Consider the following 68809-nt stretch of genomic DNA (forward strand, 5'->3'; position numbering starts at 1 on the left):
GACTAGACCTCAAACACAAGGTTGTCTACAACAACCTACTGAAATCATGACTCCAACTATTATAATTATGGATGTTAAAGCTGAGGTCATTGTTCCATTTTCCAAACCATTGTTCCATTAAGTTGGTAAAGAGGTTGTCTATTCCTAAATTTTTGGCTTCTTCATTAGAGAGAACATCAAGACTTGGAGATCCCTGATAACAGTCCCATGTGGGACTGTTCATTCCAACATTGTTTGGAATGAATGCGCAGCACTGTCCTCTTCACATATACAGACTCCACCTTTTTCGGCTAAAATCATGTTAATTGCCAATCTATTTTCCCAATCCATTTGTATAGGGTCAGTAGTTCAGCTGTGCCTTTGAAAGCACCTCCAGTATAGTTAAGCCATCTTTTTTTAAAATTATACTAGGCTAGTTTTTATAGTCCACAGTTTTTGAGAGGAAGGGGAAGGTTTTATTTGGCTTACTGGTTACAGTCCATCATCAGGGAAACCAAGGCAGGAACTCAGGGCAGGAACCTGGAGGCAGAAACTGAAGCAGAGACCTTGAGGAAAAAAATTTGGAACTCTTCACGAATTGTGTGTCATCTTTGCTCAGGGGCCATACTAATCTTCTCCATATCATTCCAATTTTAATATATATACCAAAGCAAACACTACAATCTACATTTTTTGTTTTTCGAGACAGGGTTTCTTTATGTAGTTTTGGTGCCTGTCCTGGATCTCACTCTGTAGACCAGGCTGGCCTCGAACTCACAGAGATCCACCTGGCTCTGCCTCTCCAGTGCTGGGATTAAAGGCGTGTGCTACCGCCACCTGGTTTACAATCTACATTTTTATTAACTATTGACCACCAGAACAAGGCTGACTTGAAACTGGTTGCTGCTGTGGGATGGTCTGTATGTCAAATGTGTTGCTGATTGGTCAATAAATAAATCACGGATCGGCCAGTGGCCAGGCAGGAAGTATAGGCGGGACTAACAGAGAGGAGAATTGAGAACAGGAAGCTGGGTGAGGGAGACACTGCCAGCTGCCACGATGACAAACAGCATGTAAAGATGCCGGTAAGCCACAAGCCATGTGGCAAGGTATAGATTAATGGAAATTGATTAATTTAAGCTGTAAGAACAGTTAGCAAGAAGCCTGCCATGGCCATACAGTTTGTAACCAATATAAGTCTCTGTGTTTACTTGGTTGGGTCTGACGGCTGTGGGACTGGCAGGTGAGAGAGATTTGCCCTGACTGTGGGCCAGGCAGGAAAACTCAAGCTACAGGTTGCTATTTGGTTTTAATGTTAATTAATTAAAATAATTAATTTGGGGCTCCCTGGGACACTTCTATACCATCTATATAAATATAGGGTCTCCTGGACTTAACAGCCCCCTCTTCTTGCAAGAGGGGCCTTAAGGCAGGTAGGGACACTAAATGCCATCCTGAAAGAGGTGACCAGTTGGACTAAAATACAAGTCACTCTGATCCACTGGTAGGACTTCAAATAAGGGTCCTCCATAATGTTACCAGATATCTGATGGTGTGACTACCAGAGCTGACTGGTCATCTCTTTAAAAGACTGACCTTCACGGTACCCCATTACATCGCCCACTGGAGTTAATTGTTTTTCCCAACTAGAGAGGCATGAGATACAATTACTCCTGGGGGTGGGAGGTTTATGGTAGCCAGGGCCCCATGACTTTGATGGGGAAATAGCAGGGTCAGGTGCGACAGGACACATCGCTTCAGGTCCCTCAGTCTTGGAGGAGGAATATCATACAATGCATGCCGTTTGGATTGAAGGGCCACCCCAAAAAGAGTGGGACTATTTGAGTCTTGGGTCATCCAGCCACACACACATAATAACCATTCTTATCAAGTGTATAGACTATTTTATCCATTCTAACCAAAGATTTGTGTTTCTGCATCCTGTCTCAGTGCTAAAGGTCTGTCTTAAGTCTTTGGCTTCCATTATGGTTAACTTGGGGTATTGGTCCTTAGCAGAATTTTTGGGTGTAAGTGATGGAAATTTTGCTTTTGTTTATAATTTATAGGCCATTTATAATTAAAAATAAGCCTCTGTGAGTGATTTATTTGGGAGCTGGGTGACGGGGCCCTCCAAAAGAGCAAAAACAAACAACAACACATGTCCTTACTATCCCCTTGCTCAAATCCAAACCTATCTCAAACCTACCTTTTGTCTCTGGGCTTTTCCATTTCTATTCCTGTATTTCTTTGTTTCTTATTCCATGGCTTGCTGTGTAGCTGGCCCCTGTAGTCCTCCTCCTCCTCGTCTGACTACTTCTTCTTTCCTAGATTTCTCCTTCTATTCTTTCTTTCTGCCTGCTAGCCCCACCTACCCTTACTCCTGCCTTGCTATTGGCCATTCAACTCTTTTTTTTTCTTATTTATTTATTTTCATTTTTATTTATTTATTTTTCTATTATCAGCTTGATACAGTATAATTTTTTTTTTTCGAGACAGGGTTTCTCTGTGTAGCTTTGCGCCTTTCCTGGGACTCACTTGGTAGCCCAGGCTGGCCTCGAACTCACAGAGATCCGCCTGGCTCTGCCTCCCGAGTGCTGGGATCAAAGGCGTGCGCCACCACTGCCCAGCTAAATTCTTTTTTTTTTTTGGTTTTTCGAGACAGGGTTTCTCTGTGTAGCTTTGCGCCTTTCCTGGAACTCACTTGGTAGCCCAGGCTGGCCTCGAACTCACAGAGATCCGCCTGGCTCTGCCTCCCGAGTGCTGGGATTAAAGGCGTGCGCCACCACCGCCCGGCCTAAATTCTTTTTTTTTTTTTTTTTTTTTTTTTTTTTTTAAAGCACTCTTTTTTTTTTATAGATTTATTTTTTATTATTATGTATACAGAAGAGGGCGCCAGATCTCATTACAGATGGTTGTGAGCCACCATGTGGTTGCTGGGAATTGAACTCAGGACCTCTGGAAGAGCAGTCGGTGCTCTTAACCTCTGAGCCATCTCTCCAGCCCCCGGCCTAAATTCTTATCCTAATAGTGAAATGTTTCATTGAGGCTTGCCCGGTAATTGAGTAAAACTAAAACTCATTATAAGCCACAGTCATCCTAGGGTCCCCCCTGCTATATAGTCTCCCTGGTTCTGTGGGTTGCAGTCTGATTGTTCTTTGCTTTATATCTAGTATCCGCTTATGAGTGAGTACATACCATGTTTGTCCTTCTGGGTTTGGGTTACCATCAGCTCTTTATTAGACCATCAGGTATTCTAGACAGGCAAAGTAACACAGCTTCATAGAGTTAAACAAATGCAACATAAACAAAAGTAACACACTTTAAAATAATATTCCCCAACAGACATGACTTAAAGATTTATTAGAGTGCCTCTTTGTAATAGGGATTCTACAGTCCTAAAGGTTAAACAAGGACAACATGGTCAAGCTGCACGTTTTGGAAGTCTCTTGAAAAACATTAATGTGTATAATCTTTTGTTTTTTGTTTTTGTTTCTGTTTGTTTCATTTTGTTTGCCTTTCGTTTTTTCTCTTAAATTTTGTTGTGTTTAGAGGGGAGGTTACAAGAGCAGAGAGCAGATGTGGGGGGATAGGGAGATAGGTGGGGTCAGGATGCATGATGTGAAATCTACCAAATCAATAAAACATATATATGTATAAAAGAAAGACTTGTTAGAAGTGATCTGGGGCATGTCTCCCAGTCTCAGGGTAGATTTTCCTATGGGATCTACTCCTCTTACATTTGCCTCTAGTCCCTAAGGTCTGAATATTGAGGATTCTTGGTGTGGGACTTACTGTTACTGTGGGTAAATGGGTGACACTGTCAATGCTGACAATTTGGAGGACTAGATTTATTACCTGTAACTTTTCCTTTATTTTATCTTATTTTTTTATATATACAGTGTTCTGCCTGCATGTGTCCCTGCATGCCAGAAGAGGGCACCAGATCTCATCATAGGTGGTTGTGAGCCACCATGTGGTTGCTGGGAATCGAACTCAGGACCTCTGAGAGAGCACTCAGTGCTCTTAACCATTGAGCCATCTCTCCATCCCTCCTTTATGGTTTTCATAGCATTTACAGAGGGTGGGTTGTAAGTCCATCCCTAATACTGAGTGGTCCACCAAATGTCACTTTAATCATTATGAGCTTTTTTTTAAAATTTAATTTAATTTATTTATTTTGTTTGTTTGTTGGTTTTTGGTTTTTCGAGACAGGGTTTCTCTGTGTAGCCTCACCTGTTCTTGGCTGTCCAGGAACTTGTTTTGTAGACCAGGCTGGCCTTGAACCCACAGAGATCCACCTTCCTCTGCCTGGGATTAAAGGCATGTGCCATCACCACCCAACTTCTAACCGATTCTCTATGGGGCAGTATTTAATGCTTCTTAGCAATGCGCATGTTGGTACAAACCCTGACTAGGTCTAGAAGGCAGCCAAAAGGCTGAGTCACCAGGACACCCACGGAACTTCAGAGTGGGACTCCACACTCAGCAACATCTTCCCTTTATTCTCATTTAAACTCCAAGAGGACCCAGCCACCAACGGGCACTTTGCTGTCTCCACAGTGTTTCTAAACTTTGTTCTGTGCACAGAGTCTGAGTCACTGAAGCTGAGAACATTTCAGTCCTGGTTTTCCCTTTTTTTTTTTTAAGATTTATTTATTTATTATGTATACAGTATTCTGCCTGCATGTATCCCTGCAGGCCAGAAGAGGGCGCCAGATCTCATTACAGATGGTTGTGAGCCTCCATGTGGTTGCTGGGAATTGAACTCAGGACCTTTGGAAGAGCAAGCAGTGCTCTTAACCTCTGAGCCATCTCTCCAGCCCTTTTTTTTTTTTTTTTTTTTTTTTTTTTTTTTTTTTTTTTTTTTTTGGTGCTGGGATTAAAGGCTGCACCACCACTGCCCCCTGCTTTTAAAAAAAAGTTTATGGCTGGGAGGTGGTAGTGCATGCCTTTGATCCCAGCACTCAGGAGTCAGAGACAGGCAGATCTCTATGAGTTCGAGGCCAGCCTGGTCTACAGAGTGAGTTCCAGGGCAGTCAGCTAGAAACAGAGAAAACCCATCTCAACCACCACCAGCCCCTCAAAAAAGAAGAAAGAGGAGGAGGAGGAGGAGGAAGAGGAGGAGGAAGAGGAGAAGAAGAAGAAGAAGAAGAAGAAGAAGAAGAAGAAGAAGAAGAAGAAGAAGTAGTTATGGCTAGGCATAATGGTTCATACCTTTGATCCCAGCACTCAGGAAACAGAGGCAGGTGGATATCTGTAAATTCTAGGCCAGCCTTGTCTACATAGCACGTTCCAGCAAATTCCAGGGCTATGTAGAGAGACCCTGTCTCAAAAAATAGAAAAGGAAAGAAAAAAGCAAGTTTATGTATCTGTTTTGTTTTTTTTTCCCCTGTGTGTGTAGCTGTCTGTAGAGGCCAGAGGTGTTGGATTCCCTACACCTGGAGTTCCGGACTGTGCATGTGTTGGAAACTAAACCTGGGTCCTCTAGAAGAGCAGCAAGTGTTCTTAAACTCTGGGCCATCTTTCCAGATTCCAGTCCTGGTTTGTTTCTTCATTAGCCCAGGGAGCACTGCAAACAGGCCTGGGGTGTATTTCCTGGGAGGGGAGCTGTGAACCTCCTCAGGAGAGCTAGAATCCTAGATGAGCCCCCATGTTGTTACAGGTAAGAATGGGGTCACAAATCAAGACATTGCCACTCAAATGAAGGGTCACAGCAAGGAAAACTTCACTTCTGCACAAAAGAGTAAGTATCCACTAGAAACTGGAGAGCAAGCATACCTATTCTAAACTGGCTTCCACCCAACACCCTAACGCAAGGGGGCTTTGGCCTTTTGTCCCTGGCTGAAGTTCAGCCTCACAATCTACACCCATTGGTTAATTTGAAAATGGCAATAAAGGACAGAGCAAGGGTAGAAGGAGAAAGGGTGTGTTTTAAGTTAACCATTCCAAGAAACTGTGTCAATGAATCAGTGTGTCAGACATATGGACATTCCAGAAGTAGATTATATCTGAGTGAACAAATACACACAGTCCTTGACACAAGAGCCAAAGGGGAGGACATGAGAGGAAACAGGCATACAACTACTGAACTTGTTCCATAGAAAAGATTAAATCACTGACTTCACTGGGGATATGCTCTTGAGGAGCCCTAGGTGGGGCAGGCCCCAGCTCTTCCCAGTGCCTAGATCTGCTTGCTGGCTCTTACGTGCTGCACATGTCTCCAAGGGAAGAGCTGGGGTGTGGCAATAGTCCAGAGACAAGCCAGCCCTAGGCCTTCACATTCATTACAATGCTGCTCTACCTGGGAATGGAGACACCTAGTGTCAGGGCTATCTGTGTTAGGGTCAGAGGTCAGCCTGGAAGCTGGGTCTGGGCACTGTCCATGACTGGAGTCAGAGGTCAGTTTGTTGCTGGGCAAGCCTCAGGACCTCACTGCTTTCTCTCCTTGAACCTGACAGGGCATCTTGGTTAGAGGGAGTGTTGGCCAATGTCAGAGCTCTATTGGGACTGCCAGGATACAAACGCTCTTTTCCTGTGACCCAGAACTGGGTCCCCAGCCCCACGGAAGGGGTAGAAGCAAGATGGGGTATTTGAGGAGAAGAGATTCTGTCTTCACAGTCTGTCTTTTAGACCAACCACACTGAAGGTAACATTTGTGGTAAGACCTGCCCAGAGAGCCTAGGCCAGACTGCATTGTTGGGTGCAGCTCCTTCATTCTATTCCCTTGTAGCCTGGAAGGGGGTCCTTTGGGGAGTAGAATGGGGCCCACCCAGACTCAGACCAATAACCTGCAATGGTCAGCAGGAAGCATGAAGGGAGGCCCTCCTAAGTGTCCGGGACGCAGACCTGGGGTGGAAGACCTGGGACTTGTGTTCTTGGTTGGGATGAGCTGGGTTTCACTGAAGGAACTACAGAAGAATTAAAATGTAACAACCCAGTGGGACACTGTTTCTTTTCCCGTTGTTGTGATAAAACGCTCCTGACAGAAGCAGCTGAAGGGAGGGAGGGTTGTTTTTGCTGCTAGTTCAAGGTGGGATTCATCACGGGGGGGAAGTCCCGGCACCTGGAGCTTGAATCACTTGGTCTCATTGGCTCCACTGTCAGAAAACAGAAATGAAAAGGGTGCACGCAAGTGCTCAGCTCAGTTTCTCCACTTTACGCAGCCCAGGATCTCCTGCCGCAGGAATGGCCCCACTCACAGTGGACGGGTCTTCCCACCTCAGTGAACAGAGTCAAGATAATCCCCCACAGGCGTGCTCAGCGGCCCTTCTCCCACTGAGTTTTAGATTATGTCAAATCGACACTAACCATAACAGATACAATAACAAAGTGTAACTGAATGGAAGGCAATGGAAAGGATCCCAGGCCAGCATTCCCACTCTTGATTACCTCAGGCCTGTGGCTAATGCCCTGACGGTCCTCTAGACCCCAAATAGTGGGGCTGACCCTCCGCTGGCTCTGCCTAGTAGGCCTCACTTGAGGCCTCTATGCCTAGAGGAGAGGGTTATATGATTGCCTGCTGGAGACCAGAAAATGGTCTCTATCGTGGCCAGGAAGCAGTGGCCCCAGAAGCTCTTGGTCAGACCTGCCCAAGGAGAAGGCCTGTCCTTTACCCTGAGCTGCCACTCACCCTGACCGAAGGCCAGGCCTGTTCGGAAGGTTTCCTTGTCCTGAACTAGATCCTTTTCTCATATACTGTATTTGATGCTGGCCTAGCTCAATCCCTTGGCCCACATGCAGCCGCTTCTCTACGCCACAAAGTCTCAGTTTACATATATGTAAGGTGGGCCTTCAGGATGGGTATAGGGAATCCAGTGGGGTCTGCTGCACATAAAACCCCAGAACCCAGATCAGGACTGCAATATTGAAGCAGGTTCAATATGGCTTCCAGAGCAACCAACCCAGGATTGGGTATCTATCCACTCAGATTTTTAATTACAATATGGATGATGGTAATCATAATGAAATTGTAATGGGGGTGAAGATGGTGATAATAGTGACGGTGATGGCTGTGATGAATGGTTGATGAAATGTTGGTGATAGCGATGGTTTTGATAGTGATGATGACAGTAGTTATGACATTGGCAATAATGATGGTGATGGTGGGAAGGATGACGGTGGTGAATGCAGGTACACCTTCTGGGCACACACCTTACCTGAGCAACTGTGCAAATACTAAGTGAATACAGATAACTCCAGGCTCGTAGGGTGGCTTAATTACAATCACTCTTCTTCGTAGTTAGAAGAAACAACTATATGATTTGTCCTAGGTCCCACAGCTGAAGAAGCAGAAGCAAAGGGTCTGGAGAGATGACTTGGTAGGTGAATGCACTGGCTACTCCTGAAGAGGACCCAGGTTTGATTCCTAGCACCTACATGGCAGTTCTCAACCATCTGTAGCTCCGGTTCCAGGGGATTTGGCACTGGACCTCTTCTGACCCTTGCAGGCACCAGACATGCACATGGTGCACATATACACATACAGGCAAAACACTCATTCACATAAAAAGAAAGTGAATGATTCTTTAAGAAAAAAAAAAGGATGAAGATAAAGCAGGAGTACAAAGCTGGCCCACAATACATTTATTTTTAATTTTTTATGCATCAGTGTTTTGCTTGGATATATGTCTGTGTGAGAGTGTTGGATCTCCTGGAACTGTAGTTACAGACAGTTGTGAGCTGGCTGGTGAGAACTGGGAATTGAACCCAGGCCCTCTGGAAGAGCAGCCAGTGCTCTTAACTGCTGAGCCATCTTTTTAGTCCCCAGGATACTTCCAAAGAGTCAGAAGAAGTCCAGTGAGATGGCTCAGTGGATGATGGCACCTGCTATCAAGACTGATGTCCTGAGTTAGATCTCTGGTCCCACATGGTAGAAGAAGAGAATCGACTTCCTCAAATCATCCTTGAACCTTCACATGCACACCAAGTCACATGTGCACCTGCATGTATACATATGCCCACAAATAAATAAATAAAATGCAATAAATACGAATAAAATGGCGGTGGGTAGTGGTGGTGCACGCCTTTAATCCCAGCAGGTGGGAGGCAGAGGTAGGAGGATCTCTGTAAGTTTGAGGCAGCCTGGTCTGCAGAGCGAGTTCCAGGACAGCCTGGGTTACACAGAGAAACCCTATCTCAAAAACCAAAAACAAACAAACAAACAAACAACAAAAAGAATAAAATAGCATTCTCCTTACAAAAAATAAAAAGTAACAGCCAATACAAAGCCAGCCCACAATCCATACATGGTATTAGCAGTCAAGATCATAGGAAACTTGGGGTATAGCGGGGCAGAGCAGCTGTTCTTGGGGAAGAGACCCAGGGTTATTCACGGGCCCTGACAAGATTGCCTTGCAGAAGCAGCTTCAACTCTGAGGCTTAATATTCTGCAGGGAGGCACTGTATCTTGAGTTTGGGGTCCTCCTGTTCCTCTCTCTTCTCATTTGGCCTTTGACCCTTTCCCACCCTAGAGATTTTACAAGAGATTCTATCAACAAATGACTGCATGAACCGGTGAAGAAGCCCGGCTCGGCAGGCTGTGTAGGCTTGCCCTTGTTCCAGAATGGCTCTTGGCTGCCCCCCAGTGGCTACTAGGGGCAGTAGAGGGGGATGTGAGGTGACCTTTCAGGATGACGCCTTCTATGCAGATTCTTGGAGGCTTGAGGACAGAGAAGCTCACTGTGGCTCCTTCAGTGGAGGCTCTTACCCCTTTATTTTGAGGGGTCTTGAATTTTGTGCTGCAAATTTTCTTATAGGAAGGGTCATCTAGATCTCATGGACCCTGAAGATGGGATTACAATACCAGTGCGGGGTGCTAGGGAGGTGGAGACCGATGGATCCCTGGGACTCACTGGCTGAATCAGCTGAGATCCAGACTGAGAGACTCTGTTTCAAAATACAAGGTGGATAGTACCCAAGGAACAACACATGGAGCTTAGCCCTGGATTACAGGTATGTGTTGCTACACCTGGACTCTAGTTATTGAACCCAGATCTCATGCTTGTGCAGAAAGCATTTTGCTGACCGAGCCTTCTCTCCCCAGCACTGCTCCCACCCTGCCCATCCGTCTATCCATCTGTCTATCCATCTGTCTATCTATCTATCCATCCATCCATCCATCCATCCATCCATCCATCCATCCATCTATCTCAGATAGAGTTTCACTATGTAGGCCTCTCTGGCCTACTGGAACTCACTGTAGAGCAGGCTGGCCTTGAACTCAGAGATCCACCTGCCTCTGCCTCCTAAGTGCTGGGATTAAAGGCCTGTGCCACTATGCCCTCTGATGCTATTTTTGTTTTGTTTTGGAGATCATTCATTGACATCTTACAAAAGACCAAGTCTGAGTCAAAAAGATCAGAGCCCTTGTCCTCACTGGACACTTCAGAGTACTCTGTTGTTTACTTTTTCCTTGGCCAGGCTGGGGCAGGACCTCTGCTGGAGCAAGTCTACTAGTCCTTACAGCACATAACCAGGAACAAAATAGCAAGGCTAGAATGGATCAACATTTACAGTGGTTGCTTTAATGAGAACACTGGTCTTGAGTCAACTCACTGTCACACTGGCTAAGTGCTGAGATCCACAGATGTAGCCCAGTAAGGGTGGATGCTGGGCTGTTGTCTGCTGGGCAAGGTACCAGGGGCAGTGAGAGCTGTGGCCCAAATATGGGCCTCAGCTTCCTCAGAAGGACCAATCACCATAATACTAGCTGAGGAAGCTTATTTATTAGTTTAATTACTCTTTTCTTTCCTACTAAAAGTTTGAGGTTTTCTACTAATTTTTATTTTAGATTTTTTGAGACAAGGTAGATCAAACTCTTAACATTCTTACCCGGCACCTTCTAAGTGCTAATACAGGCATGCATAACGTTCCCTTCTCCCGAAGGTTTTGAGCAGATGGAATACAGTCTATGAAAACTGCTATCACAACCTTGTCTGCTAATTCTAAAATCCAGGTCAGTTCTGGGTCGGTTTCCATGGGCTGCTCTTTGTCTGTTAGTGGCCACATTCCCTTGCTGTTCAATCTGGCAGTCCTTGAGTGGATTCCAGAAAACGTGAATTTTCCCTTTGTTGTGGACTTCATGCAGCCTTCATGTTCCATTTTTTGGGGGGATGCAGTGGAGTTAGTTGGCAATACTTTGATGCTTGAGGGTCCTGTTTTTATGATGTTAAGCGGCCCTAGACATTGTTTAGGGCAGTTATCAGAGGCTAGACCTTTCTGAACACTACCCAGGGCTATGTGCACTAAGCTTTTCCACCTGTTTCCTGTCCCTGTCCTTTTTTAGGACTGCTGAGTAGAGCTACTGCGGATTTCTGGGGTTCCCCCTTGGCCACACTCTCCTGACTAGCTCTCTGGCTGCTCCATCTCTGGCCAATAAGGAGGCCATCAGGGTTCAACTCAATATACACAGATGCAGCCAGACCAGCTGCACATCTCAAAGCTACAACATAAACACATGCCTCACGGCCTTCCAAGGGGCTTTGGTGTTCTCACTTCTGAGGCACACTAAGGATCTAGTGGAAATCCCGGACTCAATGCTCCGACATGACTACTTGCTTTCCAGGTGTGAGGAGGAAAGTGCAGCTTCGGTTTCACCAGACCCCATGAGAGTCCTGGGAAGGTGATCTCCATGTAGGGTGCATATGGCAGGGAGGGCTCTCCCTAAGATCATTTAACTGGGTGTATACGCCTGAGGCTCCCCCAGAGACATCAGGAGCACAGTTCTACAGATAAGTGAGACAAGTGAATCCCCATACAAAGAAATGTAGTCGTAGGAAAGTCGTCAACAGTGTAGACTGGGAGAGTCTTGTGTCCAGGCTGGTTTGTAGCCTCTTCAACGTGGGGGGCTGACTGAGCATTATGGCCAATGCCCGGGAATTTTCTTTCCTTCTCCTTTTTAAAATTTTATTTATTTATTATTATGTGTACAGTGTACTGAGATTAAAAGGCGTGCACCCTCTGGCCAGACACTCACAATCCTAGGACCGATCGTGTGGCGGCCAGAGCAGGAGTAGGGCAGGGCCTGGGGAGAGAGCTGGAGCCTGGGCACCGGAGCACGCGCTTACAGTTCGCAGGTGGGGAGGAGGTCCTTGAAGAGAACGAATGTGCAGCGTAAAGCCTATGGTAACGCTCATCTGACCCGACCTCAAGGACTGGGCTTCCCGTCCCGACGCCACCTTGGCCTCCGTGGTTTCGACTGAGACGCCGCAGCTGGATTCCCAGCACAGCGGACACTGGTCCCTGCCTCCCTCCGCCAGGCTCGGCCATTCCTCTGAAACTCTGGCGGCGGCGGCTACCCGGGAGCGGATTTCCAGGCGCAGGTCTGGGGCGTCGGCGTTCCAGCAGGGCGACCCGGCTTCCTCCGACGTCCTTCCTGTCCTCGAGGGCGGCCGGCGCGAATACAGGTTGCGCCCCGCAACCCAACTCCAAGCAGGTGGAGAACAGCGGGCGGGGGTCGGAGGGGCGGGGCTCAGGAGGGAGGCGGACGCGGTGGGGGCGGAGCCTGAGGAAAGAAGCCCGCCCAGGTTGGGGTGGAGCCAGGCCCCAGTGTCCGAGCTCTGTGCGGAAGAGCCGGGGCTTCCTTGTACCGGAAGCGGAAGAAAGGACAACAAACTGGCCTACAGGACGGTGGATAAAAGCAGCGTGACCCGGAAGCATTCACAGACGCACCGCCCTTCCCGCCCAATAGCGCTGCCTGGGGACGAGCCACTTCCTTTCTGCGCTCCCGCTGGCCTAGTGAGCAGGTAGGCCACGCGGCGGGCTGTGTGCGCGGGTAGGGTCGGGGTGGGCCGGGTTGGGGAGGTCGCGGGCGTATGGCCCGGGCGATCGGGAATGGGTCTGGCTGGGGCCGCAGTCTCGAGTGCGGGCCTGGCCGACCTCATGGCTCGCGCGGTGACTCTGCAGGCACGGCCTCGACATGCAGAACGACGCCGGCGAGTTCGTGGACCTGTACGTGCCGCGGAAATGGTAAGCATCTGAGGTCCTTGCCTATCCGTTCGCGCGGCCCCACCACGCCTACGTTCCTCACCCCCTTTCATGCCCTTTCTCCTTTTCGCGGCCCACCACACGCACTGTTTCCTTCCATCAGCTCCGCGAGCAACCGCATTATTGCTGCCAAGGACCACGCATCCATCCAGATGAATGTGGCCGAGGTGAGCTGGGAACCCGATGGTGAGGCTTGTTCCCGGGGGAAAGGAAGGAGGCAGCTAGGCCTTTGAGTGCCTGGCTTCCCAAGCATTGGTGGTTTCCTAATAAGTAGGCTAAACGTAAAGCGTCGGGTCGGGTCGGGTCCAATCTCCTAACTCCTTTTCTCTATACAGGTTGACAGGGTCACAGGCCGGTTTAATGGCCAGTTTAAAATCTATGCTATCTGTGGGGCCATTCGAAGGATGGTGAGTTTTACCACGTGGACCTTTGTCTTGTAGTACTGTTGACATTTGAGCGATGATGGTGGTGTCCCTTCCTCTGGAATAAATGGTTGGCAGGACAGGTTTGCTCTTGCCTGCTCTAGGAAGATTTAGGTGGTTGGTTCTTCCTTTATGTAAAGCTCATTCTATCCCTTCTGGGTGTGGGTACAGTTTTGGGTCTGATAGTACATGCTCTGTCCTTCCAAGCCGGGAGCTCTATGAGATATTCAGGGATTCATTTTTAATTTTAAGGGTGAATCAGATGACTCTATTCTCCGATTGGCTAAGGCTGATGGAATTGTCTCAAAGTAAGTGGAGGTGGGGTATCACATTGGGGTTGAGTGGCCTGGGATTTCCCAAGAGATACGGCTTTTAATATTCTTTTTTTTTTTTTTTTCCTTTGTTAGGAACTTTTGACCAGAAGAGATCGGGGAATATTTGTTATAAATAAAAGTGAGAAAGTACCTTGGTCAGTTGAGTCTGCTTTTAGCATGTGGGCAGGGCTGGTGTTCTTACAGTGACCTGAACAGGGGCAGCACACTCATCTGAAAGGAAACAAACTAGAGCGTATGTTGCAAAACCAAGTTTTACTTTAACAAAAACATTTTAACACCATTCAAAACCTACCCAACACACGACATTCTGAGGTCAGATACTCTCACAAACACTTGTGCCTACTGTTGGGTGCTAAGGGCGCAGCACCAGGTCTGTGGTATTGGGTCACAGTCCAGCTGGACACCACGGATACAGCTCGGGTTTCTGGACGCAGTCGCCAGGATCATTTGGTTTAAGGGTTGGTTTTGTTGCGCAGTGCTTTATACCACACGGCAGCAGCTCGGCATCACTGAAGAGGACAGGGAGGGAAGGACTTCCAGCAGACCAGGTTGGTAAATAATAAACCTTACTACATAAATATACAAGCTTAAGTTACTGCTGTTTACCAGCTTTAACATTAACTATACATCTAGAGGAAGCTGCCTGGGTATGTCCTCCAAGGGTAGCTTGTAAGTTGAAGCAGTGTCTAGGAAGTTCATTTTAAACAAAATGATGGGACTACCTTGAAGATGACATTTTTGCAGGACCATTGTCTTGCACCCAAGATGGTCTAGGGGTATGGGTTTGCTTATACCAGCATAAGCAGGGTCAGAGCACTGGTTTGTCAATATGAGCAAGGTTCTTTCATGCTCAAGCTGTTACTGATTCTCTGGTCCCAGGTGGTTGGGTGGTGTCAGGCCTGAGAGGCATGAGCATTGCTGGGGATGTGGTGAGGCTGTGAAGCTGAGAAGCTGCTAGCAGTATGTCTGGTATCTGCTATGGGAGCCTAGGCTGGTGACCAGGTTCACCAGGTTACAGGGAAGGCCAACAGTCCTAAGAAAGCAAAGGGACAATGGCACAGTGGGTGTGCAGGCAAGTTGACCTAGGTGGCATGTCCGTTGCTGTTAGGTGGCAGGGCCAGTGTCTTTCTGCCTGAAGGTCAAGTGTGGTTTCAGAGTTACACCAGCAAGCCGTAAACAGGACCAAATCCCAAATTATACCTTTTCTGCACCACAGTATTGCTTAGGAAAGTCAGCCTCAAGTCAGCAGTTGTCTTAAAGGTCCAATGCTGCAGGCAAAAGTTTCTGGCAAGAGGCATGGGTGGTTTTAGCCAAGCCCTGCTGTATATGTGATGGCATAGGGGTTTCACAGTGACAGATGCTTTGACAAATGTCCAAAGAATAAAATCATAATGGGTCAAGGTATCTGCCTTCCCCTCTACCTTGACAGGAAAGGAGGCAGGGTATCAGGAGATGGCATAAGTGTGACTGGCAATATCAGCATGTTCAGGTCTGGACACCTAGGTCTCCACAGGAATGGTCTCACATCTGTGATAGGTTGCAAAGGCTGGACGACCTCAGGATTCACCACAACGTAAGCCAGACTGGTCTCAGGCACATGAAAACCAAGCCAAGCCTCACACTTCATTTACTCTAGGAAAATTCTCAGAAGCACTTTGAGGTGTGTTGTGCTTCTAATAAAGGCGGTGTCTCTTTCCAAGGAAACGAAAAGTCACCTTGGGCTGTGAGGGGCAGATGCAGTATTGGAGGAGGGATGGGACACTAGTTGCCTCTGTTCTAGCCAAGCTACATGCCTTTCTACCAAGCAGCCTCTCTGCAGGGTGCACTGTTTGGGGCTAGAACTGCTGGGTGAGGCGTCTGTAGTGAGGTAACACTTGGTTCTCAGGCAGGTACAGGGCCAGTTCCAGAGCCACAAGCACAGTGAACTCAAATCCAATGAGATCTCTCCTGTTGAACCGGAATCTTTCCTCCAGCTTCTGCAGTGAAGGAAGCAAAGGGTGAGTGGCTCAGCCCCACCTGTGGTCCCCACCTAAGGTTCAGTGCTTGGCACGGGGTGCTCGTGCTGCGTGCACACCTCTGCACTCACGTCAATAAGCTGCTTTACTTCGCTCTTGCGGAGGTCACTGCTGATCTTGGCAGCCAGCAGAACACAGGCGCCAGCACACAGTTTGCGGTTCTGTTTGTTGAGCTTGCCCTGCAGTACAAGCTTCTCAAAGTACACGTAGGCCATGGATACGGTCACAGGTTCCAAGCTGCACTCTTCAGACAGGTTCCGCATCTCCCGTTTTAAACTGTGGGTGGGTGGGATGGGAGCCATGTCCCTGGGGCAAATCTATGGTCATTGAGACTATGACGAAGCAGCAGCCACCCTTCTATGGCTATACCACGTGTTGTGGGCTGTCAGAAAAGACACTACGTTCTCCAAGGAGAAAGCCCAGGGTCAGGTTATGTGGCTGGGTAGGGGTATCTGCCTGGTCGTTTCTTACCTCCTAATTTTGCTCAATGTCAGTTTGATATGAGGGAACTTCTCCCTGAAGGTCTCGTTCATGTCCTTTTTGAGGTCTGCAGGCTTCACATACTCTATAACCGTGGTCTATAACAGAAGTAGAGGTAGGTGGAGCCTAGATGCCTTGAAAGTGGATGCCTTGTGGCCTGGGTTTACAGACATGAGTATGGGACTTCAGAGAGGTACCGGTATTTCTGAGGATAAAATGACTCAGCTTGTCTGCCCTCTGTAGATATGTGCCCAGGCATCCAAAGCTGACCCCAGAAGACTGTCCAGCATGGCTGTCTATCTTGCTTTGGCACACTGTCCTTGTCTATGGCCCTGTCCCCCTACCTGCTGGTGTTGGATGGGGACAAGGCACCCTGGAATGGCTGTTCTGGGTTTCTGAGTGTGGAGGGTGCTCACAGTTTATTCCCCGAACCCTAAACAATGTTAGGGTTACGGAACTCACCATGTATGAAGCAAAGATAAGTACCCGCTTGTGCTTCCCACATGGCCACTGTGGGTCATCCAGGAGATTGGGGTTGTATTCTAGTGCATCTCCCCCATCGTTTCCTGTAAGCAGAGGCAGCTATTGACACCCTAGATCCTGATCAGAACCCATGCCACTCCTCCCCTACCACACCCAAGGAAGAGGCATCACATCACAGCAAGGCTCCCAGGTCAGAGAGGGACTCCAGGTCAAGGCTTGAGTACAAGAAGAGACATCTGGACAGAACCCCCTTCCCACACTGATCCTTTCTTCTGCCCGATTCAGGCAGAGCCTAGGGCCACACTCTCTGGATCCTTGTCCTCTGAGAAGCCTCAGTGCAGATGTGGCTTATACTGCTGTCTGCCCCATCACTGTCCCTGGCCCAGCCAGTGCTGCTGCCTCCCTTGTGCCATGGCTAAGGCACCTAGACTACACTACCTAGTTCTGTGCCAGCTGGTGTTGGCTTGGTAGGCACAGGTTTGTGTCTTGAACCTGGTGGAGCCCGGGGGATGCTGGGCCGAGGCTGGGGCAGCAAGCCATGGCTGTCATTCTTGTGTGTAACCAGGGCATTAGTAGGGTACAGGAACTTTGCATAAGACACGACCTGGAAAAGCAATCACATTGGAGCTCAGTCCTGCTTCCTCAGGCCAGAAAGTGCAACCAAGTTCTGCTTCCCTCCACCCTCCAGCAACGAGCCTGAGGGCCATATTGCTACCCACTTAGAGCAGGTGCTCTTATGTCAGAATGTCAGCTTCCATTCCTGACCTGGGGTCTGCAGTGTGCAAGTCTCCCCATTCTGGAAGACCCCTGGCCTTGGCCCACTGTAACAGAAGCATGGCTAGGTGTGGGATCCCAGGGGGTCACCTACAGCTGGCGGTGGCCATGTATGGGGGACTCTTAGGTTCTTTCTTGGGGTGGTATAGGCCAGCTAGTGATAGGTATAACAGGATGTGTGGCTTGTTCCCAATACTGTGTCTTAGATTAATGTGTGAGGCACCTGTCTGCCTAACTCTGCTGGCCATTGGCTGGCCACAGGGCTCTTGCCTTTCCATCTGCTCCCAGTTCAACGCCTTCCAACTCAAAGACCATCTCAGAAGAAACAGAAACGCCGCCGGATGGGTGCCTCTGCTTCTGGCTGTCCACCCTCAGGTCACTGTAATGATTAGGAAAGGGGAAGGGCTGTAGTCCCTCTTCCTGCAGTCAGTGGGTAGATACTTGACCCACAATGAATCCATGTGGCAGCCTCATCTGCTCATCCACCCACACAGAAGTAGATGGGCATGACCTTGGAGGTGCATGACAGGTTTCAGGGGAAGGCAGTCTATATCTCACTCTTGCTCCAAGTAGATGTCATCAGTCAAAGCATCAGGAAGCCACCACTCTGGAATATCCCTGAACACTCACCTGTTCTTGGGCTCAGATCTGCTTCCCTGGGTGCTTCTAACCCTTCATATGCAGTCACACTCAGCAGCTGGCCTAGGATCCTGAGAACTGGCTACCTCCTACTCTAGACAGGAGGTTTCTCTGTGCTGACTATTGTTCTGTGGGGTCACACACAACACTACCCCGCCCCAACAGCTGTTTGCTTCTTCCCTGAATTACCTTCAGGACACAAGTGCCTGGGTTGGTCCTAAAGTTTTAGGAGCATATCCGAGGGAGGGGCAGGAATATCTCAGTCAACCCATATATAGTTTCACCAGAATCTATGGCCTCTAGGGAATAAAAACCTGAAATGCAAGTTCCTAGGCTGTGGAGTCTAAGGACCCAGCCTACACTCAGTGATGGGCTACACTGATGCCTTGTGGGCTGGGCTCAGCGGGACCAGGGCTTATCAGTGTACACAGCATGGAATCTTACCTGATCCGAAGGCCCTCTCCATAGGGCAGGACTGAAAAGGCTGCACACAGGGACCGCTTGGCACAGATGAGCACAATCCTGTGGGAGGCCCAGGTCAGAGCAGGGCAGTAATTCTGTTCTGCCTACATCTGGGTGATGGGAAACTGCCAGAGCCATTGAGGGGACTTGGATTCAGGAAGTCAGGCATGACATCTTAGCACTTGGGCCTGATTCCCTAGAGTTGCTTAGTAAGTAAGCAACTCCCTGTTCCCTGAGGAGCACAATAGTGCTCCCCTGACCCTGTAACACACAGGGCCATAGACTTCGTGTTTCCTGGAAGCACAGGTCACCCAGGAAAGGGCAGGCCTCATTTGCACAAAGATAGGGCACAGGAAGGTGAGGCCAAAGTTCATCAGCATCAAGCCTCAGTGGTCCAGACAAAGGCAAGGCCTAATGCTACTAGAGAACACCCAGATCTAATACAAAATTCAGTATCCAGGGGCTTAGGAACCAAGGCTTTGGGTCCTCAAAGCTGTAATCATAGCCTACCCTTACAATCTTAGTGCTCAGGCTCTGCAGGGAGCTATCTCTGGCCAGGCCCTGCAGCAACATTCCCTGGAGATGCCAGGGTGACCTACATAGGGAAGGGGGACTCTGGGAATCCAAAGTGGTTCCCAGAGTGGGTCAGAGTGACTGGTAGTGCGGTGCCAAGGGACATACTCAAGGCACTGCCCCTGCACCAGTGCAGGACATATGCAGCTGCCCAGAGCCCAGCCTAGCACTGTTTAGGGAACCAAACACCAGTCTGAGTTCAGCCTCCCACAAGTTCCCCGATATACCATACCTCCTTCTGTGTGCAACCCCAGTGTGACTGCTTCCTCCATGGGCTCCCAAGGTTGCCCACGTCTTATCCTGTGTACGCCCCTCCCCTCCATAAGAGCACACCTTTTTATCCTGGGGTGGGGCACATTTCTGCCTTCCTAGTTCTCTTTCCCAAAGACCAGAGTCTAGCTGGTGGCTCTTCTCTGGGATCGTACAGGGCTGGCTTGCTGGCTTGGCCACGTTAGCCAGGGCCCAACTAATGTAGAGGAACATGAGCACCCAATTCTAAAGGGTCAGGAGACAGGCCATGGGCAATGAAGAAGCCCTTGAGCTGAAGATGCTGCTGCTAACAAAGGGCAGGGCCCAGACCTCACTGGCTGGCCTTCAGAGACACAGCCTGGACCCGCAGTGCAGGGAGCACAGTGGACAGTTCAGGGCCAGGCCCTGCATGCTCTTACCTGCTGTTCTTCGTGTCATACTGCCTCATGTTCTTAATGAAGTGGGTTTTCTTCAGGCCTTTGTGTCTTGGTGATCCAGATGCATGCTTGGTTCTGTAAGGTAAAAAGCAGGTTGTTCTTGCCTTCCTTGTGGCCCCAGGGCAGTTGGAACTCAGGACCTTGGAGTAGGGGCAGGTAGGGTGTATACCTCTGCACTGAGGCACATCCCACTGCATCTTCCAGAAATTCGAGGGAGCAGCGCTGAGATGTGACTCGTCTCCTGTAGGGAAAACATCATGACCTCAGAAGAGCCAGGACCACAGACTCTAGGAAGCCTTTGCAGCCAGGGTCCCTCAACAGAACTGAACTAGTGTGGGAATATGCAGGGCAGGGCTCTCATGAAACTGAAAGGCTTCAAGAACCTGTGAACCAAGACTGTAGTGCAGAGGGAATCCTGTTCCCTGCCACAAGGTTGCCAACCTTCCCTAGGTGGGAGCATCTGGTACACAGCAGTTCCAACAGGCTACATCTCTCAGAGGGCCTGCTTGTACCAGACCTCTACAGCACAGTGAACTCTTTGGGGCTGTGGCCCATGCCAGGAGCACAGTGTAAGCACCTGTTTAGGCTGCTACTGCTATTCAAGTCACACACACACACACACACACACACACACACACACTCATACCCTTCCCTCCCAGGAGCTGCTCTGGCGTCTAGAACATTCTTTTCCAAATCTACAAGTAAGAATTCCCTCCTGGATTTTGGGTTCTAGCTCTGTGCTGTCCCTCAGGAAGGCCTGTCGGTGAAAGTCACTAATGGAAGGTAATACCTCTGCCTTGGGAGCACTGATTCCTATGAGTCAGGCTGGCTCCTGTGTCCCCCATGCTTGTACCCAGGAGGGCAGGACATGGGAGGCAGTTTCTCATTACTGTGTGCCAGAACAGGGCTTCTTCAGGCTGAGAACTGAGACCCCACAGACCCACACCTTCACACTGAGACAACAAACTCAGGCACGTAGTCCAGGGTCTAACAACTGTGGTCATTTACTGACCTTCTGGTCCTTACAGGACATAGTGAGTCAAAGTCACAGCAAAGCTACAGGGTAGGCTTCTGGAGACCAAGGTCACAGTGTAACAAGGCAAGATATGGTCTGTGGTTCTGAGGTTGAAGTGCTCTGAGGCCTCTGCCATTGGGGAGTCTGTGCCAGCATCCCCCTGAGAGGACAGAGGCATAAGGAACCTCAAGCTGAGGCTGAGGCTGCACCAAACACCATGGCTCCCTGCCATGGCCTTTGAGAATGAGGGGCCTCTATCCAGACCCAAGGGGGCTGTAGCTTTTCATCTCTATTTTCCTATTATTAGACAAGTAGTACATGTTCATAAAGGAAAAATAAGGAAAAGCTAGGCATGGTAGTATGGAAGATGCTGAATTTGAGGCCAACCTGGGCTATAAGATACCTTATCTCTTTTTGTTTTATTATTATTTATTTAATTTTAAACAGAGAGCTTCATGTGGCCCTGACTGGCCACAAACTCAATAGGTAGCTAGGAATGACCTTGAACTCCTGATCCGCCAGCCTCCACTGCTGCCTGTTGTGATTCCAGAGAAAAACAACCCCTTCAAACGCCACTCATCTAAACACCATAACCTCTGTCAGAAACCAGTATTACTGTCTGGGCATGAATCACTGTGACACAGGGTCACAAAGATACCATGATTCAGTCACTTCTTGCCACAGCAACTGTGGGCATGTCTGTCTGTCTGTCTGTCTCTCTCTCTCTCTGTGTTTATGTATGTGTACATGTGTGTGGTGTGTGAGTCCATGCATGTGGTATTGAGGATCTTGAGTCTCATACATGGTAGGCAAGTTGCTCTATCACTGAGCTAGACTCTAGTCCCTAGCACCACCCACCACACCTGTCAAATGTCCCTGGCCCATCGTCACTGTGGTGCAGGATGCCTGGGCCATTAAGGATTAGTGATATGTGTCAAATACCCTGGTTCACCCTCACTTGGACGTAGAAATCTGGCCAAGGAATTTACCAGGACACATAGTCTGAAGCTTCCCAAACAGAAGCTGAGGCTACACACATGAGCCACCCTCCTTCTGCTTGGACCTCAGCAACTGTCCAGGCATTTTCAAACAAAAAGAGTCAAGCCAAGTGCCTGTGGGATGATTGTATGATGGGCAGACCCCCTCAGACCCAGCACTGCTGACTTAATAGTAAGCTCCTGGGCAAGCTGTGTGGCTCTTTCTGGCAAGCTCAAAGCAGCCAAATGGCTCTCCAGGACACACGGCTACCAAGGCACAGACAGTAATGCCTTTTTCTCTTCCCTGTAGCAGGATCCACGGGTGTACATGCTCTGAACCCAAAATATTCTAGAAGTGCAGCCGATGATGAGGTCAAGTACTGTCACACAGCACTGTTAGGACACCACCCACTCAACAATGATGACAGAGAAGATATTGCAGGAGATGGTGTGGATGGTGGCGGTAGAGATGTTGATGGTGGTAGTTACCTACTTGGGATGGCAGTGGTACTGTGGACAGTGTCACTGGTGGGGACAGTGTCGATGGTGATGGCAGCTGAAGTGCCTCAGTTGTACTAACTGTTGCTGTGCATACACTATGCTTGGTATTCTTGTGCCTCACTTTGCTCCAAGTTGCCCTCACCTGATGGGCACTAAGTGGCTACTTCATAGTTAAAAAGCTTCCAGTGGTGTTGGAGGCCAGCAGCCAAAGGCATATCAAAGACAGAGATGAGGTGAGCCTGACATCCAAGGCCTTCTGGGAACCTGGAGAGGAAAGCCCCAGGCTGGCATTGAACCAGAGGCCCCAGGCAGGAATGTCAACAAGTGACTCAAGATCAGAACAGCTTCCTTCAGGGCTCTGTGGCTGGCTGGACACAGAGGGGTTCCCAGACGGGGGAAACTTAGTCCCCAGTGCAGTATTCCCCCGAGAGGTCCCAGTCAGAGCTGTGGGGCCTATGGCTGCGAGGCTGCCTGTCCTTCCAGAGCGACAGTTGGGGAGCTCTTTCGCAACACTGGAGGTTTCACTGACTTGTGTGTGTGATACAATTAAGCCCAAGTTCCCTCATTAGTGAGTCCTCTAGCTGGATTTGGAAATCCAGCCATGAGCCTCTAACATGCCAAAGGTCCAAGTACTCTGGTCAGTCAAACGGTTCAAGGTACCTGTAGCTTAGAAATGCCTATCCTTGAGGACAAGAAAAACCTGCATATCAGACATGGGGATGTGGAAAGGAAGGGTCATATGGGTAAGCTGCTACTACCAAAGAGGCTGAGCTTCAGCTTGTTACTAGAAACTTCTAAAAGAGCTCCTGGGCCTTTAGTGTTGGCACCTGCAGATCTGAGCATGCCCCTTAACAGTCCCTCTTACTGGGATGCTAGTGGAATTATGTCTCCTCCAAATCTGTATGTTAACCTGGGACCTCAGAACATGACTGAGCTTGGAGATATGGTCTTTAAAGAGATGAACAGGGGTGGCCCTTAATCCAGTGTGACTGGTGTCCTCGGGATTAAGGCACAGACACACAGAGGGAGGGCAAAGTCTATGAGGCCAAGGGTGAGGCCTTAAAGGGAACCTGCCACACCTTCTTGGGATTCTAGCTTCCAGAATGTGAGAAATAAAGTCTGTTGTTTGAAAGAAACCCTGTCTTGAAAAATAAAAACAAAAAGTCTTGTTTGGGGCTGAAGAGATGGCCCAGTGGTTCAGAACCTTGGTTGCTCTTCCAGAAGACTCAGATTCAATATCATCTGTAACTCCAGTTCTAAGGGATCCAACACTCTATTCTGACCTCTGTGGGTACTAAGCACACACATGGTACACAGAGACATGCAGGTAAACACCCATACACATAATTTATCAGTCTACTGTCTGCAAGGGCTTTGGGATGGCTCTGGACTTCATCTGTGCAAGAAGGTGCTCCCTGGTGCTCTGCAGGACCACTGTGTGCTGACTGCACGCAGGCCCTTGGATTATGCCACATATTTTGGCAGCAGCCATTAACTAAGCATGAACAATGGGGAGCTGCATCTGGTGGACGCCAGGCCCATACTGTCCCTGCAGCATCATTAACTGAGGTCCCCTTCCAGCAGGATAGTTGGTTCACATGAGGTGTGGCATGGTCAGATACCTGCTTGACAGGTAGGGCCATGCAGCTCCCCGAACATGCCCTTGCCTGTGCTTGTCTCAGAAGCAGGAGATACAGCCACTACCTCACACCAACACTTCAGAGGCTGTGACACTCACACTCAAGTGGTGGCATAGAGAGGTCAGTCTGTCCAAAGTCACACAAATAGTGCAATTCAGTCCAGGTCCTGGTAGGCGCTAAGCCTGTCACAGTGGTCCAAGTCCATGGTTCCCCCATCTTACTTGCACAGTTACTTCCATCTATTAAATGACAGAAGCCACAGGAGCTTGCAGAAAACCAACCAGAACGGAAGACAGAAGTGAACCGACTGAAGACACCTCCAGAGGACCCTGCAGCTACCAGCCGGGCCTGTGGCAGAAACAAGACACCAGCCCAGGAAGGCTCTGGAGGAGGGTGAACAGGTGAGTGCAGGCACCTTGTCTAGAAGCACGGACAGAGGGAAAGGCTAGGGGCCTGGGACAGGAGGGATTAGGACCAGTCAGAATGGCAAGCTCAGACAACCTTACTGGCTAGGAAGGTGCCACATGAGTGCTCACAGTGTGTTGGGTGTTTAGGGGACAGAATCTGCCTAGAGAGGATTAACCAAAAGCTGAATGCACAGGTCTGGAGCAGAGAAAGGCAGCTAGCCTGAGGTGGAACAGAATGTGGAACCTGAGGGAAGAGTCTGGGACCTGAAGGAAGAGTCTGTATTCTGAGGCCCTTAGGGCCACCTGTCTGGCGTGGCATTCCCTGAGGTAATTATCCAGGCAAGGCCAGGTGGCTGATCATGGCCCTGGGATCTCATTTGCAAGTCTACAGAGGCAGTGTGGAGTGCTGTGTCAGATCTGTCCTCAGCTGCCCGGCTTGCTCTTCTTGCCACTTTCCAGGCTCTCTAGGAATGGTGTGCTCCCTCAGGAGCTTGTGAAATGTTCCCAGTTGGTCCAACATCTTGTTCCCTGTGGCTTCCACCTCCCTCATAAGCAGGTTATTTGTAAACCCAGTCCTCAGAACTGTACCAGGGAGGCACTACTCTTACTCAGTTTCAGGTAGGGAAACTGAGGCACAGAGCCATTCAACTTGTCTGAAATCAAACAGCTGGCAAGAGAGGAGTAGAGGCCTGTGTCCACAGCTCAGCTACTCTGAGGACAGGCTAGGTTCTCCTAGTGCAGACCCTGTGCTCAATAAACCAGACAGGGTCACACCTCACAGTGTGCCCTGACCTGACCCCACTGGGAGTCAGAGTTGTGCTGGTCAGCAGAAGGGCAGGCATGAGGGATGTCTGTGTATATGATGCTCAGCTATGACACTCTATGTGACAAAAGGTATCTTGGTCAGGAGATGGCTGAGGAGGGTGTGAGGAAACCTAGGAGCTGGTCTGTGGAGTAAATGGTGGCCACGCATGGCGTATGTCAACAAACACACATGGGGAGTCTCACACTCAGTTTCCATGTACTGTTTGCATATACCTTGGCGCCTCAACTTGAAAACAGCTAAAAGCAGATAAACAAACAAAAACACTAAAGAACAATCTGGACTTTCTGTTGCCTCAGCTGACACTCCCCAGACAACTAGAAAAGTCCAAGTTGTGGCAGACCTGGACTCTGCATCTCAAGTTGCCTATTTATACAGGACAGTGTCTACAGTGTCTACCCTCGCTCCATGTGCTCTCTCCATGTGACTGGGAAGAAGAGGCCAAGGGTCACGAGTGAGGGGGTTTAAGAGGCCTTACCCATTTATTGGTTCTGCTGACCTAACTCAGCTCAGAACTAATCCTTAGCAATCTTGCTGCCAAGGGAGTCCACCCCTGCTCTTCAGTCAACACCTGAAACCTGACTACAGACCTTAAAACCTGCTTCTGTATGTGACAGGTTTCCTTATTTGGTGACTTGAGAGATGGGGAGAGGTCTAGGTAGGGCCACCTCCCTGTGGCTGAGATTCTGTCCCTATTAGGGATCCAAGGAGAATGAATGATCTATGCAGGCTTGGGGCAGACTCAGGAGCCACCTGCCACATGACAGGCTGCAGAGGAGCCCCAGCAATGAGCCCAAGCAGTACTTCCACCGTCATGGCCAGCATGCTCAGGGTCTGGGAGCCTCCCCTGCTAAGGAAGCACAGGTGGCAGCAGTCTATCAGATGTTCAGGGCTGGTCCCCTGCTTGAGCATCATTTTGGCTCATCACAGACCCATATCTGCAAAAAACCAAACAAATAAGCAAAAAAACCTCCACAGTCTCCTGATGAGTCTCACTTAGTCTTAGGCAAAGCAAAGGTGCCTGGTCCCAGCACTCCATGTAGGGGCCTGTGGTCTAGCAGCTTCACAGAGAAAGAGTGGGGTCTCAGGGCAGGCGCAGGCACCTGGCTGTTCTAGAAAATGGACTACTCCAGCACTTTTCAGCCCCTCAGTGAGCAGATGCTGGGCACAGACTAATGCGTGGATGCTAAGTGGCTCAGTGGCCAGTTAGGACTGCTTAGCCCCACTTCCAGACCAAAGTGGAGCACAGCCTCCTGCCTCTAGGCTATGCCCAGCTCTCTGATGGTGGGTGCGTTAGGCTGCAATTTGCAAAGTCATTTGCGTGTGGGGACTTTCCCTTCCCCCTCATTTCTGCGGCTGATACTATGCAGGGCTGTTGTGAGTTGAAGTAGTTCCCCAAAAAGATCCATCAAAAGCCCAGCCCTTGTTAGAGGCCTTAGCTAGAGACAGTCTAGGAAGAGATCACAGTAAAAGGGGGACAAGGAAAAGTCTATGAGGACACACATGGAGACAGGGAGATGGAACAACACAGCATGAGCCACAGGGCACCCAGGCCTGTAGAAGCACCCCCCCCACACACACACACACAAAGGCTACAGCCTGACCTCCAGTGATTGGCATCCAGGGCTAAGGGAAGAGCTTGCTGCTGCTGAGAGCTCCCAGGTTGGTATCCTTTGTCACCAAGGCTCTGGAGGTACATACATAGGCTTTCTAGGCAGAAGGCAGCAGTGGTGAGGTAGCTGGAATGCATGCTTCGAACCTGATCATAGATTCTGGAGATGAGCCTACGCCCAGGCATGCGGCAAAAACAGACGATAAACAGTGCCAAAAGCCCCATGCAGAAAACCAGGGTGGTTCTGTCAACAGCTAGAAACACTGTTGGGAGCCCCAAGCTGTAACAAGTCGTCACTTTACTGAGTCCTTAGGATCATGTGACCCCAAGGAGAAAGAGCTTCATGTCAGCCTATTACAGAGGGGGAGACGGAGGTTCTAAGAGACCCATTTGGTGCTCAAGGTCACAGAGCTATTGGATGGAGGAAAGCTGGTCTGCATTCTTTGAGACAAAGCCTTCAGGGACTCTAGGGTTTTGCTTCTTAAAAAACAGACAAGCAGGCGGAGAGATGGCTCAGCGGTTTAAGACCACTCACTGCTCTTCCAGAGGACCCAGAGTCAGTTCCCAGCACCCACATGGCAGCTCACAACTGTCTGTAACTCCACTTCCAGAGGATCCAACGCCCTCACACAGACATACATGCAGGCAGAACAACAATGTACATAAAAACAAAACAAAACAAAACAAAACAAAAGCAAAACCGGAAAAAACCCAACAGATCAAGGAACTAAATAAATCTGGGAGCCAGTAGCTCCCTTTAACAGGCCAGCTACTACTGTCTCTTCTAGTCACAGGTCGGGAGCTGAGAGGGGTAGAGTCCTCTTTCTAAGGGCCTGTGCTCATGAAAGGAAGGATAACAACTCTAGGGCAGTGACAAGAACTTGGAAGCAGAGCCCAAGAAGAAAAGACGTCTGCCACAGGCAGTTGTAGTTGTGGGCGGTCAGGCTATCAGAATGAAGTGGAAATCAGAACTGGGAGGGCAGGAGATGGCTCACTGGAGGAGCTAGGGAGGCAGGAGTACCAAAGGGTGCCTCACCCACACAAACTTCAGCCTGATTTTCAGTTCTGCTCTTCACAAGGGGTCCAGCTAACACTCTGGGACAAACTGACCCCTTGACCCCAATGGACCCTTCTATGTCCTGTAGAGAAGCATGGCCTGGCCCCTACCTGCAGGTTAAGGTGGTGACCACAGAAAGTTCAGGCCCTTCTGGCCACACAGACACGTGATGCAGGGTCAGATGTCAGAGAACTTTTTCCCGTCACAGACCTGGGAGGCACCTCATCACTGTGAGCCTACAATTTAGCCCTGATAGACTTGTCCAGGGCTCCCAACACCTGGGAGCCACCTGGCAGTTCTGCCCTAGTAGTGGGGCCTGCCCAGAAGGGACCCCAGTGACCAGACTTGGCTCCTTCTGCCATTCTTCAGGTGAAGACGGAGAATGCAAGAGGGGGCTGAAGAGGCTGAGACCCACACGGTACCTGGTAGTTGTGGACACTGGGAAGTGGGTACAGTTGGGGGATGAGACAGTGGTTAGGAATAAGAGCTGCCCTGGGTTAGACTGAGGGGCCCCTAAAAATGATCCAGGCAGGGCAAGAAGTACAGAGTGCAATGTGATAGGTCCTGAGTCCAGCAAGTATGGGATGGTGAGGAGGAAGCTCTGGCCAGGTGTACACACAGCACATCCAAAGTGTTTGTGAGTCCCAGTGCTTAGGGTACTGATAGAATGGACAGGGGTGGGATGTGTCTGAAGTCAGTTGGCTGAGGGAACTCTGAAATCCATGTTCAGGGGAATCTCAAGGTGAAGAACTGTTCCCAAGAACTGTTCCAGGAGCCGACAGCTTTAATGGAACTATTCCCTGTATCTGGAGGCTGACAAGCTTCAGGATACTTCAACTCTGTGTCATGGGCTGACAAAGCTCCAGTAACCCCAAATTTGTTCCCTGTATTCTGGACTGATGCTGCCAGATCACCTCAGCCCAAGTCAAGGGCAGATGGGACTACAAGGTGCTCTGACTCTTGCATGATGGGGTGATGTGCCCTTAAGTACTTGAACGATGGACCTGGGGCCACCCCTGGGCTGGTGGGCTCAGGCCAACCTGACCCTTATGTCCTGGGCTGACCAGTCCGGATCATCCAGACCTCTGAGTGCTAGCTGATGGATCTCAGGTGACCTCACCTGTGTGCTGCATGAATGGATCCACCTCACCCCAACCATGACCAGGTCTGCCGCCGAGCCCGTGGCTTACTCGAACCCTTGTGCCCCGGGCTGCCAAGCCCACAGGTCACACACCGGGCGCGCTGGCTAGGCCTCTAGGCCACCCCAACCCCAGCGTGCAGCCCGCCCCGCCCAGCCCACTCACCTCTGGCGCTGCCCGTCCAGGCTGAGGCCGGCGGGCGCCGTCGTGGGGCTGAGTAGGCTCTGGGGCGCGGGCCTGGCTGGCAGCCCCGGGAGGCCTCTGGGTGGTGCGGGCGGAGGCGCAGGCGGCTCGCGGGCCTCGGTGGGCGGTGGTGGCGGCGGCGGGGGCTTCTCGCCGCCAGGACCCAGGCTCGGGGGCCGTCCGTCCAGGGAGATGTTGTTGAGGAAGAAGAGAGCGGCCTGGCGGCGCCGTGAGTCCCCGCGCCTCCGCGGCACGGACGACGGGTTCCGGGCGGCCGGCGCGGGCCTGGCGGGGCCGGGGGCCGGACCCGGGGCTCCTCCCGCCGCGGCCGCGGCCATGCTCGAGTGCGCCGCCGCGCCGCGCCGCCGAGCCGCTGCCCATTGGCCGCGGCGCGCCTGCATGCAAATGTCACTTCGTCACTCCCGCCCATTGGCCCTGGCGCGTCCACATGCAAATATAGTCCCACTGTCCCCGTCCATTGGCCGCAACGCACCTACATGCAAATGAGCTTCACTGAGCCCTTCCATTGGCTAGCGAGGTGTACCGTGCCCTGGCGCTCCCCTGGGTCCTAGAGGTGGTTTAATCTGTCGGGTGTAGGTTTGGCGTGGCCACCGGCTCCAAACACCTCAAGGTCGGTGGCTGCATGGCACCTGTGTTCTGTTCTCCTGCCCAGGACGCAGTGTGTGTGTGTGTGTGGGGGGGGGGGCACTCTGCAGAATGTTCATTATGGGCCGCGGACTCGGGGTGTGACCCGGGCCTGGCTACTTGCCTTCCAGGCTGTTTCTTAAGAGCTGAGAGGTTCCTCTGGGCTGGGCATCGCATCCACCCATAGAACCACCGGAGCCACAGCTTCCGGGCTGTGCCAGCGGGCCCACCTGACATCCCTCACTGTCTGCAGAAGAGACTCATCTATGGTCTGAGGACAGCTGGCACCTTCCCGGGTTGCCTAAGTTTCAGTGTGGCCTTGAGTCTGCACGGTGTTCAGTCTTCAGTTTCCTCTGTGGTCCAGTGGCCAGGCCTTGACTATACAGACCTTTCTGGCTATGTGCTGTGTGTGTGTCCGTCCTCAGTGTAGCCTGTCTTCATCCTGCCACCATATGCTCTTGGTCTTTGGTGGGTCATCGAAGGGGCACAAAGGAAAATCCCCCTTATGTTCCCATCTGTGGTCACTGCCTGCTCTGGTCCTGTGGCGACTGCAGGGGGTGCTAGGGTGGAGCTGGTTGAGGGGCAGGGAGCCCTGGGAAGCGGCTTCTTTGCTTGGGGGAGAATCTGTCAGTGGTATGACCCACAGGAGTCCTCACTGCCAGTTCCCTCAGACATCCCCTCCTCTCCTTGGCAGTCTCCCTCTTTCATCCCTGCACAAGCAGGCTTACCCTACTCTGCCCTCTTCTCTTCTCCCCTGCCTTTTCCAAGCTGACCTCTGCCAGGAGCCAGTGGTAAGGTGGGCAGTTCTAGTGGAACACAGGGCTTGGTCCAAGCGTGTGGTGGGCACTCCTAGAGAGTGTCATTTCTGTCAGAGGGAAGGGATCATGGTGTCTGCTGACCTGAGTGTGGTGCCCTGGACACTCAGGCTGCTGTTAGCTCCCACTGTCTGCAAGCGACCATGGGGGCAACTCACCTTTCTGAGTTTTGGTCTCCAGTAGCAATGATGTACTAGCTGTATGCCTAAGCTGCTTTGGGATGGATGAGTGAGGCACTGTAGTGTTGGGCCTGTGGCATGGTGGCTCCAGGTCCTTGTTGCTAATGTGCACAGTCCTTGAGGGGGAGAGGACAACAAACTGGTGGCTGACTCAAGCCGTGGTCAAATGGAGATGGTGAGGTGTAGCATGAATCTTAGAGGGGTCTTATTAATAAAAACAAACCTGAGGCCAGTTATTAGGGTGAACACTGGAAGATCAGAGAAGCAGAACAAGCCACAGCTACCTCGCCTCGCCTCGCCTGTTCCTCAGCTGATCCTGTTTCCTCAGACTGGAAGCCTCTGAGTCCTCATTCAAATGGATCTCAGTTGAACTGTGCTCAAAAGCCTAAAAGCTTAACCAGCTAAAAGCTTCTAGTTCCTGGTCCTCACGCCTTATATATCTTTCTGCTTTCTGCCATCACTCCCTGGGATTGAAGGCTCACTTCTTGGGATTAAAGGCGTGTGTTACCATGCCTGGCTGTTTCCAATGTGGCCTTGAACTCACAGAGATCCAGAGGGATTTCTGCCTCTGGAATACTAGGATTAAAGGCGTGAGTGCCACCATTTTCTAGCCTCTGTATGTAGTGGCTGTTCTGTCTCTGACCCCAGATAAGTTTATTAGGGTCACAATATTTCAGGGAACACAGTACCCCACATGAGGAGGCGTGCGTCCTCAGCAGGTGCCATGGATGTGGAGCTAGCCCTAGAGCTGAACCCCAATGCTGGCAGGCACTGTGGGATCCTTGGGGTGCTTGAGGGACATTTTTGGCAGGAATTTGGCTTCTTCCTGGGTGTGGTGTTGTGTGTTCCCTCACAGACCAAACTTGACCAGGAGGTTAGAGTAGATAAAGCATACAGCTTGTGTTTAATTTTGAAAAAACTCAAGAAACCTGTAACAGCTATTTGAACACACACATACACTCGCGCATGCAATGCACAGGCACCTCTCCCCCTCCCGCCATATCCCTTGGAATTTAGTCTTCTGGACTTTCAGGTGTCAGGTAGAGAGGCCACTGTCTGCCCAGTGGAGAATGGTACTCCTCATCAAGTCCAGGTCTCACTCAGTCCCAGGGACAGCTTCTCCAGGTCCAGAAAATTCAGACTCTTACAACTGAAATTCTTACTCTACAGCACTCTTTGTGCTGGGGTCCCTTCTACCTGACTAGGCCAGCTCGGGCCTTCCTCACGCAGTCATGGTCAAGTGAGTTCTGTTCGGCCTTCACTCTGACCTCTTAGCAGGCATCTAGATACTTATAAAAGCACGCTAGGAACTTTGCCTGCTTGGCACACTCCTATTCACCCCTCAAAATCCAAATTTAAGTTTTAGATGCTGCCTTCCTTGACCTCCCCAAGGCACCTTCTCTCTTCTTTATCTCTCCCCACACTGGGCCCTGACTCCATGGTGCTTTCACTCGTTTGCCCACAGTGCCTGTCTTTGTTCTTAAACTTCATACACACAGGTCCCTGAGTCTCCTCCTCACCAGCACCAGATTGTCTGCGGGGGCTCAATAGAACATAAGGGCTACTTTTGCTCTGTCTTCCTGAGCTTAGACCAGTTAATCCTGGATCACCTGCCTAAATGAGTCGATGCCTCTGACCTCAGCCCTGCCAGCTGCGTATATTGCCATTCGTATTCTTCTGAGCTCTCCGCAGCTCACATCTAACCCGGCACCCTGCACACTGCCTTCCTTTTTCCCCCTTTGCTGGCTGCATTTGCTCAGACTCCACAAGGGGGCGCCTGAGACCACTGTCCGAGGCTTCCTTCCTGACCTGGAAAAGTCTGCAGAGTCTGGGACCTCCGATTTCACGCCAGGTGGGGGCGTTGCTTAGAAAAAGAAGCACGGGGTGGGGCTGGACTGAGGCTCCCCCTAGTCCCTATCCTGCCTGCAGGTGTTGTTCCATCTTCCTACAGTGCTGAGAGGGGGAGGAGCTGTCCAGAGACCTGGGTGGGGGGTCTGGTGCACCAGCCCCTCGGAAAGTAGGAAGAGCCTGGGTGCTCTGACTGTTCCAAGCCATCTTCAGGTTGGGTGCTTTGACTTGTGCAAGCAATAGTCTGTGACAGAAAGACACGTCTGGGCAAATGCAGTGTCCCTCAGTCTGGTGGGTTAGGACTCCTGGCAGTTGTTAATGGGGGAGAGGCTGAAGTCTTCCATGTCCCTTGGGCTCCTTGGGCAGTCTGCTGGGGTCAGAGATTCCTTCGGTTTCCTCCTCCCTTGAGATGGCTTCTTGAGGGCTGTGGGAAATATGAAGTTCTAAGAGGCATGGCAGCAGCCCTGTGGTCTTGTATGTCCTCCCTAGATGTTTCTCTGGCTTTCAACTTTTAGACTCAGCAAAGCTGAACTCCGTGAAGTCAGTTGGCCACTCTTGTTCCTAACAAGGTGTTGAATGGCTGGAGCAAAAGGGCCAGCCCTCTCACAGAGCCTGACCCATCGTCTTCCTCACTGCTGGGGTGGCTGGGACTGTGTCTACAAGGGAGGGGCATCTGATTCTGGGCAGGTCACACCCAGGACCTTCTGAGATGCTGGGTCTGTGCAGCAGACCTGTGGTTTGGGGCCCAATTAACTCATCAAGCCTCAGTTTCCCCCACCTGTCAAGCAGTGTCAACTCTATCTGCCGGGTGGAGTTGTAGGCCCAAAGTGGAGACACCTACATACCCCTTCCACTCTGCATGGCTCAAGATAATGCTGGGATGTGCTAAGTCAAGTGGAAGCATGACCCTTGCAAGACATGAGCTTGTTCTCACTGACTACCAGGCAGCGTCCCGGAATGGAGGAGTGCCACCCACAGGGCGCCTGGTGCCAGCCATCCCTTGCCCAATTCTATCTGGGAGGATAAGGGGGGCTGGCTTGCTCAGTGTGAAAGGTGGAAGGTGACACCCCGGGAACCCAGTGGACCACACCCCACTCCATGCGCACACAGCAGGAAGTGCTTGGAAATGACACAGGCACCCAGGCCTCCACTCGGAGCAAACACAGGCTGCGGTCAGTGTCTTTCCGGCAACAATAGCTTATTGTAGTGGCCCCAGCCCAGCCTGCTGAGCTGTAGCCTGGGCAAACATAGGCCACATGCATATTAGCTTAGGTGTTCAAAGACTCACCATTGTGCATTGGAGCAGGAAGTGTCCTGATTCTCATACCTAGGACCAGGCTGAGATTCCTGCTATCTTATCGGGCAGAGTTGAGCTCAAAGGCACCGCCCTGGGCAAACACGTGAGCAACCCTAACACTGAAGAAACACAGGGCCAGCGGATGTGGCTGCCCAAAGGTGTACAAGAGGGTCCAAGGATTACAGTCCCAAGGAACTGCTTCCAGGGGGACAGTAATAAATGTCCTCAGTTCCGCTCTATTCCGCGGCCCCCCCCCCCCGCGCCTTTTTGAGACAGGGGCTCATAGAGGCATAGGCTCTTGCTATGTAGTCTAAGATGACAATGTGGCTTACATTTCCCTGTAGCTGAGTGTGGTGGTGCATGCTTTTAATGCCAGCACTCAGGAGGCAGAGGCAGGACAATCTCTGTGATTTTGAGGTCTCTCTGGTCTACAGAGTAAGTTACAGGCCAGTCAGGGCTACATAATGAGACCCTGTCTCAAAACAAAAAACCCAAAATATTGTTTTCTGTGGAAGATGTCAATTTTTTAAGTGTTGGGGGTAGGATCCAGGGCCTTGTGCATGCTAGGCAAGCCTACCAGCTGCGCTACATCCTCGGCCCCTCTCAGTTCCACTCCTATCCCACTGAAGTTTTATGGAGCTTTGGTGTCGGTCCTCTTGAGGGAAGGAAGCTAAGGCCCAGGAGCATGTATCGCCAGGAGGTCATTTGGTCAGGATTCACAGAGGCCTTTGCTAAGGAGGCTCAGGGCTTCTGTCAGGCTCTAGCTGGTCCCCAGATACCATTCTCCGGGTGTCTAGGAGAGGCACCTATCACATACCTTTCCCTATTTGCAGCAGCCCTGTGGTCTTGTATGTCCTCCCTAGGTGTTTCTCTGGCTTTCAGCTTCTAGGAGGTAAGTACCTTTGTCCTGAAGATCTGAGGTCCGCTTCCTCTTTGGTTGTGGACCCTGTCGATGGTCCTCAGCATGTCCCTCTCCTAGCACGCTCGGCTCTTCACTTGCTTCAGGGGTCAGACCCACCTGGGCAGAAGGAGACACACTCAGGGCAAGGAACACCCCCTTTCCTGTCTGGGCATCTGCCAGGGCCACCTTGAATGAGTGGCTGAGGACCCACCTTGGTGTCTGACTCTTCCAGTTGCTCCGACTCTGGCCTCTGTGACCTGACCCTGCTGGGCTCTGAAAGACACAAATGGTGTCAGCCGGGCTGGTGGGCTTGGGCATGCTGTCCCAGGACAAGGAGACTAACTCTTCAGATGAGGACACACAGGGGCTGGTAACCTGCCCCAGGGATCTTGTTGGAGATCTGAACCCAGGCTCACCTGCTAGGTACCCTCCTGCTTGGCTCCCACAGCCCTGTGGGTTGGGGCCCTCCCTTCCTCAAATGTGAATAGAGCAATGTCTTCTGAGCCTCACCGCCTCTATTTACAGTGGGAGAGACCCAGCTGGAGGCCAACAGGCTGCCACTTACCTCCTTTCCCACTGCACCTCCCTTCCCTCTACACACACTTCCCACTGCACCTCCCTTCCCACTGCACACCCCTTCCCACTGCACATCCCATCTCTTCCCACTGCACATCTCTTCCAATTGCATATCCCTTCCCACTGCACATCCCTTCCCACTGCACATCCCTTCCCACTACATATCCCTTCCCCTGCACATCCCTTCCCCTGCACATCCCTTCCCACTGCACCTACTTTCCCACTGCACACCTCTTCCCTCTATACACCCCTTCCCACTGCACATCCCTTCGAACTGAATATCCCTTCCCTCTACACACCCCTTCCCACTGCATATCCCTTCCCACTGCACACCCCTTCCCACTGCACATACCTTCCCACTGCACATCTCTTCCCACTGCACATCTCTTCCCACTGCATATCCCTTCCCTCTACACACCCCTTCCCACGGCACATCTCTTCCCTCTACACACCCCTTCCCACTGCACCTACCTTCCCACTGCACACCCCTTCCCACTGCACATCTCTTCCCACTGCATATCCCTTCCCTCTACACACCCCTTCTCACTGCACACCCCTTCCCACTGCACATCTCTTCCCACTGCATATCCCTTCCCTCTACACACCCCTTCCCACTGCATATCCCTTCCCACTGCACATCCCTTCCCTCTACACACCCCTTCCCACTGCACACCCCTTCCCACTGCACACCCCTTCCCACTGCACCTCCCTTCCCTCTACACACCCCTTCCCACTGCACACCCCTTCCCACTGCACATCCCTTCCCACTGCACACCCCTTCCCTCTACACACCCCTTCCCACTGCACACCCCTTCCCACTGCACATCCCTTCCCACTGCACCTCCCTTCCCTCTACACACCCCTTCCCACTGGACTGGTGCTCTGAGTGCTGACTTTACCTGCGGTCCCATCAGTGTCAGGCCTCTGCAGGTGGGGTACTGGCCTGGGCCTTCCTCCAGCCTCCTCTGCTGTTCTTCCAGGAGAGGTCAGGCTGGCATGGGTCCCTGGGAGAGGGTGTGAGGTATCCTGGGAGAGGCAAATTAATGCTTTGACTCTCTCTCTCTCTCTCTCTCTCTCTCTCTCTCTCTCTCTCTCTCTCTCTGTATGTATGTATGTTCCTGAGCCAACTCCATCTTCAGGCTGTAGTAGGTATTCAATCCTTTCCGAGTGTGAACAGGATATCTACGCTGCTCTTTGGAACCAACTGGTGGGTCAGAGAGAAGGTAGCCCAAGGAGATGTAAATGCCATCCTGCAGTGCAGTGGCATAGAGGATGAGAACAGGACTGGAACCCTTACCTTGGGAGTAGAGTGTTCTTCAGGCTCCCGAGCTCTGGTCTGTGTGCTGCTGCCATTACTCAGAGTATGGGGGCTGTGAATCACGGGTCTGGACAAGGTGGTCAGCTGGGGGCTGGGAGTGTGGACAACTGTGGTGCTGAGAGGCAAAGGTTGGCCAGTGGATTTGGGGATGTCCCGACACCGTCCCCGGTCAGAGAGGTCCAGAGGCTTGTCTGGGGGACAGTCCTGAGTGGTCACATGCATCTCCTTCCTTGGGGGGCTACATTGGCCTGTGGACTGAGGGTGCCACCCATCAGGCTGGGCCTCTGTGCTCTGAGCTGTCCTGGGGGCCTCACTGTCTGAGTTCTCAGAATCTGAGCCAGCTGGTGGGGAAGATGGCACATCTTCTTGTGTGGACGGGACCCTCAGCCTGGCACCGCATGCCCGTGCCTGTGCTCGCAGCTGCTGCTGAATCAGCAGCAGTTGCAGTGCTCCTTCCAGCCGTGGGTCCTGCATGCCCACCAAGGCACCAGGCTCCTCCCATGCCTCTGCCTCTCTAGTCTTCAGGCCCTGGGGCAGGGGGCTATTGCCAGCTATAGCAGGAGCCAGGGGACTGCTGTGGGGGCTTTGCAGATGCAGAGACAGGTGGCGATTCAGAAGGCAGAGGCGATCAGTCTGAAGGGAGCGCTTCAGGGTCTCATAGGCTATGGCTGATGGCCGGGAGACCCGCAGGAAGCTAGGGGGAAGAGAAGAATGATAGTACTGGCCCTTGGCCAGCAGTGACTGGCTAAGTGAGTTCCCCGAGGGAGGACAATAGACACCCCACTTCATGGATGGTCAGGCAAGCCACCTGAGGTCACATGGTCATGAGAGAGGGCGGGTTCTCAAGCTCTAGTTCTGGAGGTCTCTGTGTATAGAAGGTGGCAGATTTGGCCAAAGACCCAGAGCCTGGACACTGGGTCCTGTTTCTCCTCCTGTGTCTTAGTTAATTTTAAGTGTCAACTTGACACAATGTCACCTGATAAGAGAGTCTCGTTTGAGGGACTGCCCAGATCTGATTGGCTGATGCATGGGAGATTGTTTTGGTTATTAATTGATGTAGGAGAGCCCAGCCCATGGTGGATGGCACCATCCCCCGGGCAAATGCTCCTAGGCTGTATAAGAAAGCTAACTGTAAGTGTAAGAGCCAGCTAGCAAGCATCCTCCTGCATGGTTCCTGCTGTACATCCTTGGCGGTGAGTTCCCTGATAGAGGTAATGCTGCATAGAACAGCAAGCAGGCCTTCCTTCAAGGATGAACCTTGACCTGTGAGCTGAAATAACCCCTTCCTCCCTTGAGTTGCTTTTGGACAGTTTGTTTATCATAGCAACAGGAAGTGAACTAGGCTGTCTTGTGGGGGGAGCACTAACTACCTAGGGTGTCTGATCATCCTGTCCATCTCCCACAGCCCCATTGGCTCTGCTAGGCAACGAGACTCGGGATTTACATGGGTCTTCTGAGTGCCCTAGCCAAGGTGTATACCAGTGTCCTTCCTCTACCATGGCCTGGTCACTCAGGAGATGTGGGAACTGTGAGTCAACCTGGATGTCCAGAAAAGTCAACCCAGGGAATGGTAGGTGTCCTGGAGAGATACTGAGCAGCACTCCCCCAGGCTGCTGGTTCTCTACTATGGGGTTCCACCAGAGAGCTGCCCTCAGCGGTGGGTAGGGCCTTACCTGTCCACAGGGAAGCCATGTTCATATGCTGGGCTGGGTGGGCTGCTTCTGGTGGATGGCGGTGGGGGTGTTCCGTTGGCAGTGCCACAGTCTGGTGGGCAGGCCCGGGAGCCAGGCCGCACCACAGCTACTGTTGAGTGCAGTTGGTTGGAGATGCACTGAGGGTTCTGTGCAGGGTGGGCAGGTCAGCCTGGCAGGGCACCTCACCCAGGCTGGCCTCCCCCGCCTCCCATGAAGCTCAGTGTCCGTGTCTGGCCTGGGGACAGACCTGATGGGTGTGAAGCTGGCACATAGTACTTGCACATAGCAGGACTATGGCTGCCAGCCTGCTTGCCTGGATGGCAACTGAGTGTTTAGGGGGTGGGCAGGGGTCAGGACACATGTCCTCACCATGTCCAGGGCTCGTGGCTCAGGCAGGTTGGCAGCTGGGGAGATTCTGGCCACCGGGGATGTCTTGTGGCTTGACACCTTATCTATGGGAGGAAAAATGAGAGGGAGCTGGAGAGATGCTGTAGGATCCCCCAGGTGCCCAATCTCCCAGCCTCCCCACCAACCCTGTGGACCTGTGCCTGGCTGTTCTTCCTCAGCCTCCTCTGGGCCTCCTGGGGGGTTCTCGGTGGCACACTTCCGGTTACCGGGTGAGGGAAGAGGCATGGGTGATGGGGGCCCTGAGGTGCCCTCCCAGGCCTGGGGTCCAGCCTTGTCTCTGGAGAAGACACAAGGCTGATGATGAGGATACAGAAGCTGGAGCACCCAGGGTAGCCAGGCCGCTCTGCGGGGCAGGAATCTAGGAAGACATAGGCCTGCTTTGTGGGTGTCTGGGCCTGTGCTGTCCCACTCACCCCAGGCTCTGAAGCCTCTTCACTTCTTCCTTCAGGAGCTTGTTTTCTTCCCTCAGCCCATTCATCTCATTGGCTGTAAAGAGTGCTGGTGATTAGTGAGGCCATGGGGCAGGATGGAGACAAGGGACTCCCACAGTGCCAGGGAAGCCCTCCTTGTCTTGCTCTAGCCTGGCACATAGCAGGAGGGAGTATAATAATACTGGCTGTAGGAGTGGACTGTGGGATGGTGTTGAGTAAACCTCTGCCTGAGGTTTGCAGAAGGGTGAAGCCGGCACTCCAGCTTGTCCCTAGGGCTCCCCCAGGAAGGTCAGGAGAGTGGGGTTGCCCTGGCCCAGGAACTGATGTGAGAAGAGACACAGGTCACTGGGGGCCTCATCTCATGTGTCTGGGAACCAGAGTGTGTCATGTCTCCTCCTTTCCCTGTGGCTCTGTGTGGGCTGGCCAGGCTCTGGGGTCCCTGGCCTGTGGGGGTGGCTCACTGAGGATGCAGAGATGCTGCAGGCTCTGCAGGTGTGCACTTTCCAGTTCCAGCTGCTTCTTTCTGGCCAGCTCCTGGGTGACCATGCAGCGATCGCACAAGCCAGCCCGCAGCCTGGGGACAGGAGAAGTCATATTGAGGCCGACATTTGGTTTCTTCTGCCCCGTTGCCAGGTTATGTCCTGCTTTCCCAACTGTGTTCCATGGTCCCAGGCCTGTCTCCTGCTGAGGGCTTAGCAACCCATGCGCAATTAAGTTTTGGGAAGGAATTTTGGAAAGAAGGTTCTCTTAAGGTCCTGCGAATCCCTGCCGTGGAGACCTCTGACTGGTTGGTCTGTGGTGGAGCCTCCCAGAGTGGCTCCGGGAGGGGCCACTCACCTGTTCTCCAGCACCCTCAGGTTCTCCTTCAGTGCCTTCTGCTGCTCCCGGAGCTGCTGGTTCTTGGCAAAGAGCTCCTCTACTCTTTGTGCATCCCTGTGTGGCAAACAGCCGAGGTGGGCTGCTGGTCTTGATGCCCAGCATAGCCTGGGTTTGGGTGGGTCGTCCCTGGCAGCTCCCTGTGGGAACCTGTCCTGGAGACTCAGTTCCGTACTCCCAGATAGAACTGTTCTCATGGCCCATCTTGTCTTCATGTTACCTTGGCTATGGCACATTTGGACCCTGGTCTAGTCCATTGTTTCCCATTGTTTCTCTGTGGGTCACAACTCCTTGGGGTGGGGAGAGGGTCAAACAATCCTTTTACGAAGGTCATCTAAGACCATCGGAAAACATAGATATTTACATTATGGTACATAATAGTAGCAAAATTACAGTTATGAAGTAGCAATGAAAATAATTTTGTGCAAAAAAAAAAAAAAAAAGAAAATAATTTTGTGGTTGGGGGTCACCACAACATGAGAAACTGTATTAAAGGACCACAGCGTTAGGAAGGTTAAGAACCACTGGTTTAGTCAGAGATGGGACACAGGAAGGTGACCTGCAGGCCAACCACTAGCAATTGAGGCTGTGCATTGGATCTCCTTGGGTCTGCACGTGGAGGGCCACGCCAGACCCCTTGGGGCTGACATGTCCATGGTCCAGTCCTGGCTCTACCACATAAGTAGTATGTCACCTTGGCCAAGAGACTCCCTGCCCCCTCCCTGCCCCCTCCCTGCCCCCTCCCTGCCATGCTGCTTCCCTTCTGCATTTGGGATTCTGGGTGCGCTGCCATCCTGGGGCCTTGGGAGCAGTGTGGGTGGCCATAGCCTGTGAAAACAGCTGCCCTCCTGTCTGCTCTGATAGCTCAGCTGGGCTGACTCACCGGCACCGCTCTGAGTTCAGTTCTAGCAGCTTGTTCTGCAGGCCTGGCAGAGAGGATGGAAAAGGAGCAGGTTAGGCCCGGCCCAGCTGCTTCCTCACAACACTGGTTGGGCTGAGGCATGACGTGGAAACTCCTGCCCTGGTTGTCACATGGGATCCTCTCCAGACTCCTGCTATCTGCCTTGGAACGGTTTGGGGAGGACACCCCATCTGCACCTGCTGCCCAGATGCTCTGGTTTCCTGAACTGAGGCCTGGCACCCTAGCTCAGTATCTGATTAGAGGTTGACAGAGACCCTGGTCCTGGAAGTGGCTGGCCACCTGATAGGAGCAGAGCGTCCAAGAGTGGCTAATTTTTTTTGGGGGGGTGGGTCGTGCCAGTGTTAGGGAAGGGAAGCTAGATATATCCCCAACTTCTGGACCTTCCAGTGCCTATTGGGTGCAGAGAATGGAATGGGAAGACCCGGCACCTGTCTTTCTCTTCTACTTAGATTCTATTCAGTCTTCAAATCAGCACGATCTTAGGGTGGGGCCAGCATCTACCTTCTTACCAGCTGCAAGTTCTTTGCCTCTGGGGCTCAGCAGCCTCTGCCCCACCCTGAGTTCCTGTGTACCCAACCAAGTCCCTTAGAGGATTGTCTGCCAGGCCAAACCAATTGCCCAAAAAGGGTCCAGTCCTCTTTAGGGAGGAGCCTGGTCTCCTCTTGGTCAGTGTTGACACCTCACCTCTCAAGATGAAATCCTATTGACCCTAGCTTGCATCCCCATGCACATCTGGCCAGGTGTTGTTCTGCTGCTTCTGGGACATTTCTCCTAACACTAGATGTGCCATCAGCAGGCTTTCAGAGCAAGTTCTCACTGACACACCTCCTTGGGATCCAGTGAGGCTGATCCCAGCCTGGGTAGGCCTAGGGATTCCCAGAAGGGCAGACTGGCTTCTTCCCTGAGGCTCAGGGGAGTGTCTGGCTTCCTTGACCTTCAAATGGCCCTTTCTGGAAGGCCTCCAAGGACTGAATTGGAATTACAACGAGGTGGGCTGAGGGTGTCCTGATCAGCAGGGAACTTAGCAGGGCCTGGAGGGGAGGGGGAGGTGTCTGTTCAGTGCTGGAGACACTTCATATGGCCCTAGGATCCTCTGGAGTGGGCAACCTCTCCCTCTGGGGAAGGGGCCATTGTGCTAGAGCTGCCAACCCTCTGAGAGGATGCAGCAGGGACATGCTTGGGGGCTGGATGCAGCTTGTGGTCACGAGGTGTTGATAGTGATCCCTGGATATGTCCCTCTCCTGGTCCACACCATGGGGGGTGGTTTGAAAACATTCTGGATGAGGAAGTGCTCTGAGTCAAGTCTGAGCCCAGGCTGGTCATCTGAACACTGAGCATGTAGCTTGTGTCCTTGGGTCAGGATTCTGTTCTCCAGACAGACTTACTGAGTACCAGAGGGGATCCTTGAAAGTTCCCCAACCTTCACAGACAACACCGCCCCCGCCCCCCCAGACTATCTTCTCACCCAGGACCTCCTTCTCATGGGCCTCCTTCAGTCTGTTCAGCGACTCCATGAAGCTGTCCATGGCTCCTTGTGCGCTGGCCACTCTACCTATGAGGAGGGCTGGGACCTCTGCTGCCCTTCTGGGTCCAGCCTGTAGAGAGGGGAGTGGGGAGAGAATTGATTTAAGTAGGGGCCGTGGGCTGACAAGTAGGTGAACTTTCCATGTGTGGGGCAAATCTGCTCACTGTGGGAGGCTGCCCAGGGGGAGGGGTAGAGAGTGAGTGGCTAAAGGTTGGAGTGTGGAGGATGAAATGGTTACTAGTAGAATCTGCATGGGCCGGAGCACTAAGTAGACTGACTTCTGAGGCTGGGCTAGGAGGGGAGAGGGGTGGTGGCTGCTGTGTCATACAGCGGCTGTGGTGGCCACAGGAACTCAGCAAGCACAGACAGCTATGGTGTGGGGACAGAAACCAGGAAGAAGGTGGGCTCCCAAACCGTTCACAGACCACCTGGGCTCCGACCCCCCACAGCTGGCTACAGTAGTGGAAGTGACAGTTGGTGGCTCTGTTTTTAGGTGGGATATGGGAATGAAGAACTGGGAGGTCCCTCAACTAGGGACTGGTTGCTGAGGCTCATCTCAAAGAGGCATGTCCTTGTGGGTTAACTAACCACCCCAACATTGAGGGTCCCGGTCCTAGGTCACATGACTAGCTGCCTTTTTCCCTCCTTGAATTCAATACAGGTATCACTTTTACCGTAACCACTGAATCCTCAAGACATCTCCAGGAACTTCTCTCCAAGTCGGGGAGCTGAGGTTCAGAGAGGTCTTGCCCCCACTCTTCCATGGGGGGAAGTAGATTTGAACGCAGACCTTGCTTATTCAGCTAGTGTGAGTTGGGATGTTTTCCAGAGGGCCATTATGCTCAGCTGTCTAGGCCTTACCTTGCTAAAGGCCAGGAGGTGGGACCGGCTGCCCGGCTGGGCCAAACAAGGCTGGGAAGGGGCTGAGCCAGCACCCGCAATTCCACTCAGACTCGCCCAGCGGGTGGCTCTCCCCAGGCCCCTAGCGCCTGCTTTATGGGCTGGGCCAACACCTGTAGAGGAGCAGTCCAAGAGATCCTGAGGTGCCTGTAGGCTTGGGTGAGGCCTATATGGGCTCTGGGGCCACATGCTGTTTCCTTTCTTCATTCTAGCTTATCACACTGTTACTCTCAAGGTTCCCTCCTCAAGGACAGTCCTGAATTCTCTGCTGTACACTGGTTTAGTTCCCTCAGATCTAGATGATACATCCTGTCCAGGGACCCAGGGCCATGACAAGACCAAGCAAGGTCATCCTGATCCAGGGTAATATTGTTATAGGGATGTCATGACTTCCCTGGTAGTCAGATGGCAGAAACACATATGACTGAGATAAAGTTAGTTTCCTGGGCCCCTGTCATGCCTAGGGTGTCCCTGTGTCCAGCTTCTACCATTTTGGAGTTTTGGGGTTCTGGGCAGGGAAAGGAAATGGAGGGTAGTAGTCGCCTGGGTGCATTCTTCAAGCCTTGGCATTTTGGTGTAGAAATGGGTGATCATGGGTAGAATGAACCTGGCTTTTAAAAATATACAAGCCCATGCCCAGAAGCCTTGTGCCACAGGTCCGCAGAGTGGTTGTCCCCAGTAGGCCTGCTCTGTGAGTCTAGGCTTGCTGAAGGTGGCTAGCAGCTTGGGAATACAGGGCACTCTGTGGGTGGGAGTGAGTCTTTTCAGAGGCCAAGGCTGTAGGGAGCTGTGAAGTGAGAAGAAGCCTGAAAGAGTAATAGACTTGGTGCAGTCTTCAACCTAGAAGGGTGGTACCCAGGAGCATGTGAGGGTGCGTTGGGGCTGCAAAACACAGAGTGGTGATGGGGGTAGGCAGAGACCTGAAGCCTTCCCCTGAGCCCTAGGGTCTCTAGACAGGGCCCTCAGTCTTGACATCCAGGCTGGAAGGTCTGTCCACACACTGAATCCTTGGGGACCACCTGGTAGAGGGTCAAGGCTGCTCATCAGCTCAGCTCCATCTTTTGTTGCTGCCTGGGCAGTTGGGGAGGCAGGTACAAAGTTGGGAGCAGCTGCCACCTACACAGACATTACACACCTTCAGGCCTGCTCTGCCTCCCTTTGTCTGCGAAGATACTGGGACAGAGGTGGGGATGTGTTCAGAATCAAAGCTGGCAAGAGGCAGGAGGCTGGATGTGAGATACAGCGTCTACATGGACACTTTCAGAGCTACTCAGTGCAGCTCACCGGAACCAAACAGAGCATGCCCCTAAACTGAAACCTTTCCCCTGTCAGAGCCTAGGAAAGCACTCTACAGTGAAGAAGCCTGAGGGACAGCAGAAGCTTTCTATCCATGTTCTCACCAGGAGGCATACTCTAAGCTCTGCCTGCCTCCCAGGAAGCCAACTCGAACCTCAGGTTCCCTCCCCTTCTGCCCTCCCACCCCCAGTCCCTCACTTGCTCCAAAAATCTCCGCCTGCTCCATGGGATCGCTACTTATCTCAAGGGCCCCTATCCACACCTTCAGGTCCCCATTTACCTTCTAGGGCACCTATATTCTCTGTGGAGGGCCTCCACTATCCCGAGGGAGCTCCCAGGAGCCCTACTTGAACCTTAGACTCCCCCACCTGCTCTATGGGGCCCTACCTGTTCGGTAGAGCCCTCACCTGCTTCTTAGGGTCCCCACCTGCTCTTTAGGCTCACCTGCTTCCAAGGAGCCTCACTTGAACCTCAGACCCTTCCTCTGTACCTCACAGCTCCCCAGACTGCCCTCTGAGAGGGGGCAGGGGTTTTCCATTGCCAATCACAGCAGGCCAGCAGGCTGGTGTCCCAGAGTAGAGCCACTACCCCAGCCCAGAGTGCTAGCCTGGGCTTTGAATATGATTCTTGTCCTTCCTATGTATAGCTTTGGGTAAGTTGCTCTAACCTCTGAGCCCCTGTTTCCTCATTTAGGGGTAATGACGCACCCATGTCCTGCATCCGGTTTCTGTAAGGCTCCCACCAGTATCACATGTGCCAGGCAAAAGGCGAGTGACACATATTCTGTGTGTGACAGAGGGAACCCTGAGCCTCTTATCTCCCTCACGTACAGCCCCCAGGGGGCTGACAATGCCCTCTCTCCTTGTGACAGGCCTGAGTCTCACAAACAAAAAGACCTTTTGTAGGAGGACAAATCCCTCCCTGTGTTCAGAGCAGAGGCCTGCCATCAACGGTGGCCACAAAATGCTCACTAGTCCATGGGTTTTGGTGGCCATTCCCAGGGAAGGTGCCATCCAGTCCCTACAGGTGAGGGCTCATGGCCCCAGCTGTAACTCCCAATAAGACCAGGTGCCATCTGGCCCAGTGGCAAAGCCCAAGTGGTGGGTCAGTGGCCATACCTGGGTGTTGTTCTCTGAGGTAGCTGGAGCCCTTGGACCCTGTCACTGGTGGGTGATGGCAGCTGGCTTCCTTCCCTTTCTAGAGTGCGAAATCAGAGGAGACAAGGACGTTCACCCTGTCTGACTGTCCTTAATGCCCGGCCCCCTTTCTTTTAGCAGGCGCTCAAGGGAAGAGGACTCTTCAGCAGACCCTCAGTCTGTTTCAGACGAGCTTTTGGTCAACCCATCTGATGTCCACCTAAGCACAAAAAGCAGCAGCGGCCACAGTGGTGCAGCAGATGCCACTGTACACAGCACCTCTGCACCCTGAACCTCAGGAGGGGTTTTCTGGCTCAGGGATGTTAACATCCTCCCAGCATTTGCCGAGAAAGCCAAGCTATTACCTGGCCTGCTCTCTCCCTTGACAGGCCGCTCCAGGGCCAAGAACACCACCAGAATGTGACTGGAGTCCATTTGGCCTTGGAGGAAGTACTGAGTATCCCATGCTATGCAATCAGCCTCCAAGGCATAGAGCCGACTGGAGACGAGAAGGCAGAGGCTGGATTTGAACCAGAGTCTAGCTGCTTCCATCTCCTTTCATTCTCTGTGTGGGAGACTGCAGTGATGGGCAAAGCATCTCCCATAGTGGCTTTAGCCAAACTGCTTGTCTGGCTGTGTCTTGGTTCTCCCATTCAAAAATCTGGTGGTGGTGACTGGGGAGACAAGAGGAGCCTGATATGTGGTGGGGCTTCCATGCCTGATCCGGGGGGCCAGGCAGGAAACAGAGTGCTTCTAGCCCCATGTGCTCCCACGTGTTCTTCATAGTCACCCATGGCAGCTCTTATTCTATAGAGATTTGAGATTCAGAGATGTTGTCTATCTACAATCATCAGCTCACAAGAGATATAGCCTAGACACAAACAGGCCTCCTGGCAACTCCTTGGGTCAGTCTGGGTGGCGGGCTGTATGTAGAGAGGTTTCCTTGGGAGGGTGGTTTCTGATATCTTTCTGACACATAAACCCCCATAGAAAAGTAGCCACCACAGACAGATAGAGCAACACCTTCAGTTGGAGAAACCTACATCTATATATGCATGCCAAAAGTAAATGCCTTTGCACAACTTCAGCCCATCCCCTGCCGCACACACAACCCTTACACGAGGCTAGAGATGGCTGTGTACACACAGGCAGGTGGACACAGACATTTGCATGTCTCATGCTTGTGTGCACACTGCCCACCTGGGCATAAGTAAAAGAATAAGGCAGCTTTGCAGCTCAGGTAACAGAGGACTCTGCAACCTGACTCCAACCTCGCGGGCCTGGGGGCAGGAGACCGAGTAGGCCAGTGATTGATCCTACTGTCTCCCACTGCCTGCTACAGTACTGCAGCTATTGACCCAACCTCAGGGCCTGGCAATATCCCCCTGCCAAGCTCAGAGCTACGGGTGGCTGGCCCTGGCACTGTGCTCCCCTCATTCCCATGGCTGCACAGTCTTCAGGCCCAGGGGGAGCTAGGCAGTGAGAGGTCCAGGCCACGGTGCCTATTAGGAATAAGACACCCAGCCTGTTCCTAGGCCCTGGAACCCCTCCACAGAGCTTGGGGCCATAGTGCTATGCCAGGCTTTGCTTTTGCTGCACCCAAACCTCTGCCCAGGAAACCCTTGAGCCCTTCTCCTCCTTGCTTGGTCCCCAGGACCAGGCATCAGGCAGTCCTCCATACCTCCCACAGGTGAAGGCAGGCCAGCCTGCCTGTCCCTGCCTCCCGCCTCCCAGGCCTGCTTCCTGCCTTCTGTCTCCTGGCCCTCCTGCTCTGAAGTCTGAGCTGGGTCTCCAGCCCCATGTTGAGCACTCCAACAACTCCAGTCCACCCAGCTCCTAGAAGGGCCCTGCCTGCTGTAGCCCTGTACTCACATGGCCACTTGGCCAGCCTGGGACCTCCAGGGGCCTCGGTCCTGAGTGATCCCCTCCTGGGAGAGATAGGAGCAAGCAGTATGAACTTGCAAGACAGAATTTTGACCAAACCCGCCTGACAGGTTTCAGATTCTCCCAGCCGGGAGCAGCTAGGAGGCAGGGACTGCCCAAAGCCGCCTGACTGGTCTGGCCATCTCAGGGAGAGTTGAAGAACCGGCTGGCCATGTGCATAGAGTTGGATTGTTTCCCCATAATCCGAGCTGCCTGGGTGCCTTAGCTTGACCATCACAAGGAGCATCCTGTGGGGCCTTGGACGGGAGCACTGGCTAGCCTAGGGGCACAGCCAGGGTGTGTGGGCATTTATGAAGGAGGAAGAGATGCTGTTGGCCTTGACACTTAGGGGTCAGATGTTTAAAAGACCATCATGCTGCCCACATCCAGCATGCCTTGGGCTGACCTTGGGCAGGTAAAGTTTTCTTGTCTGACCTTGGTTTCCTGGTCTGTGGCTAGGATGACCACGGGTAGGTGCAGTTCCTTTGTCCTGACTTGGTTTCTTGGTCTGTGGCTTGTGGATAAAAAACCCAGGACCTATGGCTCTGGAGACTACTATTCAGAGAGACCTCACTGGGTTGGGGACTGTCCAGTACCCACTATGCCCTCGCTGAGACAGACAGCTGGCTTCTGCGTGTGGTAGAGGTGGGCAGGGGCTAAGCCTCAGGTCTGTGGATGTCCCAAGTGGGTGGGCATCTCTGGGTTTCAGGCTGGATGCCCCAGCCAGGTGGAGTCCTGGGGTTGGCAAATAGGGCAGGGAGCTGGCTTGGTGTGAGGTAGTTTGGCTCGGGGTACGAAAGGGGCCAGGCACTGATGTCATGCCATTTCTTTCTAGACAGTGACATCATGGCTGCACTCGTGCAGAAGACAGTGTCCTCTGAGGCTCTGGATACCCACATTAATGTCCCCTTCCCTCTTGCTCACTTGCCTATCACCATCCCTTACTTCAGCTTTTCTGGCTCTGCCCAGATGCAAGGGGACTCCCCTGTTCACGGGGCCACAGAAGGTAGGCGGTGAGGGCCCATCAGAGCAACCACATTCATTGGAGGGGAAGAAGTCCCAGGTCTTGAAGGATAGAAGACTTCTTGCTGCTGGCAGCTGGCCCTGGGCATGGGCAAAGATGAACTGTCTCTACCCCCAAGATGACCTTGTCTAGGCTCCAGGAAGGGGAAAGTTCTAGGCCACAGAGCACTGTAGACACCGTCTCCCGACCTGCTGACTGGGCCCTTGTGAGACGTGTTTGCCTGCTCAGTGTGTGTGTATCCGTTGGCATGTGCACCACAGGAGGGAGTGGGCATGGTCTGTGTGGGCTCAGTTTGATGCCTGGAGGAAGGAGACTTGTGTGTATGTGGATGGATGCTTTGCTTGCTTTAGGCTAAGATCTGAAATGCCCCCCCCCCAACTCATATTTTGACATCTTAACCCCAAGGCTGAGGTACTGGGAGACTTGGACAGCAATCAGGACATAGGGTGGAGCCCCATGAATAGCACCAGTGCTCCTACAGAGAGATCGGAGAACTCCAGCTCCCTCGGCCAGATGAGATAGAGAGGCTGTCAACAGATCTGCCCTTGGACTTCCAGCATCCAGGACCACAAGAGGTACATTTTTGCTTTCTGTCAGCCCCAGCCTAAGGCATCTTGTGCAGCAGCCTATGGCTAAGCCAGATCTGGTGCTCAAGTATCGGCATCTGAAAGTGGCTGGTTGTAGTTCCTCAGCTTGTGCATGTTCAACAGGCATCTGCATGTGTGCTATGCATGTGGGCTTGTTCTTGTATGTGAGGCAGGGTCTACAGGGTAGAGGCTGTATGTGTATGTCTTGAGGCTTTGTGTGCATGTCTGGGGGACTGTATATACATTCCTGGGAGCTGTGTGTATGTGCCTGGAGATTGTGTGTACATGTCTGGGGCTGTGTATGCATGCCTGGAGGTTGTATGTACATGTTTGGAGACTGTGTGTGCATGTCTCGGGACTGCATAGTGCATGCTTGGGGATGTGTGTACATGCCTGGAGATTGTGTATGTACGCCTGGAGGTTGTGTGTTCATGTCTGGGGGTTGCATGTACACATCTGGTGGGTTCTCTGTGGGGTGTAAGAGTCACATACTCCACACCAGCAATGTAGTTTTATGTCTGGACCAGAGCTGGAGTCTGGACACTGCAATTCTGTCCTGCTTCCTCTGTCCCCAGCTCCTGCCCCACCCAGGTCACAAGCCCTCTTGGCCAGGGACCTATCTGTATAGTATGCTTCCTAGGCAGCTCAGAAGGAGCTAAAGCTTTTGCCAGGGTCTGCCTCAGTGGGTGCTCAGTAGTAGGACCCTTCCTGCTTGGGGCTGGATGGATGGACAGGGAAATGGCGCTAACAGAACGGTGTTAGTAACTGAGCAGAGGCTGTTTTCTCAGACGTCCACACACACATTGGCCCTGCAGCCCAGCAGCCAGGCTGATGTCCCAGCAGCTGTATTTATAATCACCCCCACTGGACTGGCCGGTGAATAAACAAAGGAGCCAAGCTCTGAGATGGAAAACTTGCCAACCCAGAGGCAGAGCTCTGATGTCTACACCTCTGCTCTGTGTGGGTAAGTGCAGCACAGGCGTAGAAAACAGGATTTCCACTGACAAGCAGCCCAGGAGCTGGCTTCTTGGGTGATGAACTGTCAGTTTCTTGGTTGTGGTTGTGTGTGGGAGGATTCATTTGGGAATATTCATCCTGTACATTAAAGACCATCAGCTTATTTTTATGCAGCTCTGCCTCATTATGGCTGATTTTTTTTTTTTTTAAATGGTGCTGAGGATAGAACTCAGGGCCTTATACATACTGGTCCACCACTGAGCTACATTTCCAGCTCTTTAAACTTTAGAAAAAAAAAATAGGAGGGGCTAGGAGTATATACTTGGTAGGTAGAGTGCTTGCCTCTCATGAATGAAGCCCTAGGCTTGATGCCCAGAACTACATAATCCAGGTATGGTGGTGCATGCTTCCATGAGTTTGAGGCCAGCCTGGGCTATGTAAGACCGTGTCTCAAAATAATTTTTTTTTTTTAAATTTGAGACAGGGTGTCTCTGTGTAGCTCAGGCTGGTCTTGAACTTTCTGACTTCCACTGCCTGCCTCCCAAGCAGCTAGGATTATAGATCTATTGTCAGGCCTAAGCTGGTCTTCTCTTCTCTCCTCCTGTCTTTATTATTCCCTCCCTCCCTCTGTCTCTCCTTCCTTCATTTCCTTTTCTCCATCCCTCCTTCCTTCTCCCTCTCTTCATTTCTTTCTTCCTTTTCCTTCTGTTTTGAGATGGGATACAGCCATGTGGTCCCAGTTGGTCTTTAACTCCTAGAATCGAGTGGTCTTCCTCTCTCGGGTCCTAAGGAGCCATGACTGCAGGTGTTGTACACCACTATACCCGCCAATAAAATTGGGCTTTATGAAATTAGTAAAAATTAGGCTCATGTAGCTCAGTTGGTAGAGTGCTTGCCTAGCATGCATGAAGCCCTGGGTTCGATTCTCAGCACTGCATAAACTGGGTGTGGTGGATCATGTCTGTAATCTCACTTCTTAGGAGGTAGAGGCAGGAGGACCAGAAATTCAGGGTCATTCTTGGCTACATAGAAAGTTTGAGACCAGCCTAGGACACGTGAAACTCTGTCTCAAACAAATTATAAAGCTAAATTTTAGGGTTGCGCTAGGGTCATAGTAAAACAGCTAGGAAAGTACAGTCTTCCCCCTATTCCCCCAACACAGCCTCCTCCATAGCAGACTTCCTCCCTCCAGTGGTCCATTGTCACACCTGAGCCAACATCTACTTACTGAGACATTGTTAGTAACTAAGGAGGGATGGTACTTAGGGGCATGACATGTGATTGTAAGAATATGTTCAGGGGCTGTCTTAGTCAGGGTTTCTATTGCTGTGAAGAGACACCATGACCACCGCAACTCTTATAAAGGAAGCATTTAATTGAGGTGGTTGCTTACAGTTTAGAGGTTTAGTTCATTATCATCAGGCAGAGAGCATGGTGGTGTGCAGGCAGGCTACATCTTGATCAGAAGGCAACAGGAACTGCACTGTGGCACTGGGAGTAGCTTGAATATAGGATACCTCAAAGCCCGCCCCATAGTGACACCCTTCCTCCAACAAGACCGTACCCACTCCAACAAAGCCACACCTCTTAATAGTGCCACTCCCTAAGAGCTTATGGGGGCCAATTACATTCATACTTCACCTCCTGGCGACATCTACCTGGATCCTAACACCACCAAGGGATCTTTGATCCCTCTCCTGTGGTCATGGTTGGATGGTGAGCATATGTTGGAGGACATTGGTGTGGTGTCCTCTGTATTAAGGGCCTCTATTCTCACCACTTTACTGGAGTGATCACCACGGCGACAGGGATGCTAACAACTGTCTGTCTAGTCTTGCTGAAGGCCAAGTGCTTTTCCTGCATTAACCTCTTCACTCCTCTCTGATTGACAGGTGGGGAAACTGAGGCCAGGGAAGTAAAGTGCCTTACCCAAGGACCCTCCCTTGTGAGAGGGGGACCTGGAATGCAGGGTGAGACTGAATGTGCGCCCACAGTTCACATGCTGCGATGGGGCCAGGCCTCGGGAGACGCTTCTGCTTTTATTGCTCTCATACTGGCTGGCCTTTTTTTCAGACTCGCTTGGTGGGGGCTGTTCTGTAGCCTCTGAGTGGATGAGAGTAGACACTTGTTTCAGAAAGCCATGGAGCTGGTAGGTGTACTACTCTCAGACCCCCTTCGTCTTTTTAGTGACCCGGAACTATTTAAGGCTCAGCTCCTCTTTGGCACCACCCTTCAAGGCATTTGATGTCCATCCCAGATCTGGTACATGTTGGCTATACGGTTGATGAGGACTCCAGCATTATGGCTGTCTTAGTCAGGGTTTCTACTGCTGCATCAAAAACACCATGACCAAAAAGCAAGTTGGGGAGCAAAGGGTTATTTTGGTTTACACTTCCATATCACTGTTCATCATCAAAGGAAGTCAGGACAGGAACTCAAACAGGACAGGAACCTGGAGGCAAGAGTTGATGCAGAGGCCATGGAGGGGGTGCTGCTTACTGGCTTGCTTTACATGGCTGCTTGGCCTGCTTTCTTATAGAATCCAGGACCATCAGCCCAGGGATAGCACCACCCACAATGGGCTGGGCCCTCCCCTATCAATAACTAATGAAGAAAATGCCTTACAGCTGGATCTTATGGAGGCATTTTCTCAATTAAGATTCCCTCCTCTCAGATAACTCTAGTTTGTGTGTCAAGTTGATACAAGACTAGCCAGCACAATGCCTTGTTCGGTTGCCAACAGGAGCCTCTCCTGCACCTGCATGCAGCCAGAACCCTCCTCTCCTAGTGCCCAGGCTGCTGGAAGCCCCATCAGTCCTTTCACCCTTCCCAGGGAACCTTGAGCAAAGCCTAAAGCCTGTCCTGAGCTTGAAGATGGAGGTGATGCCAACACAGGGGAAGAGCCTGCAGAAAGCATTCTCAGAAGGGGGCTGGTCCAGGAGGCCACGGTTCTGGGAAAGTTGCTGTGACCTCATGATGAGTCAGGGGTCAGGGTCTTTGGCATTAGGAAGGGTGCATAGGAATCCCTAACTGACATGCTTTTACTTCTTGTCCCCTTTCCATATTCCAGGCATGCTGGAGCCAGAGAAGTCAGCCTCTGGAGACTCCATGGTACCTCCTATCTACTGGAAAGGAGCAAAGTATGGCCTCTTAGGGCCTCTTCCAGAGTTTCTCCTTTGTCCACCCAAACCTGGGCAAGTTCTAGACACCTAAAGTTTACTCACTCATCCATTCATCTACCCATGTTTCAGGGTATGACTAGGTCCTGGGGTACAGTGTTGGACAATGTTGGGGCAAAGCGTTGGTCCTGACAGAGCATGAGGTCTGACTATGCTGCATACGCGGTGTGTGGGTGTGTGCACACCCGTTCCCCAGTTACCCCTTTGCATATACTTCAAGCATACACACCCTTAATCCCTGTGTGTTCACATCATGCACACAGTCCTAGTTAGTTTAAACTGTCAATGACACAGTCTAGAGTCAACTGAGAAGGGAGCCTCAGTTGAGAGATTGCCTAGATCAGATTAGCCTGTGAGGGACTGTGTTGATGGTTAACTGATATAGGAACCCCCAGCTGATTGTAGGTGGCACGATGAACTGAGAAGGTGGTCCTGGGCTGTACAAATGGAGCTGGCATGAGCATGTGAGCGAGATAGCAAGCAACATCCTTGCATGGTTTCTGCTTCAAGTTCTTGCCCTGACTTTCCTTAAAGATGGACTGTGACATGGAGGTATAAACTAAATAAGCCCTTTCTTCACTCAACACAAAGGAAACTAGAACCTATTCACAGTTACCCATGTGCACACACACATATTCCCTTACCCCTGGGGGGGTGGTGAGAGGGGCTACTGGGTAAACAAGGAGCCCCCCCAAATCAGGGCAGCTGTGTGGGAGGTCGACCCTCACCGTATCCCTCTTTCCTTTCTTTCTTTTCTTTTCTTCTTATTTATTTATTTATTTATTTATTTATTTATTTATTTATTTATCTATTCATTCATTCATTCATTCATTCATTCATTCATTTATTTATTAATAGATGGTGCTCTTCCAGAGTACCTGGCTTTAAGTCCAGTAATCACACGGTGGCTCACAACCATCTGTAATTCCAGTCCCTTGGCCTCTGAGATTACCAGGCACACATGTGGTGTACAAACACACATTACATTATAGCCATACACATTAAGGAGATAAATGAATAAATAATAAAACTTTATTACAAAAACTTGCAAATAGATTTCTGGACCTGGCCGAGCAGGAGGTGCCATCATGGGTGTTGACACTCAACATAACAAGAACCAAAAGGCTCGGCGTAAGGAGTCAGGACCTGCGGCTGCTAGTCAAGCTGTACAGGTTTCTAGCCAGACAAACAAATTCTACCTCCAATCAGGTTGTGCTGAAAAGGTTATTTATGAGTCGCACTAACCGGCCAGCTCTGTCCCTGGATGATCCGAAAGATGAAGCTTCCTGGCCGAGAGAACAAGACAGCTGTGGTTGTGGGGACGGTCACAGATGATGTGCGGATTCTCGAAGTGCCTAAATTGAAGGTGTGTGCACTGTGGGTGAGCAGCCACGCCCGAAGTCACATCCTCAAGGCTGGGGGTAAGATCCTTACCGTCGACCAGCTGGTCCTGGAGTCTCCCACGGGCCGTGGCACTGTGCTCCTGTCTGGTCCTCGGAAGGGCCGAGAGGTATACCGGCATTTTGGCAAGGCCCCAGGAACCACACACAGCCATACCAAACCCTATGTCTACTCCAAGGGCCGGAAGTTCGAATGTGCCAGAGGCAGAAGGGCTAGCCATGGCTACAAAAACTAACCCTGGATCTTACTGTTATTAAAAAAAAGAAGGAAAAAAAAAACTTTGGCTACTGACACAACTGAACCAAGTTTGTGGGAACTCACGAACTTTGGACTGACAGCTGTGGAGCCTGCATGGGACTGGACTAGGCCCTCTGCATATGGGAGACAGTTGTGTAGCTGGGTCTGTTTGAGGGGCAGTGGGATCAGGATCTATCCCTGCTGCGTGAGCTAGCTTTTTGGAGCCCATTACATATGGTGAGATGCCTTGCTCAGCCTTGATGCAGGAGGGAGGGGCTTGGTCCTGCCTCAGCTGAATGTACCAGGCTTTGCTGACTCCCCTACCCTTTCCAAGGAGGGAATGGGTAGTGAGTGGAGGTGGGGAGGGAGTGGGAGGAGGGATGAGAGGGGGATCTGTGATTAGTATGTAAAACGAATAAAAAATTTTCTTAAATAAAGGCTGGGTGGTGGTGGCGCACACCTTTAATCCCAGCACTCGGGAGGCAGAGCCCAGTGGATCTCTGTGAGTTCGAAGCCAGCCTGGGCTACAGAGTGAGTTCCAGGAAAGGCGCAAAGCTACACAGAGAAACCCTGTGTCAAAAAAACAAAAACAAAAACAAAAAAAAGAAAAATTTTCTGGGTTGGGGATTTAGCTCAGTGGTAGAGCACTTGCCTAGCAAGCACAAGGCCCTGGGTTCGATCCTCAGCTCAAAAAAAAAAATTATTAAATAAAAAAACAAAGAAACCCCAAAAAACAAACAAACAAACAAAAAAGCTTTGGATGTTGGAAAAAAGACAAAAAAAAATTGCAAATAAAAATATCTTTACTTTTCTATTAATTTTCTGTGGTCCTGGGAATTGAACCCAGAACCTTGTGTATGTTATGCAAGCATTGAGGTACATCCCCAGGCCTTTTTTCATTTTAAGACAGAATCTTGTTAAGTTGTTCAAGGTGGCCTCAATTATTTAATTTGGTTTTTGGCTTTGGTGGTATGGGGGGTGAATTGCAGGGACTCGCACATGTAAAGTAAGTGCTCTACCACTGAGCCAGATCTCAGGCCCAGCCTTGAATTTGGTCTGTGTTTGTCCTTCTGCCTCAGTCCCGCTTTCTCTCCTATCAATTACAGTTAGGAACTAGATGCTCGAGATATTATGTTAAATGGGTCCTCCAGGGATCCTGTGCCCTTGTGTCCATCTCTGCAAGAAGCTGGCTGGTAGAGTGCAGGAATGTGGGGTTCAGATCTTGCAAGACTTGGAAGGCTCCGTGGCCTTCCTAGGGATAAGATGGGTAGGCCGTGCCTTCTGGAGGAGGAGGATGTGAGTGTTCAGAGACACAGGCCAGTCCATGGGGACCACGGCTACATGTGGGGAGGCCCTGAGTGCAGGGATGGGAAAATCCCCATTCTCCAGGCTGAGAGAGGATGTAACCCATCTCCTCTGTGCCTAGCTAGGCCTCAGAGCTTGGGCTTGAAGCTGCAGATGAGGATATTGAGGCAGGCATCATGGGGGGCCTCGGTGAGTGCATTTGTAGGCTACCCTCTGTTCCGTAGGACCTGTGAGTGTAGGCCAGAGACTGCAGCCATTGAATCCCACTGAGTATGCTCATTGGTAACTGTTTACAACCTACTATGATCTGTGCTGTGTACATACTGGGGCAGGTGTAGGGTGCCCTCTGCTGACTGCCCACTGTGTGAAGACTGGAGGTAAGGAATGGGGTGCTATTGCTGAGTGCCTACTGTGTGCAGGTCAGGAAGGCACCATGAGATGGTTCTTCTTCTTCTTCTTCTTCTTCTTCTTCTTCTTCTTCTTCTTCTTCTTCTTCTTCTTCTTCTTCTTCTTCTTCTGAGACAGGGTTTCTCTGTGTAGTTTTGGTGCCTGTCCTGGATCTAGCTCTGTAGACCAGGCTGGCTTCGAACTCACAGAGATCCGCCTGGCTCTGCCTCCCAAGAGCTGGGATTAAAGCCGTGCACCACCACCACCCGGCTGAGATTCTTCTTTTCTAGGAACTCACAAAAAAAATTAAAAAAAAAGTTGGGCATTCTGATCACATCAGCTTGTGGAAGTGCTTGCGGGAGAGAAAATGGGTATGGGTTGTGGCAGTTTGAGGGTGCCTTTGGTGGAGCATGGGACAGATGACAATAAAAATGAAGCAGAGAACAGGTATAGATGTAGGGAGACAGGAGGGGGGCTGCAAGGTTGGAGTGTATGGGGTGAGGAATAGGGTAGGGGTGACAAGTCTAGAGAAAGCAGGGAGGGGAAGGAGAGAAAGGTGTCTCCTTCCCAAACACCCTCTGCTCTGCTGGGTTGATGTCAAACTTCCTCCTTCCCCTGCTCCTCCTTCTCTTTCTTGCTCTTCCCCAACCACCTTTTGTTCTTCTTCTTCCCACCCCCTCTTGTGCCAGGGATTGAACCTAGGACATTCCACATGCTAGGCAAGCACACTACCCACTGAGCTATATCCCCAGTCACTCAAAAACTGTTGATGTCCTACAAGGTTTTGTTTCTGGCTCTGGGCCCTGAACGGCTGCAGACAAGGCTTGTGTCTTCATGTTCAGGAGACTTTTGATGGTCAGAATCAGCATATAGAAAGTTCAGTGTAAGCCCCAGTTTACTCATCTGTGACACTCTTTGTAGGGCTTCTGTGAGGACCAGGAAGTCTTCCGTTGACATCCTCACTCACGCACCCAATCAGCAAGTGAGTAAGTCAGAGTGGGCTGGTGGTCCAAGTTTCGAAGAATGTAGGTGACCCCTGAGCCCAGTAGGGCTCCTCTGGATCCTGCTGATGCTAGAGACACTGAGGCTACCCCTGAAGCTCCTATGGCCCCTAGCCCAGCTTCCTGAGCCAGTTGGGGGCAAAGGACCCAGCCCAGAGGTGAGGCGGCCCTGGGCTTTTATCCCTGAGTAGGGAGGGCTGGAGATAAGGCTTCAAAGACAGCTGCCTGTGAGCACACCTTTAAAAGCTGCTCAGCCACTGATGTTTGTGTTACTGGACTAATAGATAAGGGGTTGGGTGGGTGGCCAGTACCAAGCTAGTCCAGCTCTGCAGCCCCAGTCCCCAGATAAATGTGTCACCTATTAATATGGCCCCAGAGAAGGGGTCCTGCAGAGCAGGGCTTCTTTCTGTGAAGTTTAGGGTCTCTGTCTCCACCTTCCTGCAGACAGACTTCTGTGTGGGGAAGGGAAGGGGAAGGGGAAGGGGGAGGGGGAAGAGGAAGGGGAAGGAGAAGGGACTTTCTCATGGCAGTTGACAACATACTTAATACTGGACGCACAGTACTGGGGAGGCAACTGGAGGGGAGAGGCGTCCCTCATCTACCCTCCACATGGCCTCTATGTTAGCATGCTGTTTTTGTAGTTGCTTTTTGATAACACAGACACTGCAAGGATGACCCACTCTGCCAAGCATTGAAGCAGGCTGAATAAGGCCAAAGTCTCCTTTTATTGTCCCCCCCCCCCCCCCCCGCCCCCAGGTCCCCTCTGCTTGGGATGAGCCTGCTTCCTTCCAGGCCCTTCTCTGGCTAGCATTATAGCCACCCTAGCATAAACCATTCAGAGATGTTTCCTACACAAGTCTACACAACCGTGGTGGCTTTCTGATTCCAGAACGTTCTCACCCAGAAAAAAACCCTAGGTCTATCTGCAGTTACCTTTTCCTTTGACAGTCCACTGGACTTCTCAGTTAGTGGACTGACCTGCTCTGGGCATTTCATCTAAATGGTCTGGTCTCTCATTGTACACAGTGGGGCTGCCATCCTTCTCAGTGCTGAAGACCCTGCTGATACTCTGATTCCATTATCAGTTGTTGTCAAAAGGGCTGTGATGACCAGGCATTTGAGAGGCAGAGGCAGGTAGAGAGCTCCATGAATTCGAGGCCAAACTAGCCTACAAAGAGCATTGCAGGCCAGTCAGGGTAACAAAGTGAAATCTGTTCCAAAAGACCAAAAAGAGGCTTTTGTGGACATCAGAGGACGACTCTACAGCTCAGGCTGTTACTGAACTCGTGCCTCTGCATTCTGAGGGCTGAGGAGGCAGGTATGTGCTTGATTTGGGGGCAGGGATGAATATTTTTTGGGTAAATGTTTTCAGCTGTCTTGGTACAAACTCATATCTAGGTGTGGAACTGATGTGTCATGTTGGCTGTATGCTTAACTTTTGAGGAATCATCAAGAGGCTAAATTTTCTTTCTTTTTTTTTTAAACTTTTTTTGAAAAATTCTTTTCAAGATTTTATTTATTTATTATGTATACAGTGTTCTGCCTGCATGTATGTCTGCAGGCCAGAAGAGGGCACCAGATCTCATTACAGATGGTTGTGAGCCACCATGTGGTTGCTGGGAATTGAACTCAGGACCTCTGAAGGAACAATCAGTGCTCTTAACCTCTGAGCCATCTCTCCAGCCCCAATTTTCTTTCTTTTCTTGTGGTACTTGGTACTGAACTCAGCAACTCCTGTATGCTAGGAGAATGCTCTACTACTGAGCTACATACTCAGACCTAAGGATATTTGAAAAATATATCGATTTTATTATTTTTAAAAATTATGTGTATGTGTATTTTTGTGTGTGGGTATGCATATTCAAGTGCAGCTACCTTATGAGGCCAGAGGTGTCTGCTCCTCCAGCAGCTGGATTCACAGGTGGTTACGAGCTGTGTAGCATGGGTGCTGGGAACCGAACTCAAATCCTCTGCAAGAAGAGTATGTGCTCTTAACTACTATCTCTTTAGTCACGGGGCTATCTCTCCAGCTCCCAGGCTTGAGGATCTTCAAAGACTCCTCAGGTGGCTTAATTTTATGGCTGAGAACCATTAGCAAGCAGTCTTTAGTAGTCCACCTACTACTGGACCCTTGCCTGAAATGGCAGGATCCATTTCTGCCTGTGAACCCACAATTGTCTACAAAATATTCAGTTGAAATAAAAGTTTGAGTATATGCCTGTAATCCAGTACTCAGTAAGTGGAAGCAGGAGCATAAGGGATTTAAGGCCAGTCTCAGATACACAGTAAGTTTGACCTCAGTCTGGGCTACATGACACTGTGTTTCAAAAATCAAAAACAGAATAAAAAGAAGTAATAATGTTTAAATGGCTCGTATTTTCCTTGGTTGCCACGGTTTTAGAATTCCAAATTGTTTTTTTTTTTTTTTTTTTCACCCTGGTTTTCAAGACAGGGTTTCTCTGTGTAGCCCTGGCTGTCCTGGAACTCACTCTAGACCAGGATGGCTTCAAACTCAGAGACCTGCCTGCCTCCACCTCCCAAGCGCTGAGATTAAAGCTGTGCACCACTTCACCTGGCTAGGAATCCCAAGTCTCAGCTCTGGAGAGACCTGTGAGCTGTACTCAGTCTGACTTCTGCTCTTCCTTTCTCGACCTCTTTCTGGAGATCCCATTACGCTGGGCTGACCTTTCCTCCCCAGGACTCAGGGGCTGGGACAAACCATAGCTGCTCCAGTCACATTTGGCCTTTATGGTTTCAACTGCTAGCAAGGCAGTAGAGAGAGCTGCTCTTGGACTGTATGGGGGTCATTGGAAGACTGTCCCGGGCCCTGGCAGAATCCTCCCCTAGCAGCTTCTTTTGTTCCTACAAGTTGGGGACAGGTCAGATGTGTGTTATCTAACAGACAGGAAGGGTGCTGAGGGATGCCACTGACAGGTAATATGGCAGTCCTTCTGGGCAGTTCTGGGCCTCCTTGTGGACTCAACTTGAGAAGCATGGACTTGTTTTTCTGCTCATTTGTCCCCTGGCCTGGGGCTGTGATGGCAGGGCTCCCAGACTTGTGTGTCTGCCTAGAGTGGCCTCAGCTTCCTGGAGTTGGAGGAACTTAATGAGCTTGTGATGGGAACTGTAAATGGCTGTCGGTCAGGATAACTTGATCTGTGACTTTGGAGGAGGGCAGACAGAGGGGACAGAGGTGTTGGTGATGAGAGAGCAGATCCTAGGACTGGGCTGGGCTGTCTGCTGGCACGTCACAGATAGTAAAACTGCATTGCCCTGCCGTGCATGCAGAGACGGCGTCAGACACAGATGTTGTAACTAGTGCCGCGTGGCCAGGGTCTGGTGTCAGCAGGCTGCGGTCCAGGCACCAAGGATCCCGCGCACATCATAAAGATACATTAATGGTCTGCGTGTCTTTAGAGAAATACTAATGTTTTTTATGAGAAACAAGAGTTGAAAATATTAAAGTCAGAATTTTATGGCCTAAAAACAATTAAACAATGAAGATATGGGAAGGGAGAAGATGTCTCTGCCCTTGGGTCTCAGCGCCCTGGATGGGATGTGGGGTGTGGCCTCCCTTCTGATGACCCTCTCTGTGAAGCTCAGACTCAGCAGGAGAAGTCCTCCTGGGATAGCTGGAAGGCAGAGGCATGGGATGGGTATGGGTATATCATGACAATGGGGCTGGGGTGAGTAAGCACTAGGATGGCCTTGGGTAGCAGGGTATATCACAGGACCACAGCCCCTTAAAAGCCTGGCTCTGGGTTCAGAAGGAAGACCAGGTTGCATCTTGCTCTTTGCAGTGGGAAGTTCTATCTGCCATTTGCTCCTTGTCAGAGGAACATTTATTTTATCTTAAGGATTAGCTTGAATGACCTGCTAAAAAGGAGCAAATTCATCCTGGGAGGCTCTATGGTATGAACAGAGTCCTGACAGAAGTGCATCCAGAACCCTGCCATCCATGAGGGCCTGTCCGTAGGACTCGATGCCCTGCTCCAGGAAGGAGGGGTCTTTCTGCCCGGGGAACTGCTACTGCAGTTGCTGAAGCTCTGAATCATAAAGCACAGAATCACCTGGAGCAAGGTGAATCTCACGGGGCCTGTCCTCAGCTCTTTGTGGGCACCAGAGCTAGGCACTGCCAAAGCCTGCAAGTCACTTGATTGTGTTTTATGTATATGGGTGTTTCAACTGCACTTACGTCGCACACCAGAAGACGACGGCATCGGGTTTCATGAGTGTACCTAAAGTTATAGCAGTTTTGAGCCTCCATATGGGTGCTTGGAATTGAACTCAAGCAGAGCAGCCAGTGCTTTTAACTGCTGAGCCATCTCTCAGCCCTATAAGTCACTTGAAAGTGAACAATTCAATGGCATTTAGCACACTCTCCAGTTTTGACACCACCTCTGCCCACTTCCAAATACTCCACCACACCGAAGAGAGACCGGGGCCCTTCCATAGTTCCTTCCCACTCCCTCCTGCACCCAGTTTACCTAGCTGGGCACTTCATGTAACTGGAATTATGCAATGTACAGTATTGGGGTTGGGCTTCTTTTCCCAGGAACCATGTTCTAGGGGGTCACACTCCTTTGCCGTGTGGAAAAGTGCTGTGACGTCTACCCATCTCTCCAAGGGTGTGGGGAACATCTCCACTTTGGCTGGTGTGAGCATTAGATGTGAGCTTTGCTTGGATACCTGTTTTCAGTTCTTCTGGTGTTTCGAGCAGGATTTCAAATGTCTCCCTATTCCCAGGAGCTCCCGTTGATTTATAGTAATCGTTGCCTGGTGACAGGCATGGTGTTAATGATTTATGGACTGTCATACCTGGTCCAGAGTGATCAGGTGGAAGTGTTGGGATAGGCATGTGACCTCTTTTTCCTCTCTCCAGATGTGACCATTGCACAGTTAATCCGGTCTTTTTGGACAGTTCATAGAAAACCACGCCCTCTGCAGCTTCTTCCCCCTGGTTTCTGATCAGGATGCTGTTGGATGGTGTTTCTGTTTATGGCTGAATAGTACTCCCTCTGGTGGGTGAACCATCACTCACCTGCTTGCCTATTGGTGAATCCCTGTGTGGATGAGCCAGGGTGCATCACCTGACTGATAGCGGATGTACACATTGTTACTTTCCGGTCATTATGAGTGGAGTTGTGGGCATGGGTTTCCTTTAGAGGGCAAACCTATCGCCACAGGCAGGCTGGCTTCATGGAAGGACATTACCAAGGACGTTTTGCAGTGACGTCTTTGATGAGCGTGCTGGCTACTCTTCTGCTGTCCTGATACTTTGTGTCAACTCTTAGCCACTCCTGTGGGTGTTTGTTACAATTTAAACGCCAGAAAACAGACTTCGAAAGGTGAAGGAACCGTCTGAGACTGCACAACAGCCAAGCAACACCAATCCTCAGTGTTGAGACCTGTGTCTCGGCCTGGCTCCCTATGCTGGTAATTGTACCCTGGAATCTGCCCTGTCCATCACTGCCTCCTACAGTTCTAGTGTCTGCTGCTGCCTGCCTCTCTGTGCCTTGTCCTCACTCTCTCCAGGGCCTCTGCACATGCTGGCCCTCTGCACTCGGCTGGCTGCTCCTCTTCACTCAGCACACTTGGCCCATGTGTCCCTTTGGCATTCATGCAGTAAAACTCATTTGAGGTGACAGCAAGGGTCAGAACCTAGCTTTCTGTAAGGATGGATAGGGTGGATCCCATGCCCATCTAATTGGCCCTGAAGTCTTCCCTGGGGCCCATCTGGTGACATGGAGCACAGCATAGAACCCTTTCTTGCCCTCAGGACTCCCTGTAGGACAGGCGGGAAAGCTAAGCATCCACCTCACCAGAGGTTGTCCGTGGAACTGCCACTGGGTACTTCAAAGCCCAGAGGAGCCCAGTGAAACATTGAAAGTTTGAAACCATGAAACCTGGATGCCCCCAGGGAGTGAGGGGACTATCCCAGAGCCTTGGACCAGGCTCTGAGGGTTTTGCAGGACCTAGAATTCACCCTGGCCTCAGTATCTGCTCTCAGAGCTGGGGAACCTGGGCATACTCCAGGATACAGTCCCTCCCCGGGCACAGCCAGGCTGGGCTTGGCCTGTGTGGTCTGAGGCATCTATGCTTCTTTCCCAACACGCACGGTTACATAAACGATGATAACACTTCATAAACATTTTTCTAACATGCGGAATGTTTGACATGATTTCAGCTATTTCAGAACTAATAAACAATTGTCAATGTCATGGCGGATAGGGAGCAGAAGCTGCAGAGCTTATGGAAGATCAAAGCCTGGAGCAAGAGCTCTTAGGAGAGGCAGGGGACAAGAAAAAAGGCCCTCTCCCTCCTGTCCTGGTGGGTGGGGCCATCAGGATGATCTCTGGGCTTCTGGGGGAGTCTTGGCCAGGCCTGGCTGTGCAGTGTCCAGAGCTGCTCAGAGGACAGGCAAGAGGGAGGTACTGTTCAGACCCTGTGGTGGTCATGTCTGTGCCAGCCCAGTGAAGGGCATCCAGGGTGCAGGCTGGAGATGTGTAAGTGCCAGTGAGCTGCCGGGTGTCTGGCCAGCTGCCTGGTCTCAGAGCCCACAACCGGCATTAGAGTGCTGGCAATAAGTCCCTGCATGCTGTGCGTCATGACATCCTTTTTAAATAACATGCATGTTTCCTGGAAAGGAACAAGGCCCAGGCTGACTGGACATCAGGATGCCCAAGTCACCTTCCTATGGGCTGCTGGGCTCCTGGGCCAGGGCTGCCTATTAGGAGTCTTCTAGTTGTCACATGATGTCATTGGCAGGGCTGGAAGGTGCCATCTGCTTCATGTGCTGGGGAGGCATAGAAATGGAAGAGTGGGGAGTGATGGGACACTTGAAACAGGACATGCTCAGGGAAGCTCCTTACCCTGGGGTGGACTCTTGAGACATGAGTAGAGGAGAGTCACAGGGGGCTGGAAGAGTGGCACAGAGGATTGTGGGGTCTCTGTAGAAAGGCTTTGGTGCTGCTGGTTGGGGAGATAGTGCCACGGTGGCTAGGCCATGGTGGGACATCTTGGGGCTAGGGTGGAGACTCAGTGAGGGTCACTTCCACTCTCCTGGGGTGGTGTCAGGATTTCCATCCACAGATGTACTGGGCTGCAGAAGGAAGGTGACCCTTCCTCAGTTACCCAACTTCATCTCAGAGATGTTACATGCACTGTCTGAACACCAACTGTTTACCTGGCACACGGTGCTGATAAGGGGACACTCGACTTGTGTGGTCCCTCTGGGGTTTCTGCTGTGGGAGCAATTGCTTTTTCTTTTATAGAGGAAGATACTGAGGGTCTGAAAGCTTCTGGGCTCTGCCCAAAGCATTTGGAATAATGGGGCCTCTGACTGGTGACAGGGCAGGAGTGTGAGCAGCTGCCTAGGAAGGCCTAGACCCGCACTAGCAGACAGTATGCAGGTTACCTGTTCTTCAAAGGAGGAGAGCTGAGCACAGCCCTGTTCTTCTGCGGCTGTGCTCTGAGCACCATGCTGTGTTCTTAGGGGTGCAGGCTGGGAACCCTGTGAGTCTTCAGGCAGCCCTGGGCACCCCAACCAGGGATCTCCTTGTGGTTTCTTGCCTCCCTAAAGTCCATTCAAATACAGTAGCAGTAGGCCCTGAGGGAGGTCATTTCCCTTGCCTCTTCCAAATCCTCTGTGGTTCCCACTTGCCTGGGAGAAAAGAGCCAATGTCTTCTGGACACCAGCAATCCCTCAATCCAAGCCCCTCACTTCTCTGTCTCAATGTCTCCCTTACTGTCAACTGTTTCTCTGGTTCTGCTGGTCTCATTCCACCTTGTACTCTTAGGCACTTCCTGTCTCATTCCCCATGATATGCGCTCCAGCATGGCAGGGCTGTTTCTGTCACAGTTGCACCTGCATGCTCAGAGTGGACTGTCACCCAAGACAGGTGAAAGACCTCTGCCTCCCAAGAATGCGACCTTATTTGAAAACAGGGTCTTTGCAGATGGAATCAAGGTGAAGTCATCGTGGGGCCTAATCCAATGTGAGTGTACCCATGCTGGAAGTCCCCCTGTGATGATGGAGGTGGGGATGGGAGTGCTGCTCCATGTAACTATGAACTAGAAGCAGAATGACCATCTTTAGTACCATTACAGGCAGTATGGCTCTGCCTGAGCAAGGCCCTGCCCACACCTGGATTTGTCTCATGGCCTGAGCTGAGTGAGCAGGTGCTGTTGAGGCTGAGAGTTCTGTGGACCTTGTTAGGCCCTCCTAAACAAATGTGGTCAGCTAAGTCTTTACTAATTATTCTGTGGTGAATTCTGTAGATGCAATTCTGAACAGTTTTATTAAATAAGAAACACAGGGCCAAATGCAGAGTTAAAAGCCCAGAGATCAGAGATTAATAGCCAAAAGCTGAGACCACCTTCTTTTTTTTTTTTTTTTTTTTTTGAGACAGGGTTTCTCTGTGTAGCTGTGCACCTTTCCTGGATCTCACTCTGTAGCCCAGGCTGGCCTTGATCTCACAGAGATCCGCCTGGCTCTGAGCGCTGGGATTAAAGGCGTGCGCCACCACTGCCGGTGAGACCACCTTTTTACCACCAGCTGCTGCCGCTGTCCTTCCCCTGAGAAAGAGACCTATTTCCTGTGTGTCTATCTTTTTATTGACTTTCTGTTCTGCCTTCTCACTGGTTGTAAACCCAATCACATGATCTCCTTGTCACTGCCTGTCTATACAGACCTCCAGGTCTCTATGGTTGGTATTGAGATTAAAGGTGTGTTGCTGGCTGTGTCCTTGAACACACAGAGATCTGCCTGTCATATGATTGGGATTAAGGGCGTGTGCTACCACTGCCAGACTTCTGCTAAATGGCTTGCTATTAGCTCTGACCCCCAGGCAACTTTATTAATATACAAATAAAATCACATTTCAGCACAAATAAAATATCACCATAGAATTCACAATGGGGAACACAGAATTCCTTTAATGGACTCCCAATGATGGCAGTTAACCTCCCAAGTGGCCCAGTACTTCCCAAGACTTATCTGGAAGGCCAGCTCTTGTCCTTGGCCACCCTGAGTTGGGCAGAACCTGGGATTCTGGCATTTTTTCCTGGTGTGAGTGCTGACTGGGTGGTGTTGTGAGACATGGTCCTGGCCAACTCATCCCACCTGTTCTCTGCATTTCTCATCCCACTTGAGCTTCCTCCCTCCAGAATGGATGACCCCCATCTCACCTGTGGCTCCCCTTTCCCAGGTACACCTGCAAGCCAGGACCAGCCTTCTGTGGCTGAGTAATGTTTGTTTATAAATCCCGTTTGAGGATGACCACACCTGCTTAGCACACCACATATTGTTCTCTCTCTCTCTCTCTCTCTCTCTCTCTCTCTCTCTCTCTCTCTCTCTCTCTCTCTCTGTCTCAGATGGAGGACACTAAGGGCCAGTGGCTGGGAGCTGATTGTGTGAGTCTTGGTGCAATGAAGCTCAGTGGGATGTGTAGAAGACAGGAATGGGGTCTCTCCATGCTGTTCAGCACTCATTTGCCCAGCTGGCCTCCACAGGGGAAGAAGCAGGAAACGGGAAACAGAGAAGTGTTTGTGTTTGCAGGTTGCAGGGGGCAGTTACTCAGCATGTGTGAAAATCAGCTTGACTTCAGGGTATCACAGAAAGTTCTGGAAGTGTAGCCCCTAGCCCTCAGAAGCTGTTGTTTCTGGCTGTGTGGAACAGAGGCCTGGTGGTCATCACTGGCCGTTTTCATCTAGTCCTGCTGACTGGCTGGGGGATGTCTTGTGTGTCTGAGAGCTTCCCCAGCCCTACCCTCCTGTGTAGGCAACACCAGGCCTCCTGGTATCTCCAGAGCACATGCCTATGCTTGTGGCATGTACACACACTACCTAGGGCCAATGGAGCCACCAGACAGAGGCCGGCTTGGAGGCAGATCGTGTGTGAACACTGTGTGAGGACCTGGCTGTTCGCATTGTGCTCACTTCCAACTTCCTCCCTGCAGGAAGCATGGAGACCAGTGTCCTGGGTGGGATTTGCTTGCCTTTCCTCCCTAAAGTAACACATAGTTATCCAGGACCCAGAACACATCCTGCTCTTAAAATTAGAATCAGAGGGGGCTGGGTGTTCTGTGGCATTTGCCTGATGAGTCACAGACACTGGGTTTGAGCCCCAACATCACACAACAAATAACAAAAACCTAATAACTTTCAAGAAGATCCCTAGGCTGTAGGTCTGCCCCAGCACCCTGCCCCACCACAGAGGCTTCAATCTCCAGGGCTTCACCCTGGTACCCTCATCTGTGCAGCTGTCCTTGACATGGCCCAAAGAATGCACGGCTGTCTGGACTGCTTTGCCTTCTGCAGGGCTGGTTCCCAGGTCCCTCAGGACCCCCCTTACTTGGCTCTGCCTGGAGCTTCTGTCTTCTGCAGAAGTGAGCTGGGCTGAGAAACCCTGTTCTTCCCACAGCCGTCTCCCAAGTTCCTTAAGCTGAGGTGCCCTGGACCATTCTCAGAGATGTTTTATGGAATAGAGGCACAGAAAGGTTCAGTGACTTGCCCAAGGCCACACAGCACTGCTGGGCAGAGCTGGAGCTTGAACTGGTGGATCTGGCCAGAGTCCTGGCTCCCAGCTACACTGCACATATCCTTCTCTGGGCATCCTGTTGTTTGGAGGATGTGAGGGGGTCAAGACCTGGGACTTGTGTCTTCCATTGCCTAGTTCTGGCCAGTGGGCAAGGCTATCTGTGGGCTACTCACTATAGTACTTCTCAATTGAGTGTTGGGGCAGGGCAGGTCCTTTCCTCAGCAAAGAGCCTAGTTCCTCCCTCCCCCCTCCCTCCCTCATTCCCCCTCCCTCCCTCTCCCTTCCTCTCCCTCCCTTCCTCCCCTCTCCCCCTCC

At 51.3% G+C, this 68809-nt stretch overlaps 3 protein-coding genes, 1 non-coding gene and 1 pseudogene across 6 annotated transcripts; 2 read left to right on the forward strand and 3 right to left on the reverse strand.

Moving 5' to 3' along the window:
• Positions 1-554: 554 nt before the first annotated feature.
• LOC131910224 (U6 spliceosomal RNA) lies at positions 555-657 on the reverse strand. Its single transcript, XR_009379075.1, has one exon. It is a non-coding gene; the product is annotated as a U6 spliceosomal RNA (small nuclear RNA).
• Positions 658-12139: 11482 nt separating this feature from the next.
• Rps21 (ribosomal protein S21) lies at positions 12140-13849 on the forward strand. Of its 2 annotated transcripts, XM_059259815.1 has the most exons (7): positions 12293-12412; positions 12504-12722; positions 12883-12945; positions 13067-13130; positions 13299-13370; positions 13638-13693; positions 13793-13849. In XM_059259815.1, exons 3-7 carry the CDS (start codon positions 12896-12898, stop codon positions 13800-13802), a joined length of 252 nt encoding a protein of 83 aa, XP_059115798.1. In that variant the 5' UTR covers positions 12293-12412; positions 12504-12722; positions 12883-12895; the 3' UTR covers positions 13803-13849. The 2 variants fall into 2 exon arrangements, with proteins under 2 accessions (XP_059115797.1, XP_059115798.1); XM_059259814.1 differs by having other exon boundaries at positions 12140-12722.
• Positions 13850-13953: 104 nt separating this feature from the next.
• Cables2 (Cdk5 and Abl enzyme substrate 2) lies at positions 13954-29527 on the reverse strand. 2 transcript variants are annotated; one of them, XM_059259817.1, is made up of 10 exons: positions 29169-29527; positions 20002-20073; positions 19815-19907; positions 18556-18633; positions 17743-17851; positions 17137-17302; positions 16678-16781; positions 16207-16313; positions 15807-16011; positions 13954-15696 (listed from the first exon to the last, which is right to left on the reverse strand). In XM_059259817.1, the coding sequence occupies exons 1-10, from the start codon at positions 29522-29524 to the stop codon at positions 15556-15558; spliced, it is 1431 nt and encodes a 476-aa protein (XP_059115800.1). In that variant the 5' UTR covers positions 29525-29527; the 3' UTR covers positions 13954-15555. The 2 variants fall into 2 exon arrangements, with proteins under 2 accessions (XP_059115800.1, XP_059115799.1); XM_059259816.1 differs by lacking the exon at positions 20002-20073 and having other exon boundaries at positions 29169-29524.
• Positions 29528-31700: 2173 nt separating this feature from the next.
• Rbbp8nl (RBBP8 N-terminal like) lies at positions 31701-47925 on the reverse strand. Its single transcript, XM_059259818.1, has 14 exons — positions 47826-47925; positions 42562-42691; positions 41058-41100; positions 40136-40231; positions 39760-39872; positions 39281-39353; positions 39002-39144; positions 38829-38911; positions 38439-38605; positions 36745-37459; positions 36347-36473; positions 35083-35144; positions 34871-34988; positions 31701-33097 (listed from the first exon to the last, which is right to left on the reverse strand). The coding sequence occupies exons 2-14, from the start codon at positions 42620-42622 to the stop codon at positions 32970-32972; spliced, it is 1929 nt and encodes a 642-aa protein (XP_059115801.1). The 5' UTR covers positions 42623-42691; positions 47826-47925; the 3' UTR covers positions 31701-32969.
• Positions 47926-54711: 6786 nt separating this feature from the next.
• Positions 54712-55303, forward strand: LOC131908793 (large ribosomal subunit protein eL18-like; annotated as a pseudogene).
• Positions 55304-68809: the final 13506 nt, after the last annotated feature.

This window comes from Peromyscus eremicus, chromosome 4 (assembly GCF_949786415.1).
Source record: "Peromyscus eremicus chromosome 4, PerEre_H2_v1, whole genome shotgun sequence".
Lineage (NCBI taxonomy): Eukaryota > Metazoa > Chordata > Mammalia > Rodentia > Cricetidae > Peromyscus > Peromyscus eremicus.

Coding starts and splice junctions, on each gene's coding strand:
- Rps21 (XM_059259814.1), top strand. CDS start 12,896: ATGCAGAACGACGCCGGCGAGTTCGTGGACCTGTACGTGCCGCGGAAA. Junction 12,946..13,066: donor CTGTACGTGCCGCGGAAATG/GTAAGCATCTGA, acceptor TCCTTCCATCAG/CTCCGCGAGCAACCGCATTA. Junction 13,371..13,637: donor GTGGGGCCATTCGAAGGATG/GTGAGTTTTACC, acceptor TTTAATTTTAAG/GGTGAATCAGATGACTCTAT.
- Cables2 (XM_059259817.1), bottom strand. CDS start 29,524: ATGGCCGCGGCCGCGGCGGGAGGAGCCCCGGGTCCGGCCCCCGGCCCC. Junction 16,782..17,136: donor ACCAGCTGGCACAGAACTAG/GTAGTGTAGTCT, acceptor CTCTGCTTACAG/GAAACGATGGGGGAGATGCA. Junction 16,314..16,677: donor TTATCTTTGCTTCATACATG/GTGAGTTCCGTA, acceptor CTTCTGTTATAG/ACCACGGTTATAGAGTATGT.
- Rbbp8nl (XM_059259818.1), bottom strand. CDS start 42,622: ATGGACAGCTTCATGGAGTCGCTGAACAGACTGAAGGAGGCCCATGAG. Junction 39,354..39,759: donor GCAGCATCTCTGCATCCTCA/GTGAGCCACCCC, acceptor CACTCTTTACAG/CCAATGAGATGAATGGGCTG. Junction 38,912..39,001: donor GGAAGAACAGCCAGGCACAG/GTCCACAGGGTT, acceptor TTCCTCCCATAG/ATAAGGTGTCAAGCCACAAG.